The sequence below is a fragment of the Rhinichthys klamathensis genome, unplaced genomic scaffold, assembly GCF_029890125.1.
Source record: "Rhinichthys klamathensis goyatoka isolate OS25496 unplaced genomic scaffold, OSU_Roscu_1.1 h1tg000050l_1, whole genome shotgun sequence".
Taxonomy (NCBI): domain Eukaryota; kingdom Metazoa; phylum Chordata; class Actinopteri; order Cypriniformes; family Leuciscidae; genus Rhinichthys; species Rhinichthys klamathensis.
The window spans coordinates 2,231,543-2,302,500 of record NW_026606596.1 but is presented as its reverse complement, the minus strand read 5'-3'; the positions used below and the strand labels follow the sequence as shown (position 1 = coordinate 2,302,500).

Genomic DNA, 70,958 nt, shown 5'->3' with positions numbered 1-70,958 from the left:
GATAGATTCCTGTATAGAAAGACAGACATGCAGACAGATAGATAGACAGACAGACAGACAGACAGACAGACAGACAGACAGACAGACAGACAGACAGATAGATAGATAGATAGATAGATAGATAGATAGATAGATAGATAGATAGATAGATAGATAGATAGATAGATAGATAGATAGATAGATAGATAGATAGATAGATAGATAGATTTCCTCATGAGTAAACGCAGAATAACAGGTAATCTTGCTCACATGAGCAAACAGAGCTTGTCTGACAGCTGGTCACAAGTTTCTCCACGCCCTGGGCGGTGCCAGTTTAAGTTCAATGACAATTGACAGATGACTATGTAGTGTGATAAACTCTGGACACACACATGTCCTCAGCGATGCATAGCAATCAGAAAGAGCATTTGTACAAAATTCTTGTCATTGGTGATTTGGGAGTAGGGAAGACCAGCATCATCAAACGGTATGTGCATCAGACGTACTCCGCAAACTACAGAGCGACTATCGGGGTGGATTTTGCGCTCAAAGTTCTCAACTGGGACTCAGAGACGGTCCGGCTGCAGCTGTGGGACATCGCAGGTAAGAGAATGTATCTACAGTAGTGTGTCCGAGACACATCCGTGCCAACATGTATGCTGAAAAATAATGAGAATGAAGGAAGTGTACTATTTTTAAGTACCCTATTTACCTCACGTGATGAAATAAAAGTTTATTCCGTTAAATGTCCTTACATCTACTAACCATATTGATTCCGCCAAAATGTAGGCCTACTGTTATTAAACTTTGAGAGGTTAGCCTGTCTTTAACTCAGGTTAACTGTCAGTAAATAAATAAATACAGGCTACATACACATGCGTCGTAAAGGCCTACTTAAAAATGTACGCTCTAAAAATACTAGTAGATTTTAATGGAAAATAATTTAACAGTTTTTGTATAGTTTTTTTTTTTGCTGTTTTGTTGACAGCCTGAACAATTAGGAACTTTAAAATAAAACCACCAAATGTAAGCCAATAGTTTTAAATCGTAAATAAATTATTGGTTATTTTGGTTGTTTTGTGTGGTTAGCCGTGGAACACTGGTCCGTAAAACTTCAGTGCAGCTCAATTTCAATATCAGATTAGTCCATTAAGGCTTAACGACGTTAAATGTAATGTTAGTTGATCTTATTCTGCAGCAAAATACGTATCCAACCCAAACCAGAAGTCTCTTCTCTTCTATGTTTATCGTCCTCACGTGTCAGGCACGCGCAGCTTAAAGAACTCGTTTTCCGCGTGCCCGAATGGAAAGGTCTCATGTGAGAGAGATAAAGCACGCGGATGACATTGTGGGGAAAGCAAACGGGTTAGTCTACTCTAGCTACTTCCAGCCACTGTTGAGAAATTAGATGAGAAACTGTCATACATAGAGTCATAAACTCCGCATGGGCTTCATAAACTCCTCATTGCTGCCCTAGCTGGAAGTCATCTGACATACAATTTCATGAAGTGAAACATGCTGAGTGAGTTCATTTTCCTTGTTAGTGACAGTTTTCTCTGAACGCACGCACATGTTGTCAAGGTGACCATAACAATTTAATCAAATTTAAATCAACGATAGCAGTAACAGAAGCACTGACGTTTTCTAGTGCAAATGATTTCATAAACTCAACTTGATTGATGATTTACATTATAATCCATTATTCATAATTCATTGTTGTTGTTGTACAACACCTGTGTAATATCTCAAAAGCCAGATTATATCTGATATCTGAAATATCTGATTATCAAAACCAATACAGCATCTCGTGTTTCGTGGTCCATCTAGTGTGAAGCAGACTGCTGTCAGACTCATGGAGATCAACATGCAGTGCACCTCCTGATTCTAATTTGGAATAAATAACAGAACTAACTGAGGGAAACAGCTGTCCTAGGGAATGTTGTGTAATGTTGGCAGCCCAGAAGAGTGGCTGCATTCAGAGTCAGACAAGAGAAAGGCACACAGATGGAATGTGCCATTAGCTGGAAAAATCAGCAGTAGGCCTATAATGAGCATATTCGACTGAATAAGAAGAACAAGAAAGTTTGCTGTGGATACTGCTCAGAACGATGCACACATTGCTGGAAATTACACAATGAATTGTATAGACTCATGTGTTTTTGTCCAGTAGATTCATTATAATAAATGTAATCATGCCAAATTTATCTTGGCACAGGCCTTTTCTTAGAATTTGAGTGTCTGGCATGAGCTGCTAAAATATCTTACTGTGTCTGTCTATGCAATTTATTTATACAACACTAGTGTAGTGTTCAAAGGTTTGGGGTCAGTAAGATTTTTTCAGCAAGGATGCATTAAATCGATCAAAAGTGACAGTAAAGACATTTATAATATTACAAAACAGCACCTCAAAAACCAGTGTATCAAACTCGACACTTTCAAAGGGATACAAATAAAGAAAGAGATAAAAAAGAGAGATAAAACAAGAGGAGAAACAAATAATAAAAAATATAAATGCTGTTCTTTCTATTCATTAAAGAATCCTGAAAAAGCTGTATCAAGGTCTCCAAAAAAAATGTGTATTAACATTGATAATAATAAAAAAGACTGGAGTAATGATGCTGAAAATTCAGCTTTGCATCACAGGAATACATTACAAGTAGAAATATATTCAAATATAAAAAATATTATTTTGAATTGTAAATTCTTTCACAAAATGACTGTTTTTGCTGTATTTTTGATCAAATAAATGCAGCCTTGCTTGGTGAGACCTCTCATAAACAAAACAAAAAAATCTTACCAACCCAAAACATTTGAACAGAAATATATATCTGTGCTGCATTTGGCTTGTTGTGTTGTGCTTTTCCCAATTGGTTTGTACCTTTTTTCCTCCCTCTCCATCTGCACTGGAAGGTCAGGAGAGGTTCGGGAACATGACGCGGGTTTATTACCGGGAGGCCATGGGGGCATTCATTGTTTTTGATGTTACCAGACCCACCACGTTTGAGGCAGTCTCCAAATGGAAGGAGGATCTGGACTCAAAATTAATACTTTCAAATGGCCAGAGTGTCGCCACAGTGCTCCTGGCCAATAAGTGCGACCAAAATAGAGACTTTCTGACTAACAACGGCCTGAAGATGGACCAGTACTGCAAGGAGAATGGATTTGTGGGCTGGTTTGAGACGTCTGCTAAGGTAAGATATAACATTTGCTGTGATTTTAGATGGAGCAACAGTAATGACAGAGAATGTTTGTGTTCACACACTTACTAAGAATATACCGAATCATGGCATAGTGAGGGTTTTAGATTCTAATACCATACCATAATTTTATATACGCCAGATGCCACTGTACTATATTAACTAAGTGTATTCATGTATGGGATTGAAACGAACAAAAGAGACGTTTTTGGACATGGTATCAGGGTAATACGGTGTTTTGCATGGTATTCTTTGGAGTACCATGTAAATACTATGGTTTATGAATATAGTAATCATCTATACAATGTAAAATATAAAATACCATGGTGTTACCATCTGTTACCACCACTTTACCAGGGTACCGCCACAGTACTACTTTGGAAAGTCATTGGTTACATTTTTGTTTCACTGATTCAACATTAGTCTTAGAATTCATATTTGTCCTTTTGCTGTGAATAGTGCGTCACGCAAAAGGACCAACAATAAATTTAATCCAATTGTGAAAGTGTGTGGAGGATTACCTAGAGAGTAAGAGAGTTTGCCATGTGATGGCTGCCCGAATATTTAGTCCTAACCCTACCCATAAGTTAGGGGAATGATTGGTAAATAACACTGATGTAGAAGCACCTAAACCTAATTGTAATCCTAAACTTGACCAACTGTAAACTTGTCCCTCAAATCTGATTGGTTGATTGAACGTTGCACATGGCGAAATCACGTTCACGATTAGCGGGGACCCCCTTTATGTAGGCCACAATAAAATAGCTTTTCTCGCCTACTGACAGCATACTAACAAATATCTTTTGATAGAACTTGTATTGTCAGAACCTTTAGTGCTTAATTAAAGCGTCTGATTGAAGCTTATTAATATTTGCACGCTAATTACAGCTGCCACTCACATGCAGAGCAGTTGCCGAGGGAAACGGGAGAATGGACTTTTGGTACACTGAGGCCATCTCATTAAATCCCATTGAGATGTTTCAAAGGCATATATTTATTTATTTATTTCATTTATTTTAGAACCTCTATCCATTCATTCTTAATGAAGAGTCCAGTCAGTCTTAAATTAATCTACAGCTATGAGCATGTTCATGGGTTTAAATAAATCATTACTGTTCCCAGGTCAAGTTCAATGGGAGATGAGATCAAACACAGTCTCCTTGCCGAATGATCAAACTGAACATTTTGAAACCTGGTAGTCAAAAAAAAAAGTTTCATGTATGTTCTTTCTCTCTCTTCAAATTTAAGGAAAACCTCAACATTAACGATGCTGCCAACTTCCTTGTTAAACACATCATTGCCAGTGAGAACGATATCCTGAAATCAGTAGTTCCAGATACCATCTCTCCTCAGCTCAACTCTGGTAAAGAAATGACCTGTTCTGCATGTTTCAAACCTTGAGAGGAGGTTGCAGCAATGTATGGCAGCAGCATTGGTGGTCCTTGGACTGAAGAGGATGTAGATCTTCACATCAGAATCCCTCTGATTCCAGCACTATTGTCGACCATCAAAAAGTCGCAACCAGCAGAAAGATCTGTCCGTTAGCTACACCTGTCTACAGAATTAAATTACAGACACTTTGAGCTTGCACACAGAGTAAATGTATTCATGTTTGAAGCTGCACCTTATGTTTTTGTGAGTGAATTAAGTGAGTCTTTTTGTGTTGTTGTATATCAAAAACCTGGGGAGTTCTGGTCTAGCATGCCTGACTGCACAAGGTGAGAGATGAGAACTTCTCTCTGTCAGACACAGACATATAGCTGATTATGCTTTTAGAAGTCTTTTAATCAGTATGTAATATAGTTGTGTCTGGTTCTGGTGGACTAGGGTTGTCAAATGAAAATGTACAACATCAAGATATTTTCAGAACTGGTTTGAATCTGCATTTCAGCTATATTCCTGACTAAACTCACTGACATTTTTAAAGACCCCATAAAGTTGCACTAAGAGCAGTTTTATTCTCTCTTTAAGTTTAAGCAGGACATACTGTACCACAGGGCTTGTTCTTTTTCTTTCTTTCACTTATGCTTTATGCTTTAAGTTATGTCACAAGGCGGTACAGGTGGTATTTGTGGGAGCGACATTCTCACTCTAAAAAGCATTTGATTGGACCAATATCTGTGTAGTGCAGGATGAGTCATCAATATTTTGCTTTGGATTTCTCATCAGAGACAACTGCTCATTTCAAAAGCAAAAAGCTGATCTTTGTTAAAGTCGGGCTGAAATGAAAATTCAACCTTTTTAACCATCCATGATGCGTGTTTCATAAAAAAAATTGACCTTGAAAATTTGAATCAAAATGTCATATTGTGACCTTCCGTTGAAACGGCAGACTTCTTTTTGGTGATGAATGCCAGACTTTTTCAATCATTTAGCCTGTTTAAACTCCGCCCCTTTCTTACAATTGATTCCACACGCATTCAGATCTGCCTCCATCCAATCAACAACCAATGGACCAAGTCCCCGCCCAACTTTCTTTTTCTTTTTTGATATTCCGTTACACTTGGAAAATATACATCGCAATACAGAAAAAAAGATCTGTCGCTTCTTCTGTTTTATTTCAACTTTAATGTTTAGGAGTTCACATCAAAGCTGAAAAAAATGGACTTAAAGCTTATGGTTTTGATGTATGTGGGGTGTTTAGACCAGTTCACTATGAAATAAATTCTGTAGTATGCTTATTTTACCATCCTTTATATTTATTGACACTGTTAGTGGACTGGCATGCTAAGATAAATTTTATCATTTTAATTCATGGGATCTGAACTTGCATTCTGATGCTTGCATGTCTACAGTGTTTATAATCAGAATAAATGTCTATTAAATGTTTGCAGAGAGTAGATATTTCAAACTGTATCTCTAAAAAGAGAGCTGCCAACCTCTTCCCTCATCCACTCCATCTCCTAACACCCTAGCCCTTCTTATCTACTGCCATCCTTCCATTTCATCCCCCCCTTCACTCCTATTCCACTCACTGCATCTCTCAGTGATTCAGTGTATGACTCATTGACATTATATAAATCTCCCATGATTCCCTACTTCACCATGTGCTTTATTTAAATCCTTTAATGTGTATATTGATCCACAGCCTTATCCATCTGCACCTGCTGCAAACAGAGTTTTTATTCTCAGATCGTATTTGTCTATGTGGGAGGTGTTGTATATTAGGGATTGTATTGTATCATTAAATAAGTGTTCGTGAGCCATTTTGTCGAGACGTTGTCAGTTGTTTCAAAGTATGAAGAATTACTATGCTATGTCACATATTCGCTTGAAAAAATGCGTGGTATAATGTCTACATTTAAAGCTGTAGAGTGAAATAAATCTCTTGTTTTGTTGACTGGATTTTCATTCTTACTGGATTAGCATTATTAACATAAAAGTTATTTTCACCAATTATATTTAAGTGCATGTATAACAACATAAACGTGATCTCTCAGGTGGAATAACGGGCTGTGGGAAGGCTAGACAAATTACAGCCTTGTAGTTCTTTTCCCACCTATACTCAACTCTTGTGTTATCACCATGACAACTGCATGGCGCTTTTTTGCGTCCAAGCCTCTGCAGGCTATAGTTTTGTGCTTTGATTCTTCATAGAGCATGAGAAGGTGATTCATACCAGGTTCCTGGAAATCCTTACAAAACCCCAAAATTCTGAGAATTCACTCAGAACACAGATTCAATCGATAATGTGCCTAGCACTCAATTTTTCTATAGTTCAAAAAGTTGGTTAGAATGAGGATTCTAGCGAGTGTTGAGTTCATTTATTTGCCATGCAAGCAAGATGTTCATGGGTGAGGACACCAGTGCTCTGAGAACCTTTGTGTCCTCTTAATGGACCACATGACTGCACTGCTTTTCTCACAGGAATTAGATTTTGACAGTTTCTGGAAAACGCACAGGCTTTCTCATAGTCACATGAGTGCCATTACTCAGCACATAAGTGTGTAAGAAAGAAGAGGGATAGAGAGTGAGGTGAAAGTAAGGTACTATTATCCTCATGGAGTCTTCAAACTAGCCTGATATATTCTAAACGTAATTTTTGCAAATACTCTCCAAGCTGACGAGTTATTTAGTCTCTATTAGTATATCTGTTAGTCACAATGATGCAGTTATTCTAAAAAAGTATTGTCGAACTCCTTAAAAAATTAAATTCTGGAACGTCACCCTGACTGTCTGCTGTCATTAAAAAAAAAAAAAAATTAAGTGAGTTTTAGATTTAGTGACATGCAAAAGTGTAAAATTATTCTTAGATTACGTACTTACATTTTGTTTACTTACTATTCTGAAGTTCACAACTTTCAAGAACACAAAACCTTCTTATACTTTTAAGTCGAACCAACAAGCATAACAGGTGAGTTGGATGTTAGGGGATTTTGAGTCATTTGAATGACTCGACTGTTTTAATCCATTCACCAAAAAAATTCATTTGTTTACTGATTTGTTCCATTCACTGATCAATATGAGGCAATCGCCGTTTTTGGAGGCCACAGGGAGTTGGGGAACGATCGTGTGGAGGCCGAGGAGGAGACAAGGTTTCTCTGGCTGCCCTTGAGTCTGAGCAGAACTTTGACTGTCAGGAGGATGATTTTGTCTCGCTGGATGCAGATAAGAAATGCTCTGCCTATATTTTTCAAGCAGGGAAGATCATGTCACTTTGCATGTCACCTTAATCAAACACACTTGATTCAGGTCATCAGCTCATTAGTAGAGATGGGTGTGGCTGAGAAATGAGACATGCAAAATGTGCAGTGCTGGGGGGGCTCCAAGAACATGGTTGAGACCCTGGCTTAAAGTATGTCACCTGTTATACCCTCTGCATCCTCAGGATTGGCATATATCGGTGGATTTGCCCAATGCATACTGCCACAGTCCACCCGGGCACAGACAATTTCGTAGGTCTCCGTCAATGGGATTGTGGATTCCCTGTCTCATGTATAGCCCAGGACTGTATGCTGTCAAGCTGTATGCTTTCCCACCGGGGGAACTGATACAGCCTACCCTGGAAAGGGTGCAGTGGGGAGGGTCTGTCACTGATTTTGGTGGCTTCTTTCTGGCCAGCAAAGACATGGTGCGCAAGCATCATGACGTTGCGGTTAAGGACACCGTGGTGTCTTTCCCTATGCAGGGACCTGCTGTCCCAGGCAGGAGGCAAATTCTGCACCCTCTGCCTGAACAGTGGTCTCTAGGGGCCTACCTGTTGAGAAGGATAATCTGATTGTAGCTACAATATGGAGCACTTGTATTTTGAAGTGCGTTGCGTATAAGTAGCGCGTATTTGAAGCTTGGGCCAGGCGAAGATCTTTGTTGCCGAATCAGTGCCCAATTGAGGGGATACGAATTTCTTTTCCAAAGGAAGGTCACTCCCATTCCAATCTGGAAGTTTATTGGATGGCCGTTTCGGCTTGTCATGAGGGCATTAATGGTGCTGCGCTAATGAGCGTGAGCCTTTCAAAGTATACTCCTTTGGTTGTGCGAGTGGAAAGATGCATTCGGCGCATGTGGACTTTGTTTCCAAGTGCTCAAGTCACTCGGAAATGCTCTGTTGTACATGCACCGCGGACACAAAAATCGGGCTGAAGTATACTTTGGGCTTTAAGAGGCTAAGTGTTTTTAGGCTTTTTAGAGCTCTTTTTAGGCTCTTAAAGCCCAAAGCATGGTTTAAATCATACTTAACTGACCGTTATCAGTTTGTAGCAGTAAATGAAGAGATGTCTTATCGATCACAAGTTCAGTATGGCGTACCACAAGGCTCAGTACTAGGACCGCTGCTGTTCACTCTGTACATGCTACCATTAGGAGATATCATTAGGAAACATGGAGTTAGCTTTCACTGTTATGCCGATGATACTCAGCTGTATATTTCTTCAAAACCCAACGAAACTTACCAATTCACAAAATTAACGGAATGCATAGCTGATATAAAAAATTGGATGACTAGTAATTTCCTACTACTAAATTCTGAAAAGACAGAGATTCTAATTATTGGACAAAAAACTTCCACACGTAATAACCCAGAATACTGTCTAACACTTAATGGCTGCTCTGTCAAGTCTTCGTCGTCGGTTAGGAACCTGGGTGTGCTATTTGATACCAACCTTTCTTTTGAAAGCCACGTGTCTAGTATCTGTAAAACTGCATTTTTCCATCTTAAAAATATATCTAAATTACGCCATATGCTCTCATTGGGAAATGCGGAACAATTAGTCTATGCGTTCATGACCTCAAGGCTAGATTATTGTAATGCTCTACTGGGTGGTTGCCCTGCACGCTTAATAAACAAACTACAGCTAGTTCAAAACGCCGCAGCTCGAGTTCTTACCAGAACCAGGAAATATGACCATATTAGCCCGGTTCTGTCAACACTGCATTGGCTCCCTATTAAACATCGTATAAATTTTAAAATATTGTTGATTACCTACAAAGCACTAAATGGTTTAGCTCCGCAGTACTTGAGCGAGCTCTTAACACATTATAGTCCTTCACGTCTATTGCGATCTCAAAATTCCGGCCAGTTGATAATACCTAGAATATCTAAATCGACTGCTGGCGGTAGATCCTTTTCCTATTTAGCACCAAAACTTTGGAACAGTCTTCCTACCATTGTCCGGGAAGCAGACACACTCTGTCAGTTCAAAGCTAGACTAAAAACACATCTCTTTGACCTAGCATACACATAATACATTATAGACTTCTATAATTCAATGTTAGGCTGCATAGATTAGGTCAGCCGGAACTGGGAACACTTCCTTTAAATCTTGATGTACTCGCTACATCATAAGAAGAATGGCATCTACGCTAATATTAGTGTCTTTGTTTATCCCGAGGTTTTCCCGCAGCCTGCCGGATCCAGGCCGTGTCCAGATCTGACGAAGGAGATTCGCCTGGACCCGATGACAATGCAGTGCTGAAGTATCCACTATCCTCTCCCTATGGAGGATCCCTTTCCCACTCTACAGATAAAGCGCTGTGAATTCCGGCTCGCGTACCCCGAAGTGATAAAATAAAACAAAATTCTGTATCAAAATTTATAGGCAAGAAAAGTAGTTTGTTTAGGCTGGGTTGTATGAATTACAAACCTGCGCACATATTTTAAAAAGCACATAACTATAGAATTCTGAATGAGCATGTGAACGCCGTCAGCGTTAATCACAGGTTCGCGTTTAAAGTCTGATCATTTCGACGGAGGTGAATCAATCAAAGTTAACTTTAGCTGGAAGTAACATTATTCAAGAACCGCTATAACGCCAAAACAATCTGTTACCTTAAATTATATGTTTATCTCTGTAAAGCTGCTTTGAAACAATTCATTGTTTAAAGCGCTATATAAATGAAGATGACTTGACTTGACTTGTTATAAATGGTGCCGTCATGACCTGATCGTTAGGTCTGGAGGCTATGTGTGAACCTCTGTTCGAGCCTTTAGAATCCTTGAATCTAAGGATGCTGTCGTTGGTACTGGCATCAGCGAAGCGCGTTGGTGTTCTTCATGCACTGTTGGTGCATCCCTCTTGCATCCAATTTGCGTTTGGTGGGGTTACGTCCAAACTGGGCATATATACCTAAAGTCATGTCGGGAGTGTTCTCTCATTCAAACTGCTTGCCCTGTAAATTCTCTGACTCAAAGGAAGACAGGATACTTGCTTTGTGCCTTGTGCGAGCTGTACACAGGTACATTGAGCAGATCCAGGCTGTGCACTCATCTGACAAGCTTTTTGTCATCTTTTCCAAATCGGCCAGTGGAAAGCCGTCTTTCGCATTGGATTGTAGAGAGCTATGTCTATAGCACATAAGGCGTTGCCTGCGCACTCTACGAGGGGCATGGAAACGTTATGGGCATGGTTTAAGATTTCCGTGCGGCTGCCAGTTGGGCTTCCGTTTTACAAACTAGATGTCACTGTGGCAACGGTAGCTCAGTCCGAGCTCCCTTGAAAAGGGAAAAGGGGTATGTGGTTGTGCTGGTCCTTTATGTTTAGTTCATGTCATGTGTTGTACCAAGTGAACTGACTGAATGAGAACGTTGAGTTTTGCATATAACTACTGTTCCCAGAAGCAGGGAAACGAGGTACAACACCACTGAACCCTGCACAGTCGGAGGCTTGGTGAAGAGCTGACTGAACAAAGGGGATGTCGCATGCGTCTGCATTTATATGCTGTGGGCAGGTAACGTCGTCATTCGTCATTGGCCTTTCAGGCGTGAATGACGGTGTCTTCGGCAAATGGCTCAAGAACATGATATCCCATAGTCATGTGTTGTATAGCCTCTTTTCCCTCCTGGGAAAGTACAGATATTTATATGTATAAATCAACATTCGTTGTCGCCACGGCCGCATTAACAATAGGGCTAGGCGGGGCTAAAGCCCCGGGGCCCGAGCAAGGAGGGGGCCCGTGATTGGCTGTGGAGTAGATACTAGCCATCTGATTGTCAAAGCCTTACCACGCAACGCCCCCCACAAATTAGCCCTGTTATTTAGTGGCGCTTTGCCGTATATTCCATTCATTATCATGGAATCATTAATATTATAGTGACCGTTCGCAAAGACCCGCCTTTTTTAGTTACTGTGTGACAAGCCAGTTGGCTCTCACGAGTCACGCACATCATGTTCTCACTCACGCACTGGAAAATACATCGCGGGGCAAAGACCAGTGGCGGTTCTAGAGGTGGGGCCAGGGGGGCCCGTGCCCCTGTGACAAAAAGCTTGGCCCCCCTTGTGGCCCCCCTAAATGTGGAGTTTGAAATAATTTTTACAAAACTGTTTTTTGCTATCGTTGTATGCGTATTATTTTTTTATTTTTCTATCTTTGTGGATTTGCATTTTCACGTGACAATTCGCATCACATTCGCGGGAATCGCGGCAGAATAACGCCTGTCTCCTGCACGCGAGAGAGGAGAGAAGAAGAAAGTTGGTAAATGTCAGTTCAGTTGTAAGTTCATTCTTTATGTGCGTATGGGGTGTGCGATGTGTATTGTCTATTATGATATTGTAATCATTGTTTTAACTATGTACGAGGCACTTTGAGCTGACATAGCATTTGTCTATCGTCCTTTCACTGCTGTGTGCAGTTCATTTAGGCTATGTCCCCAAATTAGTTTTTGTCTTATATTTATATCATATTATGTTCTTATATTAGAATATCACATCAGCAAGAGTGCCGTTTTCCCGTGCACAATTGCAACTGTGATATTTATGTTATACAACAGTTAAATTAACAATAAGTTAACATTGGGAGTTACTTTTTAGACACAATATTGTCAATATTGTTTGTTTTCCCTTTATTTCGCCGACTAGAATTTCATAATGAAACCGTAGTGAGTCTCAATGCAACACAGCGATGATTTATTGACTGAAATCCGCGTTTTGAACGAATCACTTGCTTCTTTCCCGAATAAATCAGCCGTTTGAACAAATCGTTTGAATGAATGAATCCCTCTTACAGGGACTTGCCGCCGCCTACTGGCGGTTTTAGTTTCATATTTAAAGTATCCTTTAATTAAAACGTTAAAATTAGAAATAATTTCATTTTTAAATATTGATTTAAATTTAAAAAATGTATTTATGCAATTGTAAATGGAGTGTAAATATATTAATGCCACTTCTGTGTCACCTCTGCACTGCAAAGATGGATTTTGATTGAATTAATTAATTTGACTGGTAACAGTGGTATTGTATAATTATTGCATAATTAAGTATTATTGTATAAACAAGTATAATTACTGTATAATTTGAATGTTAGTATTTGACATAAAAGGTGATGCATAACTCTAAATAAGTTTAGAAAAAATGTCCATATATAGGTGAAAATGCCCCTGGAAATCAATTTAAGGTGGCAAATATTGCCCCTTAATTAAAATATTAATTTCTGTCACTGCTGTGAACTGACCACTGCATAGAATATGAAAAATATTAATATCTTTGTGAGTCAGCTGTCAACAACAGGCCTAAACCAGCCATGGCACCAGCACAAAAACACAATCAGTAAAATATTATCTAATTATTAACAAAATGTTGAAAATGTTGAAATATATTTTTGTCGATATTGCACACCCCTAATGTACGGTATTAATTTTGATTTCTTTAGGCCTTAAAAAGCCTTAAATTTTACTTTAAAAAGTGTGCAGGAACCCTGTAAACGGTTAGACATATCAAGTCAGTTATTTTCAGTAAATGAATTAATAAGCTTCTTGGTCCCCATTGCTTTTGCTCTATAGTTCTCAAAATGAAGAGAAAGAAGGACATCATGTCTATTACAGTTACTGTGACTAATACTGAATATGTAATGCAAATGTAAAAATATAATGGAAATGCATATACATTGTTGAATGATTATAAACACGGTATTTTGCCTGTTAATGCCTGCAGCAGTGCAGAAAATGATATGACAACAATAAGGTCTAAATGTAACTGGCCCCTCTAACAGTACAACTGGCCCCAGCTTGGCCCCCCCAGTTGAAATGGGCTAGAACCGCCACTGGCAAAGACTAACATTACACAATTGACTACGAGTGAGAGTTCAGAGCAGCTTACTGTTGATATGAAACAAAGTCTCAACTTTCAAATATTGTCATTTAAGTAATTTAAACAATACCGTTTTCAAGTTCAAGTCCACCGACGATCTACTGACAGCTTTGTTGTCGGACAAAATTGCGTATTCGGCGTTATGATTGGCCAGTTCACCTGTCAATCAAACCCCCGTGGGCAGCAAGGAATGGTGAATTGAAACGTCACGTTTTAATTTGATATAACAAATACATTTATTCTATAAAATTGAAGCGTCACGTTTTAATTTGATATAACAAATACATTTATTCTATAAAATTGAAGCGTCACGTTTTAATTTGATATAACAAATACATTTATTCTATATTTAACTTGTGAACATCTACCTGCTGCTGCACGTAGGCCTATAGATGGCTGCCTGCGCCTTATTAGAATATATGCATCAACCAATCAATCGCCTCCACTCTTCACTTCATTAGACTATTCTTAAAACACATGCGTCATCATCGACCCCACAAATTTTCGTAAGTTTGATTATTAACTTGATGGATGTATGATGCTTTTTGTGTTTGATCAAACTCTATTTAACTCTTGGTTTTGAGACCATGGTGAACTTGAGACGGTTTTGCACAGCGCACTTGAGTTCCGACCCTGAGGTCTTAAAGTGACAGTAGCTGCTAATAAAGCTGCTGTCGCCATTTGTGTCCATAATGTTAATCAAACATCAGAAATAAAGTAATTTACTGCCCTTGACTGAATCACTTTTGTAAAATTAATAAGAATGAATGTTGAATTTATAGTGAAAACTATGTATTATTTACAATATAATATTATTCAGTGCTTTAAGTTTTTCAAGTAGGTCGATTTCTTATGTGCCTTTGTTCTATTGTTATTTGTGACTCTTGTCATCAGTAAGCTTGAGATTCTTTTCTTAAGCTACTATTATTTTTTGTGATATTGAAATTGGTCACAAGAATTATGAAATTTTAGTGGCATAGAATTTTAATATGATAAAAAATCGTATTAAAAGTAATGTAACTTAACTGTGAAGTATATCATAGATGAATAAAATTACTCGTATAATGATAGAACATTTAGCTCATGTAGTTGGTGACCTAAAGTGGTGGTGGGGGGGGCCCTGCAGTAACTCATAGCCCCGGGGCCCAGTGAGCTCTTAATGCGGCCCTGGTTGTCGCGCAAGTATGTGGGCAATGAGAGTGTGTCTTTTATGTGTAATGAACACAGAATGAGTCATTGAATCGTTCGCTGAATGAATAACCATGCAGGCATTTTACACATTTACCATTTTTTTTATGAAAAATTTCACACATCACCTCTATTGGGAGTGTTGTCTCATGAGTGTTTATGTGATTATCAATTGTGTTTGAAAAAGAACACTTTGCTTTCCATAACATTTAGTAGTACATTTCTCCTAGAAAACATTAGATCAAATCAAATTAAATAATACAAAAGTGTAATAATTTGCTTATAGCTCTTCTTAAGAAGATACTATTAAAGAAATCCCCATCTTCTAAATAGGTAATTGTAATAATGATGAAACAATTTAAGTCATGGAAACATTTAAAAGGATAGTTCACCCAAAAATGAAGAAAATATCATCATTTACTCACCCTCAAGTTGTTCCAAACCTGTATGAATTTCTTTCTTCTGCTGAACAAAAAAAAAGGATATTTTGAAAAATGTCAGTGACCAAACAGTTGATGAACCCCATTGACTTGGTATTTTTGACTTGGTATTTTTTCCCTCCATACTATGGAAGTCAATGGGGCCTTGGGCCAGTTTGGTTGCCCATGTTCTTCAATATATCTTCGTTTGTGTTTAGCAGAGGAAAGAAATTTGGTTTGGAACAACATGAGGGTTGAATAAATGATGACAGAATGTTCATTTTTGGGTGAACTATCCCTTTATCTTTATGTCCATTCAAGGCATTTAGGCTAATTAAAATAATTAAGTAGCCATACAAAAAAACTAAAAACAAAGCCATGCAAACTGCATTTTCAACAGCAGAATATAAGCATGCTAAAATAATTTATGCGCAGGAACTAGCTTTGGAGGCAGACTGCTCGTAATAAGTCTCAAATTCCAGCGAGTGAGCGAGAGAGAACGAGTGAATATGACGGAGAGAGTGAGGGTGTTACTCCTCTCTAACTGTGACAGATACCAGCTGCATCAGGAGCAAATTCCTCCTCAGCCCTTCATCAAAAAAGTCTGATTAAACAGTCTTATTAATTTGCTGAAACATCCCCATGCCTTTGTCGTTTTCTGCAACTCTCGCAGATACGCAGAGATAAAGATGAAAGCAGAAAATTGAGTTGGAAGGGGAATTTTGCACATCCAGCGCAGGACGCCAGGAGGACGTTTTTAGATCCAACAAGATGCTTAATGACATAATTGCAGTTCAGGTGGTGCCATTGAAATAGAATAGAAGAGCCTTAAATGTGGCGTTTATGGGGGAGTGGACATTTGCATGGCTACCTATGTTTATTAAAAGCTCTATGCGCTTCTCTTGAGCTCTCCGAACACTTCACATTAGCTGTGCTGGAGAGAGCATCCCACACACAGACACCCACACAGCCTGACACACAGACACTAATTCTCTCTCTCATATAGAGACACACACACACACACAGTTAGATGGAGATGAGCACACATAAACATCCTCCCACTCACATACTTTGCATTGTCCAGACTTATAGAGATAGAAATCGCTCTTGCTTTCTTATTTTCCTCATACTGTGGCATGTACAGTACATGATGTACACTATGATGGTACTGCCATGATAAGTCCAAAAATATTGCACTGCTATGGTTTGTCCTAAAAACATGCATTGTGATGGCAAAGCAAAACAACAACAACAGAGACGATGGCACTAGTATTGTTAGTCTAATTTCTCTGCATTCAAATAGTATCACATAAGGAACAGTTTACTGTAGACCAAAGCAGATTACTGCATATTGGATCAAACCAAATATCAGGGAAGATTTTCCATGTGAAAATCATGAATTGCTTTAAAATGCAAGTTTTGTGTGTAATATATATATATATATATATATATATATATATATATATATATATATATATATATATATATATATATATTTAATAAATGAAATATCTAAAATGTCTCTCAATTCTTGAAAAAAATAGATAAAACAATTATACTTATAATCAAATAATAAAATGTGTAAAATATATACTGTAGAGATATCTAACATATAATAATAATGATTTATTATTATTAAAAATATGTGGGAAATATACTGAAAATATACACTCACCGGCCACTTTATTAGGTACACCTGTCCAACTGCTCGTTAACACTTAATTTCTAAGCAGCCAATCACATGGCGGCAACTCAGTGCATTTAGGCATGTAGACATGGTCAAGACAATCTCCTGCAGTTCAAACCGAGCATCAGTATGGGGAAGAAAGTTGATTTGAGTGACTTTGAACGTGGCATGATTGTTGGTGCCAGAAGGGCTGGTCTGAGTATTTCAGAAACTGCTAATCTACTGGGATTTTCACGCACAACCATCTCTAGGGTTTACAGAGAATGGTCCGAAAAAGAAAAAAACATCCAGTGAGCGGCAGTTCTGTGGGCGGAAATGCCTTGTTGATGCCAGAGGTCAGAGGAGAATGGCCAGACTGGTTCGAGCTGATAGAAGGGCAACAGTGACTGAAATAACCACTCGTTACAACCGAGGTATGCAGCAAAGCATTTGTGAAGCCACAACACGCACAACCTTGAGGCGGATGGGCTACAACAGCAGAAGACTCCACCGGGTACCACTCATCTCCACTACAAATAGGAAAAAGAGGCTACAATTTGCAAGAGCTCACCAAAATTGAACAGTTGAAGACTGGAAAAATGTTGCCTGGTCTGATGAGTCTCGATTTCTGTTGAGACATTCAGATGTTAGAGTCAGAATTTGGCGTAAACAGAATGAGAACATGGAACCATCATGCCTTGTTACCACTGTGCAGGCTGGTGGTGGTGGTGTAATGGTGTGGGGGATGTTTTCCTGGCACACTTTAGGCCCCTTAGTGCCAATTGGGCATCGTTTAAATGCCACGGCCTACCTGAGCATTGTTTCTGACCATGTCCATCCCTTTATGGCCACCATGTACCCATCCTCTGATGGCTACTTCCACCATGTCACAAAGCTCTAATCATTTCAAATTGGTTTCTTGAACATGACAATGAGTTCACTGTACTAAAATGGCCTCCACAGTCACCAGATCTCAACCCAATAGAGCATCTTTGGGATGTGGTGGAACGGGAGATTCGCATCATGGATGTGCAGCCGACAAATCTGCGGCAACTGTGTGATGCCATCATGTCAATATGGACCAAACTCCCTGAGGAATGCTTCCAGCACCTTGTTGAATCTATGCCATGAAGAATTGAGGCAGTTCTGAAGGCAAAAGGGGGTCCAACCCGTTACTAGCATGGGGTACCTAATAAAGTGGCCGGTGAGTGTATCTCAAATTTAAACATTACAGTATGTTCATGGACACTACAGTTCCTAAAATGTCTTTCTTCTTGAGGAAAAAAAATTACCAACAACAATAATAAACATTATTGTTTTAATTATTGTTAGTAGTATTACAATAAAATACAATACAATAAAACAATAAAATGTGTGTAAATATCCTAGAAATATCTTGCATATAATAATAATAATCATTATTATTATAATTATGTGTTCAAATATACTGTGTGAGATATGTATTGCATATGAAAATGGATATGTTCACAGACACTGCAGTTTCAAAAATGTCTTTCACGTCTTGAGGTACATTTATATCTGCAGTGCCGTCCATCTGGCGGCCAGTAGTGCAATTCAAACCCTGATGCACACAGTCAGAGGAAATATTGTGACTGATGGAGAGATAAAAGATTGAAACTAACACGTATCCAGCAGTCTATAGTTCATCTCGTGTCTTGATCTTGTCAGTCAGTCACACCAAATGTGAGAAAATGGCCAGTTTCACCCTAAGTTTCATGGATAGAGAAACTTTGTGTGAGAAACTATGTATAAAGATATCAGATGTGTTTAGAATAGCATTCCATCACACTATTCATACTATTTTTGCAGCATGTAGTATGTACTATAAAATAGGCAGTGTGTTCTCTTCCATTCTAAACACAACCAAGTTCTTAATAAGAAAATGACGATCACTGGATTTTGTTGGATCTACTGGGTTTAAATTATAACAGACACAAGAGCTCATTTACTTCTAATCATACGCGATTTGGATGTTTAAAAAGCCAGATATTGTCCATTATGATGTCCATTCCTTTCTTTTCTCAGACTGTTTCTCATGTCTGTAGCTATAAGAGTGAATCACTTGACTGGAATTAGCAAGACAAAACACTGACCTAGTTAATGTGTGGATGTGAGCAGGGCTGATGCCTTGAAAATGCTGTTTTTTAATTCAGCTTTTTAGACTTTTATGAAAAATTATATTATAAATGTTATATTTTAAAATGTATTGTGTACTAGTTGGTGGGTACAGTAAAGATGATCTTCAAAAACTGATGACACGTCCCTTCAAAATCTATAAAAAAAAAAAGAGTGGCGCCTTTAATGCGATTATTTTATTGCAAGATGCTTTTTTAAGCAATCAGACTAATGGTTTTTGAACTGGCAGATGATAAAATGAAAAAATAATATTGAGACCAGAACATCATCTTCTTGTAGTTCATCTTTTTGTCAATAAGCAACAACCCTAGCAACCATTCAACTGGATAGCAATCCTAGCAACCACTCTGAACACCTCAGCAACCGCATAGCAATCCTAGCAACTAGGCTTGGGCGGTAATACGGTAACATCGTATACCGCGGGATCTAAAAATAGCAACGGTATCAGTTTCAATATCGTCATACCGTCATAAAAAAAATCCAATGCACTTATATAGGAGACAAGGATTAAATATTAAATATAATTTATTTAATGGCCAAAACTGCTTATGTGTGGTTGTCATCACGTGACAGTGTGGAGGAGAAAGAGTGGGGGAGAGAGGGGGAAAGATGGCAAGTTGCGCACGGAGTGACCTGGTCTCGAAGAAGAACACGACTTCTGCAGTTTGGCAGGGATGGGCATTTCAAGCAAAAATAATATTTGAAGATCGCCTGATATTATTTGATTATTATTCGAAAATCGCACCCCTCCACCATATGCACGCACACATGCATGTAGGCTACACAGCGGAGCGGTGTGGTTATTTCTTTTCATATTTATGTTTAATAATATAATGTTGTTATTTTTTTTATTTCATCTATGTTGATTATATGAAAAGGAAACCGCATGAGATGAATAAGATTGGATCATAAGATGCCCAATATCGGAAAACATTTGGAATGGGTCAGACATGATTTTTGACCACTTATTACGTTTTGTTTTGTAGAAAGCCTTTCCTTAAAGTGAATTTCGTTTTGTATAAATTGTATCTTCATTTTAATCAATGTTTCATCAACGAATTGCCTGGATTAATAAATAAGAAGCATATATATTAGACAATATAAGCCGGCGCGTGAACTGGAGCGCGTCTCCAAAAAAAAAACGAAACTCAGCGTATAAGATAGATGCCTTAAATATCTGAGAAGTGTATATATATAGTAAGCTTGAAATGTCTACTTTTAAACAAAACAATTAAAAACTAAAAGAAACGGGCTGCTCTCTGTAGGCTAATTCATATGAAGTGTGCATTTCTCTCTATGCGTGTTCACTACTGCGAAGATGCGAGTCTGCATCGTAAACTTTATCTGTGCAGCCACTGACATAGAAAGTTTTTTATTAATAAACAATTCAAATGTTTCATGCATACTAATTACTTTTGCCGTTTCTTTGTGGCAAGCTTTATGCGTGCTTTGAGATGCAGAATAGGCAATATATTACGAAAACGCTCATTATGGTTTAGCATTCTCTCCTATATATATTTAAGTAATTTAATCAATATAAATATGTGATTAGACTAATGGCTTAAATCAACTACTACTAGTCAAAAAAAAAAAAAAAAAAAAAACCTTTAGTCGTGCACGGGCAGCCCTACTTCACATGTTTTCTAACCAGCATGTCACTGCGGGCGTTCTGAGCGCGCGACGCTGAGTGGACTGAGCACGCGGCGCGTGATCTTCAGAAATGCGCTCTCTGCTCTGGAGGAAATATTACCACTCCGCTCACATGCTCTGGTGTGAGACAATGTGCATCTTCTCCTGTTGTCTGAGAGTTGATTGACAGCTTTTAGATGCATTATTGGCATCGCCACCCTCTGGTTGAACGTGTCACCACCGCATCAGAACGGAAAACATGGGGATTTTTTATAGACTATAATCCCACAACCTATTCCATATTCTATAATAAAATCAAATAATTGAATATTCGAACATTGTGACTCATCCCTGCACAAACCAACAGTTTGGTGATGCCGTCTGAGCCTTATGTCATAATTTTTAATTAGTCACGCGGTAATACCGTATACCGCGGTAAAATAGGGAGGAGGTTTGACGGTATCAAAATTTGGATACCGCCCAAGCCTACTAGCAACCACTCTGAACACCCCAGCAACCACATAGCAGTCCTAGTATCCACTCAGAACATCCTAGTAACCATATAGAAACCATAGCAACCACAAAGAAATCACTCAAAACACCCTAGCAACCGCATAGCAAACCTAGCAACCATTCAAAACGCCCTAGCAACTGGATAGCAACCATTATGAACACCCTATCAACCACATAGCAAAGCTAGCACCACACACTAACCCTAGCAACCACTCAGAACACCCTAGCAACAATTTAAAAGTCAAGTCAAGTCACCTTCATTTATAAAGCGCTTTTAACAGTATGGATTGTTTCAAAGCAGCTTTACAGTTATAATAGAAAAAATACCGTAACAGATTGTTTACCCGCGAACCCGCGAAACGCAAACGCATAAATGCATAAAACACCCTAGCAAGTGCATAGCAACCCTGGCATACACCCGGAACATCCTACCAAGCACATAGCAACGACTCAGAAAACCCTAGCAACCGCACAGTAGCCCTAGCAGCCACTTACAACACCCTACCAACCACTCAGAACACCATAGCAACAGCATCTCAACAGTAGAAACCACTCAGGATATCCTAGCAACTGCATAGCAACCACCCAGAACACCCTAGCAACTGCATAGCAACCCAAGCATCCACCCAGAACATCCTAGCAACCATTCAAAACACCCTAGCAACTGCATTGCAACCACTCAGAACATCCAAGGAACCGCATAGCAACCCAAGCAACTACTCAGAATGCCCTAGCAACTGCAGAGCAACCCTAGCATCCACCCCGAACATCCTAACAACCGCTCAAAACACCCTAGCAACTGCATTGTGACCCTTGCAAACAGATAACCCTAGCAATCACTCAGAACACACTAGCAACTGCATAGCAACCATAGCAACTACTCATAACACCCTAACAACCGCATAGCAACCCTAGCAACCATTCAAAACACCCTAGCAACTGCATAGCAACCCTAGCAAACACTCATAACACCCTAGCAACAGCATAGTAACCCTAGTAGCAACCACATTACAAGGTGCCCAAAAACACTCAAAACCACCACAACCACATTGCAATTTCCTGGCAACCACCCACAACACCTTAGCATCTGGCAACAAGTTTTGCATGCATGGCGAGCACTCTTCATAATTTCTTCAGAAAATGTCAAAATCTAGTCTTAAATGTACAATCTGCAAATGTGTCAATCTTATAAGGTTGGTGAGTCATCAACTGTAGAAATGATGAGTAGAATGATGCTGAATATGCAAGTTGTGCCTGTTATTGGATCGACTCTCAGGACTATTTCAGGAATCAATTAACACATTTTGTCTCTTCTGTCCGAAGTGACAGATATTTGACAGCCTTCTAAATGTATGTCAGTCAAAAAAGGCTGCGCTGGTGACGACATCAGTCGAGCGCTCAGAACACAAGACTGAATCCTTTACTGCTCAGGTGTGTTACGTGCTTCTGTTTTCCCGAAACAGCCCTTCAAAATATACTTCAAAGATTATAAATCTTATGTTAGTCCAGTAATAACACAGATTTGGTTTTGAAATGTTGCATTTATATTGTCAGGCTTTATGTTTTGCATCTCATTGATCATTTTCAATTCACAAAGTTGCAGGGTTCATTGCATGCCATTTTGTTCAAATGCAGGTCTGTCATTATCTTGAGGCGAGACTCGCTCACCTCCTTCCGTCAATAAGTGGGACATTTGAAATAGACCCCAGAGTGGACTCTCAACGCACTAGAGTGAATCAAGAGCAGCCAGTGCTCAATATAGAATATAGACTCATGTTAAATGAGGTACAGACAGTACAGTATTTGCCTGCACATATCCCATCAGAGCTATAGAGAGCACATCTGTCCAATACAGCTGCCTGTCGAGAATTACAACAGCTCTGAGGTCAGTTTGCTCTGCATTTAGTACTAGAGTAAGGTTAGAATATCAAGGGGGGAAATTATATATCCTGTCTCACATTGTTTTATAAAATGCAACCTAAAAGAATATAATTATATAGACCTCATGGCAGTATTGTTTGATTACTAAAACTAAAAATCATAAAAAAAATCATTTTCATTAGTTTAAATTAAGCTGGAATACGATAACAATTTTAATATTATTAAAATCTTAATAAAAAATGTAAATGTTGCCATATGAAAACTGAATATTTTTTATATTCTATATATTTTGACAAAGTTGGCAGTTAAAAGAGATACTAAAACTAAAAGCTTTTTTTCACTGTTACCAGAAAAAAACGGCCAAACTTAAATGTAATATCATTCATTTAAATAACAAAACATAAAACCAAGTGGCTAATTGTCATTTTAACCAAACGTTACAAGTAACCAGACTTGAGAGTTGAAAATAGTGTAACAGATTTGTCTCTCTGTGTTTCTAAGTGAATCAAGAATCTATGTTGTTGTTGAACAAATCTTTTAATTGAATGAATAGCTTTTTTTTGCACTAAAGTCATGCATTTTTGAAAATATAAAAATAAAAGCCAATTCAAAATATTAATTAATACTACTATTGATTAATACTATTGTACTTAAATAATACTAAAATAACACTGCCTGGAGGATCATTGGTCTGTTCAGATAGCAGAAAAACAATTCTTAAAGGAATAAAATAAAATACAATTTTATATGGATTAGCTTATTTAAATAAATTGTATTATTATAGTTTATTTATTATTATTTGTTGTTCATTTTAGATTTAATAGTGCTGTCAAATCGATTAATCGCATCTAACATAAAAGTTTGTTAATATATACGTGTGTGTGTGTGTGTGTGTGTGTGTGTGTGTGTGTGTGTGTGTGTGTGTGTGTGTGTGTGTGTGTACACCGTGTACGTATACATAATGTATTTACAAACTTTTATGTAAAATGCGATAAATCAATTTGACAGCACTATTAAATATAAAATAAATAATATTTTGTTTTAATTTGATTCATTTTCAGATAGTGGTGTTATTCCAGTGTTATAATCGTGACTGATTGATTTGACAGCACTAATATTTAATAATTGCTATACTTTGACAAAAAATGAAGCCACGTCCACAAGGTTTTTGTAAAAAACTGTAAAGTTTGATATTTTTGGGATAACGTTTGTATGATAAACAATTGTTGAACAGTGTTGAGTTGCCACCATTTAGGCTAATGTCCAGCGTAAAATCAGCATCCAGCCTAGGTCCACAATTGTGAAACAGAGACAGCGAGACTACAATCAGACCCAAGTGACCAAGAAAATACCTATTTTTCCCCATAAAACACAAGGACAGTGTCATGGCCGGAGATAATGTCCTATATTGGCTGGTCTAGTGACTCACTGGCTCCAGTAAGCTCATTTATGTCTGCCTTGGCCTCTCCATCCACTCTATGGCACCAGACAAAGTCAAAGGGGGTGACATTTTGTCCCAGATTTTATGGTTATGTTGCAGGTTTATGAGGACCACACAGCAGTAATGTGTAATGTTTAACTCTGTTTAGGTCGCAGAGGGATCAGAATACAGCTAAAAATGTCCTGACTCAGTTAGTCTGCTCCGCATCCAAACCATTATGAGAACAAGAACTGTCCTCCGCAGTTGGTTTGCATTGCAGTGGGTTCTGCAAATAGGCCATAGAGCAGAGGTGTAGTAATCAGCTCTTTCCTGTAATTAGACAGAGCACAAGTGAATGAGAGACGACATAATGTGTCCCGTTCTGTTCTGTTTGGCACTCTTGGGCCTTGCCCTCCAGACATGTCTAATAGGAAGAGAGTTTAATTAAAAGAGAGAAAGAATGAATTTGGATGTCTCCATGATGAATGAGCTATGGAGGGCGGTTCGAATATTTAGTAGTGATGAGGTGGGCAGCGATTGAAAGTGTTCGGCTTTTGATTCATTCACAATATTTTTTTCATAGAAGGAACAAGTTGTCAATTTCTAATCTCATAAGAGAAAGTAAAACCCAAACCTAAAAGTGTTATTTAACTGCACTCTCTCTCTCTGGTGACTTCAAGCAGATTTGTTGACACGCACATGTGAATAACATATAAGGGTAGTTTCTGGCGTAAATGGGTTATTCCTACAGTTTGGTTGATTTTGAAATTAGCAGTTTTGTTGAAAACATTTTTTAGTCTCGTCAAAAGGAGATAATGTCTGTCTATCTTAAAAACACACTGGTTAAGCTCAGGCTATAGTATAACCTAATAATCCTGACCAAATATTTTACAGTTCACAATCACATTCTATGGAAATTGTCCACCCTGTTACATGACTTATTTACAATGCAGTGTAACAGGGTGGACGTTTTAAGCTAATAAAGGCCATTACTAGCTAGACATGCTAGCCGATTAGAAGATTATCATTTCAGAAGAATTTGAATAGATATATAAAATATATTTTCATGCCAAAAACATTTTCATGTTTAATTTGACACAACAGGGCAACGTCTCAGTTTTAAGCGTTGTCGTGTAAACGTACCCTTAGAGTTTCATCCCTCAATCTAATTTGAGCATAAGTGTTGGGACAATTGGGTTCATTAAGGGTACGTTTACACGACAACAATATGCTTAAAACAGAGAAGTTTTTCCATTGAGTTTTCCGCGTATAGACGACATCATTGGCGAAAAATTACATAAAAAGACTGTATTCTGCTGCCAGGCAATTAGATGGCAATGAAACACTATAGATTGAACACATAATACGCATGTGCGCGACGTCATCGTCTTCAGAGATTCGCGGTTTTGTTGTTTACATGGAGACCGTTTTCAAAAACTTGCACTTTGAAACCCGTTTTCAAAACTTTGCGTTTTCGGGCACCCGAAACGTCATTGCATGTAAATAAAACGGCCAAAATGCATAAAAAAGTTTTACGTTTTTAGTTGAAACCGGTGTCATGTTGCATTAATTGTTCACATTAAAAGCAGGGAATAAGTAGTATCAGTTATATCCATTGCTTCTGCATCCTGAGTCTTGCGTTTTTTGGGACAAAACACATAAGCCAGGATGAAGACGAGGGAGCTGATTTGGATGCTAAATGAAAAGAGGAACTCAATAAGAGATAGCCTATAGGACACACAATAGCCAAATCAACAGTTTGGAATATTCTGAAAAAGAAAGAAACCACTGGCAACTTCAGCAACCGACATCAACCATGGTGCGTTTCCCAAAAGCATTGTTAGCCAACTTTGGTTGCATGTTGAACTCTATTGATAACGACGGAACTTGCAACCATGGTCATATTGGCTTTGGAAAACGCACCACAGGTCGGCTGAGAAAAACAACAGCAGCTGATGACAGACAAATCATAAAAGCTGTGAAAAAGAACCCTAAGTGTCAGTAAAACTGAAATGGTCTCACAATCTACCGTTCACAGGAGACTTCGACAGAAGAATTACAGAGGCTACACAGCAAGATGCAAACCTCTGATCAGATCCAAACATGGAAAAGCCAGATTAGAGTTTGCAAGAAGGCACAGAGATGAGCCTGTAGAGTTCTGGAACAGTTTTATGGACAGATGAGACAAAGACGAACTTTTATCAAAGTGAGGGGAAAGCAAAAGTATGGAGGACAAAAAGGAAATGATCTAAAGCCTCATCGGAGGTAGTGTCATGGCGTGGGCATGCATGGCTACCCCTGGAACAGGTTCACTCATCTTTATTGATGACTTAAAGGCACACTGTGGAATTTTTGGCCACTAGGGTGCGCTCGACCTGTAATTTTCACGTCTAGTGCCCCTAGAGGCCACAAGCGTCTCAGCATTGTCGCAAAAGTCAACAAACAGTCAACCTCCCGTGTCTTTATGCGAGTGCAGACGGCATTTGATTTGTATGTTGGAGAAAGTTAATCGATTCACTACTGACCAAAATAATAATATAAATATAAGATTAATAATATAAATCCTATAAAGAAAACAAATTGAATAAAAGTAGCATACGCAGAAAACAATGTCTGATCAGGTAAGTCGCATTGACAAGGGTTGCCCAATCCTGCTCCTGCCGATCGTCTGTTCTGCACAGTTCATCTCCAACCCTAATCAAACACACCTGAAGCAAACAATTAACGTCTTCAGGATCTCTTTGCAATGGGTTGGAGATGAAATCAAGTAGTCGGGAAATCGTGTAACAAAACTGATATAACTCACTACATATTTCCGTTATTTGTAGTCTTCAGTTTGTTTTTCCTTTTACACAAATACAAACATATATGAGCTGAAAGGAAAAAAAACATTTACATTTGTATACGGCAGTATGTTGTGACTTATATCAGTTTTGTTACACGAATTCGCAGTAAATATTACATTAAATATACACTTTTATGCCGATGTTTATTTTAAACTCTCCCTTTTTCTTTTTTTGGTCTCCTCTGACAAAATCTTTGCTTTCTTCCGAGTAGCTGTTGATTCAGCCATGACGACAACATACAGACGCCGGCAATCCGCGAGTTGAGCTCTCACGTTAGAATTTGAGGAAGTTGGGGTGGTGGGGGAAGTGACGTATGCCGTAAAGCGGTCGAATTTTGTAGTTCTTTTTGTGCTCGGGTTCCTACCCGAAACCCGAAGTTACATAGTGCTAGTAAAAGCGATACAGACACCTTCAGGCTTCGGCAGACGTGTCATTCAACCTATTGTAAGTCGATGTACCATCTCAATGGGTTTTGGTAATATATTATAAAGGTTGAAAAGTTCCACAGTGTGCCTTTAATAAATGATGGCGGCAGCAGAATAAATTCAGGTGTACAAAACCATCTTGGCTACCAATGTTTAAGAAAATGCCACCAGACTCATTGGGAAGCTCTTTAATATTGCAACAGGACAATGACCCAAAACACACTGCCAACTCAATCAAGGAGTTTAACAGGGGAAAGAAAATGAAGGTCTTATATTGGCCAAGTCTATCTCCAGATTTAAATCCTACCAAACATGCATTTCACCAGCTGAAGAGGAGACTAAAGGCAGAAACTCCCCCAAAAACAAGCACATGGCTGCATTATAGGCTTGGAAAAGCATTTCAAAGGATGAAACCAAAAGTCTGGTGATGTCTACGGGTCAAAGACTCACTGCTGTGATTGTGTGCAAGGGATTTGCAACTGAATACTAGCTTCTAACTTGTACATTTGCAATACTAATATTGGGTTGCCATACCCAATACTAAAATTAAAATAATATAATATAAAAATGAAATAATAATATAAAAATGTAACTAAAATTAGCTAAAAACATGTATGTGTTGAAACAGCTAATAATGATGTGTGACATTCTGTTCTTTTGGCTCATATTCATGCTTTAATCATATTTAGAGATTTCTTGACTCCTGAGCAAACAGAGCAATTTTGTCTTTAAAGGGTTAGTTCAACCAAAAATGAAAATTCTGTCGTCATTTTCTCACCTTCATGTCGTTCCAAACCCATAAGCCTTTTGTTCATCTTCTGAACACAAAAGATCTTTTTGATGAAATCTGAGATTTTTCTGTCCCTCGATTGACACTTTGACGTTCAAAAAGTAAATAAAGAGATCATAAAACTAATCCATATGAATTGAGCGGTTTAGTCAAACTTTTCTGAAGAGACACGATAGCTTTATATGAACAGATTGAATTTAGGGTTTTATTTACAAATAAACATTCATCAACTCACACATCAGTTGTGGTAAACGGAAACTCAAGCAGGTTCGCTTGACGTGTAAGAACCAATGAGGTTCATTCTCATGTTACGCAGCACGTTTGAGCTTCCACAAGAACCAATACGGTTCATTCTTGTGTTACGCAGCACGTTTGAGCTTCAGCAAGAACCAATGAGGTTCATTCTTGTGTTACGCAGCACGTTTGAGCTTCTGCAAGAACCAATGAGGTTCATTCTTGTGTTACGCAGCACGTTTGAGCTTCCGCAAGAACCAATGAGGTTCATTCTTGTGTTAAGCAGCACGTTTGAGCTTCCACAAGAACCAGTGAGGTTCATTCTTGTGTTACGCAGCACGTTTGAGCTTCCACAAGAACCAGTGAGGTTCATTCTTGTGTTACGCAGCACGTTTGAGCTTCCACAAGAACCAATGAGGTTCATTCTTGTGTTACGCAGCACGTTTGAGCTTCCGCAAGAACCAATGAGGTTCATTCTTGTGTTACGCAGCACGTTTGAGCTTCCACAAGAACCAGTGAGGTTCATTCTTGTGTTACGCAGCACGTTTGAGCTTCCACAAGAACCAGTGAGGTTCATTCTTGTGTTACGCAGCACGTTTGAGCTTCCACAAGAACCAGTGAGGTTCATTCTTGTGTTACGCAGCACGTTTGAGCTTCCGCAAGAACCAATGAGGTTCATTCTTGTTACGCAGCACGTTTGAGCTTCCGCAAGAACCAATGAGGTTCATTCTTGTGTTACGCAGCACGTTTGAGCTTCCGCAAGAACCAATGAGGTTCATTCTTGTTACGCAGCACGTTTGAGCTTCCGCAAGAACCAATGAGGTTCATTCTTGTGTTACGCAGCACGTTTGAGCTTCCGCAAGAACCAATGAGGTTCATTCTTGTTACGCAGCACGTTTGAGCTTCCGCAAGAACCAATGAGGTTCATTCTTGTGTTACGCAGCACGTTTGAGCTTCCACAAGAACCAGTGAGGTTCATTCTTGTTACGCAGCACGTTTGAGCTTCCGCAAGAACCAATGAGGTTCATTCTTGTTACGCAGCACGTTTGAGCTTCCGCAAGAACCAATGATGTTTGTTATCGAGCGTCAAGCATGTTCTGTTGAGCTTCTGTTTATGTACACTGATCAATGTATATGTGAATAAAAGTCTAAATTCAATCTTTTCATCATAAAGCGATCGTGTCTCTTCAGAAATTTTGGACTAAACCGTTCATTTATATGGATGGATTCATATTGGAGGAAAAATTCTTTGTCTTCTATTCTTCTGTGTTCCGAAATAAAATCCTTATGGGTTTGGAACAACATGAGGGTGAGCAATAGCAGAATTCTCATTTTTGGGTGAACTAACCCTTTAATGTCTCAATACTTATAGAGGGCACTGTGTATAATAATCTCCAAATACTTCTATAATAACATTGGCTTTCCTCTGCGTGATTTTAAAATCAAATAAGCTGCCATGCAAAATGCCCCATTACTTTTTACAAAACAGACTTTCAATGAGGAGGGGATTATGAGTTAATGAATGTGGTGAGTAGTATTAATCTTCTCAGCAGCCTGCCTGGAGTATTCCTCACTCGATACTTGCCAGACTCATTAACATCCCGGGTCTCATTTAATAAATGTGTTAAAATAGGCTTAAGTAGATTAGATTTTATTATAGATTTTGTCTGCCGGTCCATATATTAAAGCCCCTGCAGGTCAGCCAGCCCACTCTATACGCTCTTCTGCGACGGTTATAGCAGGTAAAATATTCTCAAGCCAAATCAATCCAAAGTGTAGCGACAACACGAGACGACTTCTCTGACATCAATACAACAGCAAGCAGACATAACCGCATCACTTTGATCAGAGCATTTGTGTGGCCTCATTCTGCCATGGATCCTGACAACCTGGAGGCAGAGGCAAGAAAGGACATGCCATGATTAGGTGTGCATCTGAGGCTAACCACACACACACACACACACACCTCTCGCCGGTTTCTAACAAACATGACAGCTTGACATTGCACCTGGGTTCGATTCATCTGGATCAGGTCCCAGACAAGTGTGAAGAAGAGAGACAGCACTGGAACTGAGACAAAGAGAGTTTGCAGCCCTCCTAGTAACCTTGCAGAAACGTTGCAGCTTTTGTACATTTTGAGGAATGCTCAGCTGCTGCATGTACAGTATAGGGATGATTTTCAATAAATGCACACTCTGGCCGCACACATTCACACTCTCATCCTTCAGACTGTTTGATGAGATTCAGTTGCCATGGAGACAGCTGAAAGTGATTGATTGGCCAGCACCTGAAAAGTGCTCACCGAAACTTCTAGACCAACCAGTTATTTTTAAAGGGCCCTGTGGGAAATCTCAGCATGAAGGACGTGAATCAAGAGAAAGTTTGCTACATCTGTGCTGAAGGTCACTGCAAAAATACTGGCACAATTAAAGACGGCTCTCCCATTTGCGTCGCACATTAATGCGTCGATTCGCTCTAGAAGTTTGCATTTGCACGGCTTTGAGACCACAGCATGGATATCTGTCCTTCAGCTCTTTCTCTGGTTAAGAAATAACTGAAAATGAGAATCGTCACCAGAAATCGGAGATCAAATTAATATTTCTCCTTGGAGATGTGGCAAGGACAGTCTTAAAAGCATCTCACATTTAATTCCATCCCTTTTCCATCAACAGAACGGAGGTGAAAATGTTATTCATTTATCAAGAAAGAAGAATGCCATTTCATTTACATACAGTAGCTCAACTTATAAGCATGACGTCAGCAATGTCAAGGTCCCTGGTTTGATTCCAAAACGTACATTTTATAAGTGAGCTGCAGTATAGTCTGGCAAATATATAAATGTAGAGGTCAAATGTCTTTTTTGAGCGTTCTGAGTTTTCACTTATCCACCAGTTCAAATAAATCATTGTTCATGAACAGGCATGAACAGATCCTCTCTCAGGACTAGACATGACTCTCACGCTGGGCCGCTCAGAGGGCCGGAGACTGGACAGAAAGTCGAGAAACATGGACACAAATGCTCGTCTGTAAACCAAGACAATGTGAAAGTGAGAGGACAAAACAAAGCAATTTGTAACCATTTCGAAGACAATTTGTGCTGCGTCAGGAGGATCATGTCAACTGAATACAAAGTGCAACACTGGGAAGATTCAGAGCCTCTGCTCGATGGGCAATTACTACATTTTGTCCTCTAGGACCATAATTTAAGATACAATGAAAATATATATATTTTTTAAAACTCTATTTTGGATGCAAATAAACAAAGTTTCAGTATTAAGTTGGTCTACTACTAAAAATAAATATACGACTATTTTCATCTCTGTTTACAAATAAACACCTATATTAGTCTTGCAAATGTTTTTAAATTAATGAGTGCACTCATGGATTCAAATATTGGATGATCTGCGATTTAAACGGAGTATAACATCGCCCTCCAGTGGACGTTTGAACAAATCAGTTATATCGGTTTTTTTTTTAATGTATCACTCATCTAAATAGCATCTGTTAAACTATCAAACCAATCCAAATCAATTTTTAAGACAACATGATCATTCTTTGTAAAAAGAAAGTGATTATTAGTCATATTTATTGGTCAGTCATATTGTGAAATAATATTACAATTTAAAAGAACTCATGTATAGTTGAATACATTTAAAAATGTAGTAATTTATTCCTGTGATCAAAGCTAAATTCTCAGCATCATTACTCCAGTCTTCAGTGTCACATGATCCTTCAAAAATCAATCAAATATGCTGATTTGCTGCACAAGAAACATTTATTATTATTATCAATGTTGAAACCAGTTCTTGTTCCTTAACATTTTTGTGGAAACAATGATACCATTCAAACCTTTGTGGTAAGATTACAAAAAAAGAGCGGGATTAATACTTTTATTCATCAGGGATGCATTCAATTGATCAAAAGTGACAGTGAAGACATTTATAATGTTTCAAAAAACTGTTTTTAATAAATGTAAAATAAATATTATTCATTGAACTTTCTATTCATCAAAGAATCCTGAAAAAAGTATCACCATTTCCACAAAAATATTAAGCAGCACAACCGCAAAAATATATTATTTTGTAATATTTCACTGTGATTAAATAAATGCAGCCTTGTTGAGCAGAAGAGACTTCTCTCAAAACATAAAAAATTGTAATGTTGCCAAACTTTTGACAGGCACTGTGTGTGCATGTATGTATATATAGTTAAATAAAACATTAGACATTATTTCATCTGAACTTTTTTTTAATATAAAGCTTTTGCTTTTATACAAACATCAAAGACATAAGGCTTTCTTTTTTTCTTTTTACATAAATTACATTTCAAATACACAGCAATACTGCGATTATATTGTCAGATTTTACACTATATTGTTAATTAAAAAATAATAATAATAATATTTGCTACTGAAAATGAAGGTGAAACTCCATTAAGATGAGTTTTAATCTGCTTATCTCTCCTGAAAGAATATTTGCAAATATTAAATCTGCAATAAAAAGGCGGTAGTTCTGTACTAATAACATTCCATAAAAGCCTCTACTTACCAGAAGGTCTCAATGTATCTGTACAAGAATTCAGTGCACACTAAAGACAGAAGAGATCATACACAACCCTGATGTCAGCAAGATCTTGTTACATGGCTGAACCCGCATATCCTGACTATGGCAGACAGTTAATTACAGATTTGATCGTTTTTGGTAGGATTTGAAATGACAATGACCAAAAATAATCCAGCATCACCTTTTAAGATGGCCGACGTTGTGCTGTAAACGACGGTCTGAATTGTCCTAACTAAACAAAAAAATTAAAAACATTTTATATTCTCAAAGCCGATTAGTTAATGCTACAGACTAAAAAACAGAGAGGTTGCAGGTCAAATCCCAAACAGTTCAGGAATTGCTGAGTTAGTGTGAACACATTCCTTGTCAGTCATTCTGCCCTTGAGAATCCAATAAACAACCATTATCCTATAAACTTCAAATCATCATCAAATGCTTATAATGTGCATACAGAGAGGTCACATCTTGCCTGCGGTAATTACATTGCAAAATGTTTCAGATCCACATTAACGTAAACGTATAACTGCCTTCACACTTTCACTTCACATTTAATGAGCGCCAGGCCGAGAGAATGTAAGATAGAGAGATTGTGTGCAAGAGCTTTGCGTGCCTTTGTGTCATTGTTGGTCTATGTGAAGACATCTCACAGGTGTCCACGGGTCTGTCAGCCCAACTGCACGTCCATGTCGATGGGACACAGCACGAATCTGGGGTCAAGTTTAGGCGTGTAGTCACCAAAGTGTCTGGAAGCCTCGGTCCCGAAAACATCAAGCACTTTTCTGTTCATCAGAGCAAACCTGGACAAAGAAATCATAACTTTATGTGTTCAACAATTCATATGCATAATGGGACTTGATAATCAATCAGATTTTCCATTAATCCTCACCTGCCCTTTGTCAACCGCAGTAGAAATTTCCAGTATGATGGTCTCAGATTTTGCACTTCCATGACCGCCTGATCAGATCCATCCAGGGCATATCAAACAAAATTATTTCAAAATAAATCACATGAACTATGGGCATGTTTCCAGTAGGTTTTTGAAAATGTCTTGAATTTATTGATTTGCAATTTAAAACCTGGCAAACCTATTTTTGCCTTTCTTTAATTGAAACCGCACTTGGCGTGATTCTCATTCAGTTCATGACGGAGTCATCAATAAGTCACACGGGCACAAACAGCTTCTGCATTTTAATGTAGTTTGTATTTTCCCTTGGTGTAAAACTGTCCTTGGATATCCAGAAGGTCCTTTTAGGTAGATTTTAAACTCACCGCTTGAAAACAGATGGCGGTGGAGATGGCATAGATGATGGTGTCAGCTTCAGGGAAGTAAGGAAACCTGCCTGCCTCGATCCCTTTGAAATACAACGTCTAAAAAGACAGTATATATATGCGTATACATTGTTAATCATCAATTCACTAAGTTATATTTTAAATAAAAATAATAATTTGAATGATTAAATAAAAAAAAATATTATAAATTATTTTTAAATCCAAAAATATCTATTGCACCTTTATATAAACTGTATAAAATATGATTAGTGTTTTTTCATAGTTTTTTATTAATCATTTAATATACAAGGCTTTTATGGTAATTTGTCAACAGAAAAAAAAAGAAGCCAAAAAACGCTGATACTTGGTTATAAATACACTGTATATTAATAAAACACTTCTAAATGCATTTTATTTGATATGTGTCAATCATGACAACTCTCTGGATAGTTTTAGCCAGTTTTTGAATGTGGCAATGTTAATGTATTTGGCTGATGACGTTGATTAAACCTTCTGCTTCTGCAGAGCAAGTATGGACTTGCTACTTCTAATAGATACACAGACACACTGCTTTGAGCAAGCAAGACAAGCTGCTGCTGCATAAATAGACACAGATAAATCCCGTAGCAGATCTAGGCAGGTGGAGGGTTTCAGAAGAACTCTGACAAGCCAAAAGCAAACACTAAACCAGACACATCATTGAGAAGCCCTACTCGTTGGAAACCACTAAAAAACAAGATAATTCTTACCTCCACTAGTTTAGAGAAGAGGTACATGGAGATAGTGGTGCTCTTGTAGAAGAACATTGACGTGCCGGCAAGAAAACCTGAAAAGATGGAGAAAAGGGTGAGCTGAGAATCTCTAATGGCTGTGCAAAAGGAAAGGGGTTCAAAACACAATTTACCTGCTATGAGAGCGTGGAGCTCGTCGTCCAGGTTCCGCATCCATCTCAGTAAACAGCTTGTGCCCTTTCATAAAATGGAAGTGAGATGAAGAGAGAGAAATATCACATCTGAAAAATACGTTACTGAGAAAGGTGAAGGAAACAAAACCCCCTACAAGTTGCAGAGAATCTTGCGGTCTCATTGGAAAAACAAGCACTGGATCTCAGTGGAGATGAAGTACCTTGTATATACTGACAAAAGATCCCAGGAAAGCTCCTAGCTGGAAGTTCTCTTTGTTGTAGAGCAGCCAGAGCAGACGAGAGGGTTTGGTGAAGGCCTGTCTGAATGCTGATGGAACCTTCAAACAGCACTGGATGAGGTAACCCACGCTGAACATTCGGATGAAACCCTTTAAAAAACACAAAGCAAGCATCTCAGAAGCTGCTCTCCAGAAAACATCCAGCAACTTCACATCAGCTGTCAGTTAGTGAGCAAAGGGCACTGCTTTATCAACAGAGCCTTTCACCCAGATGAATGCTACACGTTTATGCATTCACATTCGGTCACTCTCCCATTCAAACACATATGCTCAGGACAAACAGATGAATGGTTTGAAAGACAGCAGGTTTGGTGGTCTCAGACTCTTACTTTAACACAGTAGGAGATGCAGTTGTCCTGATAGTGTTTGCAACATCTATGCCTGGGTCCATGTTTGCATCTAAAGGGGACAACACACACACAATGAATGCAAATGCACAATACGTTATAAAGCAGGGGAACATTCACACATGACAATGAAGCTGACAGTTCATTTTTATTCCTGGTTGTTCAACAAAGTGGCAAATCCAAGTAAAACCTCTTTTTTACCCACTATTAATGTATCAAACAGCACTGAATGAGGTAGTACATTTTGATTTGTGGTCAGTAATTTAAAAAAAGAATGTTATAATGTAAGAGATTTCTTACAAATAAATGCTGGTCTTTTGAACTTTCCAGTCAAATATCAAATAATGCCTCATGGTTTCCACAAACATTAAGCAGCACAACTGTTTTTAACTTTGATAATAATAAGAAATTATTCTTGAGCATCAAATAAGCATATTAGAATGATTTCTGAAGGATCATGTGACACTGAAGACTGGAATAATGATGCTGAAATATCAGCTTTGTCCATAAATAAATTACATTTTAAAATATAAAAACTTTTTTTTTTTAAATTTCTCTTTTAATTTTTCCATTAATTTTTTAATGTTACATTATTTTTTAATGTTTTAAAGTTTTAATGTTTAATTATATCATATTTTTGGTGGTATTGGATAGAATTAAATGAAGTTTTCTGTAAAAAATCTTGAATGTAAGTTTGAAATATATGTTTTCTAGGTATATATATCTCACACTCACATAGAGTCTAGGAGTTTGCGTGTAAATGCTCCGATGCAGCTCCCCCTGGAGGCAGGCGTGTGCTCTGGTCTCTCATCCGGTGGCTGCGCGTCTCTCTCTGAACCCTGTGTGTACGCGTGCTCAGCCAGGCAAGAGTGTGTCGGGATCTCCTCCTTCCCAACTATAAATCTGCCACAGCCAGACACATAATCTCCTTCAGCACCCTGACATGACTTTATACTCTGAACAGGGTGTTTCCAAGGGGGCCTTAGGATTAACTGAAAATCCATGGGAACTTAAGTAGTACAGAAGTCATAGAAATTATAAATAAACTTACTTTAAGGCAGAGAAAGCAAAGCCATTGAGTCCGTCTTTGCATCTGAAGATAAAACCAGAAATGGGAAGGGTCAACGTTTGTAATCGAACAACCAGGATTTAATATGTGTTCTGAAGAGTGTGTTTGTCCTTCTTAAAGGGATAGTTCACCCAAAAATCATTCACTCACCCTCGAGTTGTTCCAAACCTGTATAAGTTTCTTTCTTCTGCAGAACACAAAAGATGATATTTTGAAGAATGTTGGTTACCAGACAGTTGACGGGCCCCATTGAAATCCATAGAAGGTTTCTTCCATACTATGGAAGTCGACAGGGACCATCAACTCGTTGGTTACCCATATTCTTTAAAATATCTTCTTTTGTGTTCTGCAGAAGAAGGAATTTATACAGGTTTGGAACAACCTGAGGGTAAGTAAATGACATAATTTAATAAACTATCCCTTTAATGCTGGTCCTGGAGGACCTCAGCAAGTCTTGGAGCCTCTACTAACGAGAAGATGAAGTGTTAAATAAACGAGATAACCAGTGCTGGTGTCTTCCAGGACCAGGACTGAGAACCAATAAGCTGACCAACATACCTGAAGAAAAACATGTAGAGAGATGCAGTCAAGCAGAAGAGAAGAACCTGGGGGGAGACAATTGGAAAATATGAGATAGACACAAAACCTTATGATCAAGGTAAAAACATTTCTGTCGCTTTTAATCAATTGAATGCATCCATGCTGAATAAACGTAATAATTTCTTTAACTAAAAAAAAATCTTATTAACAGTAGTGTAAACTGTAACGTACCTCTCCATGTTTCATAGGCTTAACGAGACCCCTCGTGACAGCCATCCGAAAAATCGTCTCCGTTGCCTGGAAATGACATCATTTTTAATCACAGCTTTCCAGAAACAGTAACATAAGTGACAGATAACAGATGCAATGTTGACAACTGCCAGGAAATGGTCAAGCAAGTATGAAAAAACTGTCAAGAAGACTTAACACAGTGGAACTGAAAAGAAGCGATGCTGAATCGTCTTACCAGGTTTGCCATGTAAATTGTAAGAAGTCCTCTCCTGCAGAAGACAGACGAATTACATAGGATCCGATCTCTTTATATAGGAGTAATCAGGTTTTAGTGATTTTAAGGCCCAGTCACACCAAGGACGATAACAAGAAAGTTTTAATAATCAATAAAGAATGATAGTTTTAATGATTGTTCTAATTAGACAATGAGACAGAGACGTCCACACCACAACTAGAACAATAATGACACGGCAGAACAATATTGTTGGAATCACTTTCAGAAACAATTTCCAGCTGATAAATGATAAAAACACTGACATCCAATCAGAATCCACCTGACTTTAACTCTTTCCCCACCAGCGTTTTTGAAAAAAAGTTGCCAGCCACCACCAGCATTTTGAAGTTTTTTTTCCACAAAACGTTCGTGGCCCCCAGAATATTTTGTTGTATGAATATCTGAACATGTAATATATCAAAACAGACCCTTTGCTTTTAAACAAAATAAATCTTTTATTCTAGTTTCATGCATTTTATAAACAATTGAATGTGTTTAAGTTTCATAAAAAAAGCAACATTTTGAACAAAAGCTGAGAAAATCACCTTTTTTTTTTCAAACGCTTTTCTGCTCTTTTTTTTGCCTGTGTTTTGATCCAGATTCTCTACTCTTTCAGAAGTTGTGTCACAGCATTGTCTCATAAATGACGAAAAATTCTGTCAATGGCGAAGAAAGAATTAAAGAGCTCAATTGGTGTGGACACTAACATAGTTATTATATTTATCATCCATTGTGTGTGAACGAGCCTTTAATCTTTTCCATCAGAGAAAATGTACATATGCAGCCAGGTTGTGTAAATGTGGTTTAAACTTTGCATTAAATTTGCATAAAAGAAAGGCCAAAGGAAATCCGATCAGCATGAAAAGAAAAAGCCAGGGCTAACCTGCTTTTCCGCTCTATTAGTATGGCGATGTATGAGGCCGGCAGTGCCGCCCCAAAGCCGGCCGACCAGGAGTAGAAACGTCCCAAAAGCTTCCTGAATAACAGAAGAAAAAGAAAGGAAACAATGGAAAGGACAGTAGGTCATTTATATTCATAAACTACACAACAGAGCTAACTGACGTGCTTTCAACCGAGGATAATATCACTGCTGAATATTTGTCTCATTTAGAAGGGATTTAAATGTATTCACAAATTAAGTGCCCTTCATTCCATTGAACCGGTCATGCAGAATAATGGTCATAAATCCAAAAGTTTATCTCAGTAGGCTACATCATTTATTTGATGTGTCAAAGGTCTTAACAATCCTATTTGGACGAATATGTGCGTAGACTCTGAACAGCTGATAAGGACATGGATTCAAAGGTTGCTTTACAGCTCTTGTTGCAGCAACAGTACACGTGGGACGGCAAACATTTCCAAGTATTGCTTGTTAGCAGAATTCTGTTAAGATTACCGGAGAATGCAGAAGAACGCAATGTAGAGGCCTCCATTTGCGGTCAGGAAAGACGTGGATTGCAGGATCTCAGGAAGCAGCCTTTTCTTGTAATAATCTTTTTTCCTCCTCCTTAAAATGGCTGCAATCTGGAACACAGAAAAAAATCTATTGAATGTTGAGGATATTTCCTGTTATTCAAATAAATTTATTTCTGATTTTACTCTGAGCTTTTAAAGTCACCTTGAAATTAAAATTGACAATTCTTATTTTTTATGGAATATCGCAGTACTTATTATAAATGATTTATCCGTTCACATAATTTTATTAAATTCATGCGGCCTTGTAATCTTCAAAATAATTTCTCCCTCTTGCAGTGACATCTCTTCTCTGATGATGCGTTTACTGGTGCGAGGGCAGGACAACCTGCCACTCACATGATCAACCAATAGCAAACGATAATGATCCAACCATCCAATCAATTCCCCAATTTCTTGTTTGAGAAGCTGGCAACTTCGGTTTTATGCCAACTTTTATGCCACACTGTGGTTTGTCATCCAAATACCACTGACCTACTGTCTAATGATAGACTGACTGAGGCATAGTTTTTGTGAAACTGAATCAAATGCCAGCACTGCAACCCTACAGTTCAGGTGTTGCACCACTATGAACTGCAGTTTTGCAATGGAAGCAAATGACACATCCAAAGTTGACAACACAATGATGATCCCTCTGTTAGATCTATAAAGACTGACAGCCAGTTATGTTAAAGTCATCACAGGAACGTAAATACAAGATAACATTCCCTGATGAATAAATATACTAATGTAATGTGGCATTTAGCCAACAACCTGTGGTTAAAGTCACCATGAAATCAAAACTGACAATTCTTTTTTTTTTTATGGAATATTGCCGTATTTATTATAAATGATTTATCAGTGCATAGCTTTATTAGGGCCAGAGCACCGATGGTTGCTAATTATTAGTTTATTTAATGAGGGAAAATTCGTGAAAACAAATCGTTCAAGCACGTGTGACACCAAATATGTCTCCCCATGAGATTATGACTCCCCCTGCTTCTACCTATGACGGTTAGGATTAGATGTGAGCGTTAGAGATAGGGACCAATAGGTAGGAGCCTAACGTTACCCACTGAATGAATCAATCAGAAAAAAGGGTGTCAATTTCGCTAGAAAGATTCAACCGATTCATCGAAAAGATCCAAAACTCCAAAACCGATTCGTTCACGAATCTGATTGGTAAGTTTTAATGTGAGCCAGTGAACACCCTGGCCAAATAAAACATCTGAACCTAAACCTTACTTTGGTAAACAGTAATTGTTCATTTTAAATATGCAGTTTCAGTTTAATGAGAATGATTGTGGAAATCTAACAGACGAACCAGGCAGTTTACCATCAAATTAAGTATGTCAAGCATAATTTCAATTCACAACATAATTCAAAGAAGACTGAATTGCGGAAACGTGAACATTAAACAATAAGACACTGAACAATGGAAGCGCAAGTTTTGCACAAATAAGTTTCGCAAATTAGCATTTGACAGTTTGATCAGTATCATTCAGCAGCTCTCTCTCTCTCTCTCAGCTCATTTGAGCATGTCATCAGTCATACGACCTTTCCTGGACAATTTGAATGCTAGTAAATGTAAAACACGACGGGTTGAGACAGACTTTTGTGTTTTTATTTCTAAATAACTTAGCAACTGTTACGGGCCCTCGCATCGTCCTGCAGGACTCTGATGTAACTTAGCTACCAGGCTAACTGCGCCCTTGCCAGGGTGAATTAACGTTTAGATCCGCGCACATACACTCACCAGATACAGAGGAGCGTATATCTTGAATGAGACCTCCAGAGCACCGGCTGTCACCTGGAGGGTGGAATTCGTACATGAGGTACTCCATGTGTGTCCTATCTCATAGCAGCTATGCGGTATGGACTTACTGAGAGCAGCCATGATTAGTACCGCACGTCGGGACTCGGGAGCGCGCGTCCACTGGTTCTTGCAAGAGCGCTCCCGATGAACGCGCGCACCCTGGAAGGGCAGACCAGATACCATAACTGCCACGGTTATTGTTTCCACACACAAAAATCATTTTAATTGATTATGTAATAAATATTATTTGTTAGTTACAATATAAGTGAATAATTTTTAATGATATTAATAATTTACATTTAATAATTTAGCAGACAAAGCGCCTTAAATAACTAACAGAAGCAATCAAACCAACAATATGTAAATGCGGTGACTAGTCCCAGTTAGTTTAGCACACTACACGTAATTAATTACAGAAAGATTCGGAACATTTCTCATAACTAAAGCAAAACTAAACTAAAGAACTAAAGCAAAGCATTAACTGTGGTGACCATATAGCTGGAGGGTGTTATGTGATGTATAATCGATTTATAATGATCCTGGCTTTGAAATTACCTTTTTTATGCATTCATTGCTATAATGAGTCTGATTTTTAATCTTTCTAAATATTGGCACCCCAATAACAATTAGCAAACACATCTATAAATTACAAATTTATTATAAATATAAAATAATTAGTGTGCGCCCACTTAACAATGAGCAAATCTGTCTATATAAGTAGCAGACCTCCACAAACCACTCGCACGACTAGTGCTTCCTCAATAATTAGTAATATTACTAAAATCACTGTATAAAAAAAATAGGCAACACTTTATCCCCGTTTCATAGACTATACGCTTAAGCGAAGTCCCAGACTAAAATGCATGGTTAAGCTGATTTAACTAAAAGCAACTTATACTATGTCAGTGCTATTATTTTGTCTCAAGATGCACAGCAGCAGTAATGCTTTTTTTAAACAAACATTTATAAAAGCTACTTAAACAGGGTATCTGCACATTTTTTAACAGCAAATTTAATGACTTTTAAGACCTTTTTAAGTCCTCTAAAAGGCAAATTTAAGACTTTACCACGACAAAAAAAACCAGGAAAATGTTCAGCACGACACGACAGTGTTAATTTTGGCAGCCGTTTTTGTTTTAGTCTTAAGATGAAAATGCTTATTGGTCTTAGTCACATTTTTGTAATTTTCTCTTTCATAGTTTTAGTCTAGTTTTAGTTGACTTCAAGGTAACATTTGAATCAAGGTAACAGGCTGTATTGACAATTAACTCTTTAGCAGTAGCACTTGTGCAATTCTACATATCCCTGTTCCTTAGTTCAGTGGTACTCCAATTTTTTAGAGTGCCGTAACCCCTCTTGCACTTAGACTGCAGTCACACCTTTTCCATTAAAGGTGCTCTAAGCGATGTCATGTGTTTTTTAGGCCAAAACATTTTTTGTCACATACAGCAAACATCTCCTCACTATCCGCTGGCTGCCTGTCCCCTGAACACACTGTAAAGAAACGCGATCTCTGTAGACAGCCCATGCTTCACAAACAGCACCAAAAACAAACTGCAGCGACCCGCTCCCCAAAACATAACAAACTGTTCCAGCCAATGACCGACAAGAAGGGTTTGGGGGTGTGGTTTGGGGGGTTAGTGTGCGGATGAGGAGGAGGGAGGGTCTAGCTAGCCTCCGTTTTGTTTGACAATAGTTCGAACGTCAACAAGAAGTGACGTCACCCAGGATCGCTTAGAGAACCTTTAAGGGACAATATCTGCCCCTTTTAATCGATTTTTTCCAGTTAATTTTTTACCTTTATAAATACTTTTATAAAAGAAATAATGCTTTAAATAAAACAATGTTCAATAAATATGCAATGATGGTAAAAACGAGGTGATACTTTTTAACATTAAATTAAAATCGCCAGTAGGTGGCGGTAAGTCACTGTCTTTATGAGTGAGTCATCCGTCATCGAGTCATTCATTCATTCAGTATCAAACACAACAGTCTATGGTAACAAAGCAAGTGGCTGTATTTATGAACGGGTCATTGAATCTCACGATTCGTTCAAAGCCACAGATTCGTTCTCGAATCACCACTGTCTGCTGCCGTGGCTTTTGTTGCAAAATAGCAATAATATGCAATAATATGATCAACATTAAAAACACTGCTGGATATCAGCCTGTATTGATCGCAGATTTAGTCACACAAACAGCGCAAGCGGCTCGTGACAGAATAAAGACCAACTGAATGACACTTTAATTAATGTAAGTAGAAAATCTCAAATGAAGATCACTGAACTCCAGCTTACTTGTCAGTGTTTTCAGATCATCCGCGCTTCTTCAGCAGTGTAGAGAGCGCGCGCGAGCATGGTTGCCAGATACTATTGACAAGACCGGGTAGAAAGCGTGTTATTTTAACAGAAAAGCTCTGACTGGGGATTTAATTATTTAAATCTGGCAACCCGACCATAAGCATGAACGGTCGTAAACACCGTCTGTAATGTGTTGTTGTCTCCTACAAGAAATTTAAGGTCCGTACGTGAAATTTAAGACCTCCTTATTGGAAATTTCAGATTTTAAGACATTTTCAGACCTTAAAAAGCGAAAATGTTATTTAAGACCTTTTAAGACTTTTTAAGGACCCGCGGGGACCCTGTTAAATGTCCTAATTGAACTAAGGCTTAATCCTGGCTTAATCTAAACCCTGTCTGAGAAACAAGGCCTATATTTTTTGGGCAAAGGATTTAATCAACTCAGCACAATAATAATCCAATCTGCACAAAAATAGTGCGGCAAGGACTCCCATTACTATGTAGAGTCATAGTGTTGATTTAACTGGATGAATATAATAGCTGTAATTTTCAAGAATATCAAACTGTTGCAATTACGCTGCATTTTGTTATACACCAAGAATTATTTTAAAGAAATGACAAGGATGCTGACAGCTCAAGTGCCTTTATTGGGACAAGAAAAACAGCTCAGAGCCACTCATTGTTAATGTGGATGGCTTCTCCTAAAAAAAAAAATACAAAAAGAATGGGGCAAGATATTAAATACATAACACTTGAAAAGCTAAGACGATGACAGAGAGAGACACACAGGCTAGTGACATCAGTCATCCTCATCCCAGTCCTTCTTTCCTTGTGGAGCTTTGGGTCCACCAGCCGGCTTGGCCATTATAATCTGTGGAGGAGAAGCAGACATAATCAGACACTTAAAAGAAAAAAAAAAGTAAAGACAGTGCAAACGTTAGCAGGGGAACATCCTGAGGAAAAAGTGTTTTTAGTGCATGCGGCATGCAAGTAAACTGCACCAAAATCCCCAGATGACATTCAAAGTGTCACAGAGACTGAAGTTAGTGATGCTTGTGAAGTGCAATCCTAGATCTAAAACTGATAGTTATGAAACAACCATTATAACCAGTCCAATCATTATCTCTTGGTTTTCAGGATTAAATGATCCAATTAAAAAGTTCTAGGATAAAAACCATCTGAATTAATATTTTTCAATGTGTTAATACAAATTAAAACAGCATAACTGTTATCTGTGATGTAAAGACTGCAGTCAGGCTAAACTTATTTCAACAACAAATTCAAGGTGAATTTCCACACAGTGCTCATGCAACCCGGTTCACTCCAGTGGTTAAGCACTCCAAACAGTGGCTTTTGTTTGTGCACCTTTGCTATTATTTTGATTTCTTATCAATGATGTGTATCAAATTTTTCTGGTTCGTCTTCCCAATCGTCCTTGTCCCAGTGTCCTTGCTGTTTGGGGGCTCTGGGTCCCCCTGCTGGCTTTGCCATAATGATCTGGCATACACACATCAGATTATAATGCAGAAAAAACAGGCTAACAAAGCACCTGAATTGATAAATATGGATGGATTAAGAAATTGAATGATATGCAAATAATTGTAAAGTGAAGCACTAACCTGATCCACACGGAGGATGGTGATGGCTGCGTTTGTGGCCAACTTGATGCCCCAGTGCTTCACCAGGTATGGGTCGAGGATACCAGCCTCCAACATGTCCTTCACCGCAGGCCCCTCTCCCTAAATGGTTTAAAAAGTGGTTTTTATAAAATGATAAAACCTTACATTTCAGCCTTTAAACCATTTTTATGAAAAGGGATGAGTTCAAAATGATAAATGATTTTATTTTAGATACATTTTTAGAAATGCGACAAGTTTGCAGGTACGATATAAACAAATTACAAACACCTTAAGGAAAACATTGCCATAATTCATCAACAGTATATCATAAGCAATCGCCTTGCATAAATGTGTGGCATCCATTCAACTGCGAACCGCTGTGAAACTACAAGCCTGTAAAATGCATAACAGCGCCGCATTTTTACTTTGAAACGACTCAGCGCTCAATTAAATCGCCCTTTGAAGATTAATATTCGAATTAAACCATAAGGTGATTAGCATTTTTCTGTCCCCAAATTTAAGACCTCTTGAAATGATAATTAAGACAATTCTTACACCATTTAAGACTTTTTGTAGCCTTAAATTGTATAAAACCTGACTTTGAAATGTATTATTTAAAATGCATGATTTAGAGACCTTCTCTATTTATTTCAGGATTGCTGCCTCTAAATTATAAATAGCTTCTCTTCTCCCATTGCGGTTTATACTTGTAGCCCTTACAAAGCAAGCGTTTGCTGCGGGCCCCTCACCTCAATATCAAAGCCATAGTTCTTGTTGCCCTCATGGTGTGTGGCGTAGAGTTTGGAGATCAGCTCATTGCCCTTCACGCCAGAGTTTTCAGCCAGAGAACGGGGCACTGCTTCAAACGCCTCTGCGAACTTCTTGATGGCGTACTGCTCCAGGCCTGGGCAAGACTTTAGAGGACGTTTTCAAATTATTTTCACTGTTAATGGTGTGCCAACAGCAAAAGGAAATGAAAAAGAGTGATTTACTTACTTCTCCATAGGAGGTGAGGTGTTTCGCAAGCTCAATTTCAGTGGCACCGGCACCTGGACAAAGACGCGCATCCTGAGGGGACATAGTTCTGTTAGTCACATTTTTTTCATGATTTAGTTAGAAGTGGATTGGATTATGGTGGATTTTTAAACTAGCTCACCCTGACAAGGACTTTAAAGGTGTTAACACCATCATCGATGGCACGCTCAATGTCATCCATCAGGTTGTCTGTGGATCCACGAATTACTAAAGTAGAGATGGCACCATCATCTTTATCTAGAAATAGGAGTGAGATGGCATGAGCTGTCTGGATACATCACTCCCAGACCAAACAACAATATTTACAAACAGCAACATTTGCTAATCAAGCTACAGAATGTCAAGAAAACAAGTCACAAAGACTCAGTCAGGGTTCCTGCACACTTTTGAAAGTCAAATTTAAGGCTTTTTAAGACCTTTTTAAGACCTTAAGAAATCAAAATTAATACCGTACATTAGGGCTGTGCAGTATTGACAAATATATCTTGATATTTTCAACGTTTTGTTGATAATAATTAGATGATATTTTACTGATTGTGTTTTTGTGCTGGTGCCATGGCTGGTTTAGGTCTGTTGTTGACAGCTGACTCACGAAGATATTCATATTTTTCATATTCTATGCAGTGGTCGGTTCACAGCAGTGACAGAAATTAATATTTTGATTAAGGGGCAATATTTGCCAGCTTAAATTGATTTTTTCAGGGGCATTTTCACCTATTTATGGACATTTTTTCTAAACTTATTTAGAGTTATGCATCACCTTTAATGTCAAATACTATCATTCAAATTAAATTATACAGTAATTATACAATAATACTTAATTATATAATAATCATACAGTACCACTGTTACCAGTCAAATTAAATCATTCAATCAAAATCCATCTTTGCAGTGCAGAGGTGACAGAAGCGGCATCAGAAGTGGCATTAATATATTTACACTCCATTTACAACTGCATAAATAAAGCTATGAGATATATATTTTTAAATCAATATTCAATATTTAAATATGAAATGATTTCTAATTTTAACGTTTTATTTAAAGGGTACTTTAAATATGAAACCGCAGCGGCAAATCACTGTCTTAATACCGGTAAGTGAGTTGAGGGAGTCATTCATTCAACCGATTCGTTCAAAACGCGGATTTCAGTCAAGAAACCATCGCTGTCGGTTGCATTGAGACTATGCTACGGTTTCATTTAGAAATTATAGTCGGCGAAATAAAGGGAAAACAAACAATATTAACAATATTGTGTCTAAAAAGTAGTTTCAATGTTAACTTATTGTTAATTTAACAGTTGTATAACAAATATCACACTTGGAATTGTGCACGGGAAAACGGCACTCTTTCTGATGTGATATTCTAATATAAGAACATAATATGATATAAATATAAGACAAAAACTAATTTGGGGACATAACAGTTACACTGCACACATCACGCAGTGAAAGCACGAGAGAAATGCAATGTCAGCTCGCAGTGCCACGTACATTGTTAAAACAATGATTACAATATCATAATAGACAATACACATCGCACACCATACGCACATAAAGAATGAACTTACAACTGAACTGACATTTACGACCTTTCTTCTCTTTCTCTCCTCTCGCGTGCAGGAGACAGTTATGCTGCCGCGACTCGCGAGTGACGCGAAATGTCACGTGAACTAGTAAATCCACAAAGATAGAATAATAAATAAATAAAAATACGTACGCTAATTAGATAGTTTTAATTTGGAAAGCTTTTAGATATGTCTAAGTCAAAGTGTCATCTAAAATTTAAGACCTTTCATAAGTAAAAATAAGACTTTATAAGACTTTTTATGGTCTTAAATTTTAAAAATCTAATTTAAGACTTTAAGACTTTTTAAGGATCCGCGGGAACCCTGTCAGTGAGTGACTCATTTCACCCCAATGATCAACAAGGCTGCATTTTTTTGATCAGAAATACAGTAAAAAATAAATAACTGTTCTCCATTTTAATATATGTTAAAATGAAATTTATTCCTGAGATGGTAAAGCAGAATTTTCAGCATCATTACTCCAGTCTTTTCTTACCATGTTTGAAAACCACAACCTGCGTATCTCCAACCTCGGACAGGTAAACACTGTCACAGCGTCCCATCTCTTCTGGAGTCGGCGGAGTCTGTTTGTCCAGAAAAAAAATTAACAACAGAGACACTGACACAGAGCAAACATAATGATGCGAACTGGCTTATCACCAACTCGCTGCTTTACACACAGTGGCACTAGTGAAGTAGAGCTCTAATCCAGCCTGGAAAATCAAGATTAACTCACCAATCTGGGTAACGCAGTGGCTCCGACAGTTTTGCATAGTCTTCTGAGGTCCCATTTTGAATTCAGTCTTGGTGAAGAACGAACAGCATTCATAAATATCAGACATATAGCTAAATTCTCATTTAAAAAGCCCAAAAATGTTGAATCAAGCTGCACAAAAAAGGTAGGGATCTTCCTCTCTCTCACCTGACCACCATGAGCTTGTACTTGTTGGCATAATGAAGGGCCATATCAGCAATTTTGCCCCCTGTCACAATCACATTGGCCCCTGAATCAGCAATAGTCTTCACCTGGAGCTCCATCAGGTCCTCCTCTCCTTTACTGAAATTCATGAGCTCCTCTGCATTCTTTATAAGTACAGTGCCCTATGAAACATCAGAAAGAAATATTGAAGGAAGAAATCCAGAACAGCAATAAATAAAAAAGGAGAATGTGATTTATTGCTCTTTTTTGAACATCACACAAAGAAAATACTGTCCAGCCATAGAGACACAAGATAGACAGTATAAAGACATTTAATCTAATTCAATTAGCTTTTTTCTACCTTGGTTTCAGTAGTCATGCAGTCAAATGGACAGGAGAACACTGCTATCTTTGCGTCTTTCACTGATGTGAGGTCTCCTTCGGTCTCTTTCTTAAATACCATCCCATGAAGCATAGTAGATGAGTTCAGTCCACAGCCCTACAAAAACAAAACAAAAACAATGACCCACAGGTACTCTAGGAATCATTTAGTTTAAAGCAATGGCTTAAATTTTATTTATTAAACTTTATACTTACCAAAATCTTGCACACTCTTACATTATCAACATTGAAATTGCCAGACTCAGGGAATATAGAGACTGTAAAATAAATAATAATAAAATTAAAACGACCCCTAAAATTATATCACACAATTCACTTTTGCAATTAACTTACCCAGACTACCCCAAATAATTCATGCCTTACCACAGGCCTGTGCAATGAGGTTGGCCAGGAAGTCCTCGTTGCCGTACTGTTTGCTCATGACAGCAGAGCGGATCATGGCCGTGGCTTCTTCCAGATCGTGCAGGTTCTTAGCAGACGAGCAGACGCAATCGGGCAGAATTTCCAGAGCTTTCTTACATGCCATCTCATAGCCCTCTATCACCTGGGATAAATCAACATAATCATCAGCTCAGGCAAATAAACTATCTATAATGCAAATAAATTATATAGTTAACAACTTGGCATTAACTTGCAAGGTCAACACATTATGAAATAATCATTCAACCATTCATTTCTATTACATAAGTTGTGAGAACCAAACTTTGGTAATTTGCCAAGACTATCAAAATACACAATTTCATTTTTAAAGGATTTCTTAAACTAGCTTAAAAGATAATGAAAACCTCCATCCTGACAGTAGATAGCTACGTTTACATGCACCCAAATAATCATTTTATAATTGGATTGATGGCTCAATTGGACTGAAAAGCTTTCATGTAAACACCTAAATTGATCTGATTGAGCTGGATCCAAAAAAAATGTTTAATTGGATTGAGGGGGGTGGTGTAGACCTGGATTGATCCAATCAACAGGACAAAATTAATTATTACTATTTTCTCTATCAGATTCAAAAATACCTTGAGCACATGTGCGGCACCATGATGGGTATGATTACGCATGTTTTAGGTCCTATGAACATGTGCATGTTTATTAGGTCACATGTCTAATTCAGTCTCATCCAATGGCCAATTCATATTTGCTTTAAAAAAAAAAACACTCTTTTGATATAAATGTCAGCTTTCTTTTTAGACATACCATCATGTCAAAAACAACATTTATATACTCTCAGCATCTCTGGAGGCATTAAACCCACTGAGTTAATGTAATGCAGATCGGATTGCAATCTTTAGGCTTCTTATAAACAGAACTTTCTGAATCTCAAATCAGATTGGATTTATTCTGATTAATGAAAATTAGTGCATAGTGACATGCTGCATTAGATTTGTGGTTTACTGACCTCTGAAACGGACAGGCCCATCCTCAGCAGCTCCTCTGCAAGCTCCAGCAGAGCACCAGCAAACACCAACACAAAGTTTGTGCCATCACCTACTTCCTGTTCTTGCATGTGGGATGCCATCACGATCATTTTGGCTGCTGGGTGCTGAACCTGGGAGGAGGGGAAAATAGACACAATAAATGGAGATATTCTTCCAAATTATAAGCATTAAAGATGCAGTAAGTGATTTCTGTGAAACACTACTGACATTTGAAATCAACCCAAACAAACCCTCTCTTCATTGCTCCGCCCCCAAAATGCATGAACATGCGAACAAGCAAATATGACTAAACGAACAACAAGAAAGAACTAAAAATATACTTTACACAGAGTATATTCAAGCAAGAGTTTGTTGTTAGTCGCAAGCAGCACTGCAGCTCTGGACAACTGTCCTGTTACTAAAGCTAACATTACAACAGCATATCTCGGTTCTGTGAAATATACAAACTGATGTTACTCACGTATGGTGCAAAAACAATGCAACCTCTGTGTCTGTTTTCATGCCTTCTGGCTTGGGCCTATTATTACTTTTAGAAGTACATTAAGTATACCGTAATGATATATTTCTATCATAATTTCTTGAAGCTAAACCAAACTTTTATTTTGAAGGTTTGTCATGAAGATCTTTCATGAAGATCTTTCAGTTTTAGTTTCAGTGTGAATTTGATGCAAGTTTTTCTCAAATGAAAGGGTGAAAAGCTCGTGAAGTGACTCAAAGCGTCTCTGGAAATGAAGTTCATGTGTTCATGTCCTCATATATTGAGACAGCAGATGCAGAAAACACTGAGTGTATCACTTGAATGTGAGATTGTGTATCAAACAAAACCACGCCATTCATTCACACAGACACATAGAAATCAGGGTTTCCGTTGTCCGGTAATTACAGGATATTGGCCGGGAAAAAAATGAAATGTCCGACAAAATTAAATCTCTCCGGTCAAATTGTCCGATTAAAATGGCCTAATAATCCCGCCCCCCTAACACAATCTGAATCTGAGAATAAGCCTAAAATGTATAAAGCAAAAATACACCGACCGATCAGAAGGATTATTTGCCATTTTACAAGCATTGAGTCTTCGGACACCGCTCCTCTTATCGATGCCGTAAGCCTGCGACGTGATGCCCTCGCCGTCATTATTTCAACAAAATGTATCCAGTAGGGATGCTCATTTCCGTTAATTTTCCCGACCGACAACCGCCGCTCGTTAATCGATTATTAACCGTTAACTGATAAGATAATATTGAATTGGCATTTAATAAAAATAAAATTGACGCGTATCTGTGACCCATTAAAAATACAAACTTTTTTTTTTTTTTATCAAAGGGTTCATTTTAACGTGCAAAGTGCAAACAGCAGCATACAGAATCCGGATTCAAATCAAATTTTCACACACATGCAACATTTCTGACAGTGACAACAGAGAAAAACAAAATAATACAAATAAAAAACATAAAATTGGCCAACACTAAATATAAATTTTTATTTAAATAATGAACAAATTAAGATGACAAAAAGAAAACACTGAATCCGTTTGAACGAAGCTTTCAAAAAACTGGCAATTTTTTCCCCGTTAGACTAAGATTTTTCGTTAAATAAAAATAGCAGCCCTACCTCAATCCACAGAGATGTTTTTCATCTCGATGCGGCGCGGACGCGCTTGGAAAAAACGAGGGTGTTGCTTCCATTATGAGCGCGCATACATTTGAAATAACGAACTTGAGCGCGCAAAAGACGCGATATGTGAACAGGCCCTTACGCGGCTTATGCGCATTGCAAGTTGTGGAGACACTGGGAAGTTTCGATTTTAAGTCGGCAGCTGCACAATTCAGCACCGCAAAACAGCGTAAAAAGTAGCCTAAAATGACGCGAGACAATGTTATGACCCTAGTCATTTGTTTGTTCCAGTTCATTTGACAAGGAGTCATTTCACGGTGGCCAATTTAAATGTTACCAGCTAAATGAGACATAGCCTACTGAGAGAGTATAATTAAGTTCGCTTGAGTAAAAACAATAGGCTACTATTCAGATATTTTATGTGGGGCGGGGGAATGGTTTGTTAAACTATGAATGTGAAACCAATTGATTGACGCCAATCGGACGTTCATGTTTTTTTTCCGTCTATTTGAAAGTTAGGCTAATAAACATGTTGCATTCAATACGGCCTGATTATGTCATTTTTTAAGTTACATAGCCTGCCTCCAGTTTTCCTCAACTTGACTAATTAAGAGGCGATATTTGACCGGCATATCATCAAAATGTCCGTGAAATGAAAACTCTGACCGGCACCATTTTTTTCTAGCGGAAACTCTGATAGAAATCCCTTATTAGTGACATGCACTGACTGGCTGTTGTCACATTTATTTCTGCTGTGTGATGGGCTGTTAGATTAATTCATATCAAGAAAAAATATACAGAGCTTATCTTTATCAACATAAATTTTACTGCGATCTTTATATGATATTGTTTATCGCCCAGTCCTTGCTCTCGGTCCGATCCACTTTCAACAGTGTTTCTCAGATATCACTTACTGCACCTTCAATTAATGAGTTTATCACAATTACTAATATTTACCTCCAGCTCTCTCAGAATAGTGGCAGCGTCATTTGTGACAAAGAGTTTCTCCAAGTGGTTGATGACCATTTTGTTCATACCTGTACAGAATTAAATAAACATGCACTGTTCAGTCAGAACCCAGTAGTTTCACATAAAAAAGGTCCAAGACATCACATTAAACAAATTAATTAGCCTCACCATTGGGTCCATATGCAGTTCTTGTGGTCTGTGCCAGTTCCTTGCATGCCTGGATGTTCCTGTAAACAGCCTCTTCAAGACCCGAATAGTGCTGATTGTGAAGAACAAACAAGACAAAAGTAATTTCATATTTTGAAAACATAAAACATGTGGGGTTTGTTAGTGGTTTTAAAATACAAAATTGAAGTGACACGCATCCTGATTTCCTTTTTTAAAAGTATTTAAACGTAAATACTAGGCAGTGAGAGATCAGCCATATAAGTTGATATTTTCATAATGTATAGCATAATAAAAAATGGGGGCCAATTTTGCTCTCATTGTGCAATAATTTTATAATGAAGTTTATGATTTCTAAAAAAATAATTTGCACACCCTTACTATATCATTTAAAGACAACAAAACGGATGGATCAGAAAGAATAGCATTTTTGACATCTGTTTTGTATATATTGATGCTCATCAAAACTACATTTGTCAGAACAAATAAAAGGTGTGAAAATCTAAAATAAAACAAATTGAAATCTCAAACGCTAAATATTTACAATCTAAATCTTTACAAAAGTTAATTGCAAACGCTGAATCTTTTAAAAAAAGTTATTGTGCTAAATATAATAACTAAGTTAAATGATCTGATCAGCATATAAACAAACGAATACGCAGAGAAATGAGGAACCGCATAAAACGTCATTTTTATAGAAACGAAATAAAATTGTAGATTTAAAATAAATAGTGTTGTAATTCTGAAGTTTAACAAAAGCATTTTCCTTTTTTATTACTGTATGATTACAAGACATTTGGATGAGTGATGAAAGTGTGAGGAGTGTCTGTCAGTGGCACATGTTTTCAGCTAACATGCTAACTTCATACATCACTTACTTTCTAACGGAACCCATTCACTATCTAACCTTCGTTAATTCATGAAGACCGAATGTTATTGACGACCTTGTACAAAACGTTAATATTCAGTTGAAGTCTCAAGTGTCTGGTAGGTTTACCGGTAAGTTAGTTGGACGGCATGAGGCCCATGTTCTAGAAACATCTATGGGAAGTCACTGCGTGTGCTCTTAAAAACAACACAATACGAGCAAAACACGGTTTCAGCAGCCCTACCTTTGCACCATCCTTTAACATCTGGGCAAAGCCCGGGGCTTTGGGGACGTGAAGAGCCATTTTGACCAGATAAGGTGGATATTAGACTGATGCAGGGTGAGGCTGCAACGCACTGGATGGAAGCATGCAGCTAAGAAAGAACAGGCGCAGCAGTAGAGAGCAGAAACACGGATTACCGATCCAGAGAGGCGAGATAGTGGAGCGCCGATTAAGTGCCCACCCAGAAGAAAATCTGAAAAAAGCAAGCTATTTAATATTCATTAATCATAAATAATTTTGCGATCAAATTGACTGATAATTTCCCAAAATTTGTGAAGATTTTAATTTATTTATTAAAATACCACATTTACCATATTATGATGTTTATTTGTGGGTGAACTATTCCTTTACACAGTCAAGTATACAGTCAGCAATAAAATAAGTAAATAGGCTAGTAAACACTCAGTAATAAAATAAGAACAGAAACAAATGACTATGACAAATGAATACAACATAAATATATTTTCCATGTTATTGTCATTTGTTTAACATTATAGAGTCTTATATAGTCTAATATTCTGAAATAGGCCTAAATGTACTATTTGATGCTTTTAACATAAACAAATTTAAACGTTATTTTTTTAAAAAATATTTAAATGATTAAAAGTGATATTGATATTGATATATATATATATATATATATATAATACAAAGCATAAGACATTTCTAAATAGTTTTCTGAGCCTTATATTTACGTATTTGTTTATTTTAAATGTTTTATTTTTGATTAAATGAATTCTTTTTTTTATTTATTTTTTTACTTATTTAGATAAATATCTTTATATTTTTTATATTTTCTCTCTGTGTGACTGTTGTTTTAAACAATTTGTAGCTACCTTCAAAGGCAACACATATATTTCAGTTCAATGGTTCACAGTTCAAATATAAATATATAAGAGGTTAAAAAGCATATGATTGAAATAAATAATGTCTTATGGCCAATAAATAATAATTTCATGTTTATTTCTTTTTGTTAAAAACTTTGTGAAAAAAGGAGGGAACTTATTTTTTGTTCCGTGTGGAAAGTATAGTTTGTTGCTATGAGGACGCTGTATGGGTGCACGCGCTAAGATCAGAGAGATGTGCTGCGGCTTACGAGCCTGATGTCTGAAAGCCTCAGAAGATTGTAAAGTTATCCATAAGTTTTGTCGGTGAAGCGTGAAGATGAATACACCTAAGTTTACCCTCTCGGGTTCATGCGGCCAATGAGGTAACGTTATATTTTTATTTACTTGTCATTTATTTGTGTTGTTATGCGACTGTGTTTGTAACAAGCCAAGTAAGATATTTTACATGGCATATACTGTAAATGCTTTATTTCTTAGTTTCCTATGTGATTTCGTTTAATATTGTCTGCAAATATGTCAAGAATTTAAGGTTAGTTTACGTTTTCTGTGTTTATTTATACCAGTTCTGAAAATGTAGCAGTAAAGGAACATGTAAAGACATGTTGGAAGATTCTGTCACCAAATAAATAGCAGCTAACCCAGGAACGACTTAGCCTTTATTAAAACTCGAGGGGAGTAACACAATTGGATGTACACAACTGAATGATTGCACAGATGATTATTGTCAGATGACTATTGTATTATTTAAAAAAAAAAAGCAAAAAGCAACAAAAAAAAAACCTATCGTTCAAAAACACACACAAAAAAAACTACAAATCACAGACCCTAACCATCTTCAAAGGACACAATTACACTGAAAATCAAACCTTTGCATTGTTCTTGTCAATGTGTGGGTCACTCAAAGCTGATTGGAGAAGTGGACATTGTTCTAGTGTAAAGTCATGCCATCTGAGCCATTTAATTGGTGTCCGTCTAACACACACACATACACACACACACACACACACACACACACACACACACACACACATAATCACAGTGCCACTCTGACAGCCTCCTGCTGAAGATCTGTCTTGTCTTTGGCTGTGTTTTGTGAACCTGCTTCTTGCTTCTCAGTTTACACTACGAGGATTATTACTGATTTAATGTGACTTTTTACAGTATAAAAAGGTCAAGAAGATCTACAGGCTTCTCAATGGAGTGTCTTCAGCTTTGTGTCTTTTGCTGAGCAACTTTTTTTTATTAGACAGTTTTCTGTAAATACGTTTCCGTTGTCAGGTAAGGAGTTTTATTGTCTCATATTATCATATGAAACAAATTCAACTTCTTGAGAATCTTCTTTTAGATTTAACAAAGTAAAGTTACAGTAGCCAACAAGTTATGCTTTATAGCCTCTTTATTTCATGACATTAACATTGGACTTGTGTCTTCCTTAATGTTCAGCCATAAAATATAGCATTAGCACATTAAATATAGTATTACTATAAACATACACAAATATGATTTCATAAGAAACACTGTGCAACCAATTCAGAAGTATGATCTCATTTGCTGGCTGCAAGGGGATTTATCTTCAATTGTTTAAGCCCTGATGCAACTTTGGGCACATGATGAAACCGTTTCATGACCCCCTGAAAGGCTGCTGATCTCATACTTCTGAGATTAATCATAAGGTTTAGATCCACCCTTGTTTAATCCAAATCTGCTCTTTTTCTAGGAATAAATGATCACCTCAACTCGACGAGTCTCTGCAGATAAACCTGAAGTACGAATCGCTTTCAGCCTCAACGAATCCTCAGGCAAGGCATCTAATAAGAATATGAAAATGATTGTTTTAGATCATGTGTTTGACACTGTGAATGAGAGACTAAAATAGGGTTGCGTCCCCTCGCTCTGCTCGGTCCGTGCGATGCGTGACTTCTACCAAAATGGCAACAAGTAAAACCTACCTAAAGCCTCTTATGTGGGATCAATTCAACTTTTGCCATCCTTTACAAAGAAACAGGTGGCCCTCTATTTTAGTTGATCTCTGGCATCTTAAAAACAAAATATCTACCTAGCCACAAAGTCAACAGTGCTGTCAAAGTGTTTTACAGCTATTCAGGCAAATGCTTTGTTGGCAGCTGCTGCCTGGGCATTGCAGCATCAGGTTTCTGTTTTAATACCTCACTGCTACATGATTCACTCATTTGCTTTTAGAACACCGGCCTAAATTTAAAAGCATTTAATGCTTCACGCTTCGCCGCTACTTTGCCCTGCGTCCTTTTCCTTCTTTCCCAAAAGTGGAACACAAATAGAACCCAACACATAAACACACTATATTTATCTGTCTTTCCCATAATTCCATACAAACTTGTTTTGAAGCATGTAGACCGTCTCGGGTTACGTATGTAACCCTTGTTCCCTGAGAAAGGGAACGAGACACTGCGTCGGTGACGACACTAGGGGAACGCCCTTCAGCGTAGCGCGTCTGAATTCATGAATGAAATGGAATCCAATCCTATTGGCGTTGCATGATGACGTAGCGAGTGACGGCATACACGGATGTGTACAAAGGCACGCCGGCACAAGCAAAGTCAGCTCTTTGCTATGAAGCAAGTGCTCCAAGCAGGGTGAGGTGTGGCGAACCGACGCAGTGTCTCGTTCCCTTTCTCAGGGAACAAGGGTTACATACGTAACCCGAGACGTTCCCTTTCGAGGGAACTCGAACTGCGTCGGTGACGACACTAGGGGAACGAGATACCCACTATGCCACAACGAACCCCGCTCATCCTAGTGTGAAGCTGTCTTCAGCCACAACTTAGGACGAAAGCACTCGTGCACCGGGTGTAGAGGGAAGATCCAGACTGTAAAACCTCATGAATGTGTGCGGAGTGGCCCAGCCAGCCGCCTCACATATGTCATGGATAGAAACCCCTGAAAGGAGGGCTCTAGAGGACGCCATTCCTCTGGTGGAGTGAGCCCTCACGGCCATAGGTGAAGGCAAATTGCGCACCTGATAGGCCAGGGAAATAGTCTGAACGATCCAGTTGCTGATGGTCTGTTTAGAGGCGGGAAGCCCCTTCTTGGGCGACCCAAAACACACCAGCAATTGATCCGACTTCCGCCATGAGGAAGACCTCTGGATATAACACTGCAGTGCTCTGACAGGGCAGAGCAGATGAAGTCTCCCCTCATCCGCCGTCACATGAGGTGGAGGATGAAATGCCTGCAGAACCATAGGCCGTGCCACATTAGATGGCACCTTGGGCAAATAGCCGGGCCTGGGGTGTAAGATGGCCTTAATGTTGCCTGGAGCAAACTCCAAGCACCCACCGGAAATAGAGAGCGCCTGGAGATCTCCTACCCTCCTCAGAGAAGTAATGGCCAACAAAAAGACCACCTTAAACGAAAGGTTCTTGGCCTCAGCCGACTCCAATGGTTCGAAGGCGGCCTCGGCCAGCCCTTAGAGAACCACTGCCAGGTCCCAAGAGGGAACCCTGGTGCGAGTCGCAGGTCTCATCCTCCAGGCTCCACGGAGGAAACGTACGACCAGGTGATGCCTCCCCAGAGGACCATCACTCAGAGGAGCGTGGAAAGCCGCAATGGCAGCCACATAAACCTTGAGTGTGGACGGGGTAAGCCCGGCAGAAAAGCGGTCTTGGAGAAACTCCAGCACTGAAGCCACTGGGCAGTGAACTGGGTCCAAATTACGCTCTTTGCACCAAATGGAAAATACATTCCACTTAAGGCCGTATAACTTCCTCGTGGAGGGAGCTCTGGAAGTGAGTATAGTTTCAACCACTTCTGCTGACAGGCCGGCTTCTAGGTACTGTGCCCCCTCAGGGGCCAGACCCACAGTTTCCACAGCTCGGGCCGAGGGTGGAGAACTGAGCCCCCCGCCTGAGACAACAGGTCCCTCCTCAGAGGGATCTGCCATGGCGGGCCTGCCAGAAGCAGGATGATGTCTGAGAACCATACTCGGGCCGGCCAAAACGGGGCTACTAATAGTAGGCTGACTCCGTCCTGACGGACCCTCTCCAGAACTGCTGGGAGCAGAGCGACTGGGGGAAAGGCGTACAGACGCAGCCTCGGCCACGTCTGCACAATGGCATCCAACCCCAGCGGGGCTGGATGTGTGAGGGAGAACCACAGTGGACAGTGTGTCGTCTCTCGAGACGCAAATAGGTCCACTTCCACTGGGCCAAACCTCTCGCATATTAACTCCACCACCTCGGGGTGGAGTCTCCAATCCCCGGGCCTCAGCCCCTGCCTCGACAGCATGTCTGCTCCCTGGTTCTGGTCCCCCGGGACATACATCGCCCTGAGAGACGACAGTCTCCGCTGGGACCACAGGAGGATCTGATGCGCCAGTCTGCACAGAGGGCGCGACCTCAGACCCCCCTGATGATTTAAGTAAGATACCACCGACATGTTGTCGGATCTTACTAGGACATGGCGACCATGGAGGTCTGGCAGAAAGCTCCTCAGAGCCCGGAACACCGCCAACATTTCTAGGCAATTTATGTGCCAAGAGGAATGTTGGTCCTGCCAGAGACCTCTCGTAAAACGGCCGTCCATGACCGCGCCCCAGCCCGTGAGGGAGGCGTCTGTCGAAATAGATATCCGGTGACACGACGCTCCCAGCCTGGGACCCTGGGACAAGAACCAAGCCTTCTTCCAAATTGATAGGGAACGAAGGCATCTGCGCGTAACCCTTATCAAGCGGAATGGATTTCCCCTCGGGGAAAACCCCTTGGCTCTTAACCACCACTGCATGGCTCTCATGTGCAGCAGGCCAGAAGGTATTACGCTGGACGCTGCTGCCATTAGACCCAACACTCTCTGAAAGTGTTTGACAGTGACGGCCTGGCCTAGCTTTATCCTGGACACTGAGGTCAGGATAGACTCGATCCGAGCAGGAGACAATTGTGCCTGCATCGTGACTGAGTCCCACACCACTCCCAGGAACGTGGTTCTCTGGGCTGGTGTCAACACGCTCTTCTTCGTGTTGAGTCTCAACCCCAGGCTCTGGATGTGGGCGAGGACGACATCTCGATGCTGAATCGCCAGCTCTCTCGACTGTGCCAGTATTAACCAGTCGTCGATGTAATTGAGCACCCTGATGCCCTCGAGCCTCAGGGGTGCTAGAGCTGCATCCATACACTTGGTAAAGGTGCGAGGGGAGAGTGCTAGGCCGAACGGAAGAACCCGATATTGGTAAGCTTCGCCCCCGAAAGCAAACCTTAGGAACTTCCTGTGAGATGGAAGGATGGAGATGTGGAAGTAGGCGTCTTTTAGATCTATCGTGACAAACCAATCCTCGGATTGGATTTGACTCACGATAATGGGAATAGTGAGCATTTTGAACCTGAATCTCCTCAGAGACCGGTTCAGATGCCTCAGATCTAAAATTGGACCCAACCCTCCATCCTTCTTTGGAACTATGAAGTACCGGCTGTAGAACCCGGACTCTCTGACTAGTGGGGGAACACGCTCTATGGCCCCTTTTTCTAGCAGCGAGTTGACTTCCTGTCCCAACACCAGACCCTGCTCTGGGCGCACTAACGTCCAGACCACCCCGTTGAATTTTGGTGGGCGGACCTGGAACTGCAGTCTGTACCCAATTTCCACAGTGCGCAGGACCCATGGAGAAATATTCGTGAGGTTTTGCCATGCCTCTGCGAAATTCACCAAGGGAACCAGCCCCTCGGGGCTGGTGTCCAGTGTTTTGTGTAAGCCCTTGGCGGCACCCTGAAGCGGAAGACCGGCAGGGGAAAACCGACAACGACCCACAGTGTGCGAGCGCGAACGCTGTCTGACTGCAAGCCTTTGGGGCAGAAAAGACAGCGTGTGCTCGCTGGAAGCTGGCGCGTCCCGATGCGTCAGAGACGGCGGGATACTGACGCCAGCTTCCTGAGGGCCCGACGAGAGAGGGGACCTCGGTCGCTCTCTGGACCTTCCTGGACTGGATGACGGTCCTCAGATCCGTCCTTCCAGAAGGCTGTGGGTGAGAGCGCTGCCCAGAGTCCCAAGCTGCTTGAGGGGGACCTCTAGAAGCAACACTCCCTCTTTGGCCTTGGCGATAGGAGCTAGATGACGGCTGTGGCTGTTTTGACCCTCTAGCAGCCGACTTCCTAGACCTCGACCGGCGAGGGAGATATTGCCTAAATGCTTCACTCTGCTTTTTAGTGTCCTGAAATCTGTCGACGACAGCATTAACCGCCTCGCCGAACAGACCAGAGGTACAAATGGGTGCATCAAGAAGAAAGGCCCTGTCCTTCTCCTTGATGCCAGAGAGATTAAGCCACAGATGCCTCTCCGTGGTTACCAGGGCTGACATGGAGCGGCCGATGGCGCGGGCCGTCTCCTTGGTAACCCGGAGAGACAGGTCTGTGGCTTTACGAAGCTCAGCAATATCTTCCATAGTAGGACCCTCGCCTTGGTCCATGTCCTTTAAGAGGTCGGCCTGGTACGCCTGTAGAATGGCCATCGTGTGCAGGCTCGCACCAGCCCGACCCGCCGCCATATAGGCCCTGCCCACCAACGCAGATGTAGTACGACATGGCTTGGAGGGCAGTGCCGGTGTCTTAAGGGACGATGCAACATCGGGTGAAAGGTAACTGGCTAGAGCTTCCTCAACCCGAGGCATCGTCCCATAACCATTCTCTCTAACCCCCATAATGTCACTATAGTTCAACATCGGGGGGTTAGACAGGCGCGCTGAAAGTGGCCTGTTCCAGGATTTACACAACTCGTTGTGTAAATCCGGGAAGAACGGTAGAGACCGGCGTGGAGGATGTGCGCGATGCTGCAGGAAGCGGTCGTCGAGTTTGCTCCTGACTCGCTCTTCCTGCCTCTCCTGTGGCCAACTAATATGCAGCTTGGCCACAGCCCGCGTCACAACCTCCAAAAGCTCATTATAGCTGGGCGCAGTTTGAGTGTGTGTGTGCTTCATGCAGATCCCCCTCCACAATGCTGAGCACATCTAATTCCTCAGAATCAGACAGCTGCAGCACTGGGTCTGCATCCCGAACGGGAGAAGCCGCGGAGCGGGCTCCCGAACGGGGGATAGGGGAATCTGAGCTTTCAGATGAGGATTGGGAAAGTGCCTCGGCAGTCCCGATCCCCTCTGAAAGCTCCCTTTGCGAGCCCCACGATCTAAGCCGCCGCATTGCCTCGGCAGATGCGGGACCCGAACCGCGGGGAGCGCGCATCTGGCCATCCTCAGAAAATAAAGCCAGACGGGAACGCAGCACTCTCATAGAGAGAGAATCACAGTGGCCACAAGCAGCCCCCTCGAGAGCTGCTTGGGCGTGCTGCACTCCTAAACAAGCCACACACATCTCGTGTGTGTCCCCAGCCGTGATAAAGCGAGGGCATGGGAACACACACTTTTTAAACTGCTCACTCATTTTACAATAAATCAGAACTGAGACAAACAACACCAAATAGGACAAACTGATTTTCACAACACAGAGCGCTTGCTGAATAGCAAAAAGCTGACTTTGCTTGTGCCGGCGTGCCTTTGTACACATCCGTGTATGCCGTCACTCGCTACGTCATCACGCAACGCCAATAGGATTGGATTCGATTTCATTCATGAATTCAGACGCGCTACGCTGAAGGGCGTTCCCCTAGTGTCGTCACCGACGCAGTTCGAGGGAACAACCTTTTGTGTAATTCACAACAGTCGTTAATGAAACCATAAAACGAAAACGATTTTTTTTAGTTTCACTGAAATAAATAAATAAAAATGAACATAACTGTGAAAAACAGAAGCTAAACTAAAATGAATTTTCCTGACTCCAAAACTTAATTAAAAAGGAAACTTACATTTTCAAAATAATAAATAGCTAAATAAATAATAATTATATATATAAAATAATGATAACTGGGAAAAACTGAAGCTAAAATATATTAGAATTAATTTTAATAACCATTTAAATTTAAATCAAAATAAAATATTTTCATGACAAAAAATAACCTAAACTAATAATAATATATAATACACACACACACACACACACACACACACACACACACACACACACACACACACACACATATAATTATGTACAGTACATATCGGGCTTAAACTATAATTAAACTGGCTTTGTGATTAATTTTAGCAGCTATTTTTGTATTTATAGAAGAGAGGGAGAGAGAGTGTGTGTGTGTGTGTGTGTGTGTGTCCCCTAGCCCTATATACTAAATAACTATATAATTAAATTGAACACTAAGTTGCTGCCTTATTTTTTTTTAAGTACAATCAACTTGGATGTTTGTCATTTTAACTTAAATTACTTTTTAACCGACTTAAAAAAATTAGTTGAATTTTGTATAGAAAAGTTGAAAATTGCTTAACTTATTTTGATGATTTAAACTAAAGCAATGTAAAAACATATGTTGTCATAACTTATTGATTATAAATATATATATATATATATATATATATATATAAATAATTATTATTTTATTTTTTTACAGTGAAATTAAAGACTAAATCAAAACAATATGCATTCAAAACAATATGCATTCAATCAGCCAAAATTACATGAAACTGTCATGTTATCCCCACCTGGCCACATTCTGCAGGAATAATGTGCATATCATGTTTCAGATAATACCCTTGCAAATTTCAATGTGTATATATATCTTTTAATTGGCCGTTTGGCTGATGCATGACTGTAAACAGGCCTGTTTTTAGCTGGCTGCATCAGAGGATTCTCGCTTGGACATACTGTAGCTCATAGCTGGCATGGCGGGAATCAGTACAGACAAGCTGTCTGTCAGAGTGCTCGTTACAGACAAGTCAATGCGAACAACATGGGAGATAGTTACTTTCAATCTGTCCGTTTAGGATTTAGACCCCATGGTCGAACAGGTGGTGTTCGAATTTGGCTTTTCGCACTGATCCGGAACCAGTTTCCAGGCGAATAACCATGTGAATGTTTACTCTAAGGAAACTGGACCTAGATCAGTGTAAACAACTAACTGGACATTCTGTGGTGTCATGTGAAGTGTGGTATGATTCGGCTGATTAGATGGATATAGATGTCACCACTAAGGCCTTGGAGTAAAGATCTCAAACATTAGCATTCTCATACTAGACATGTTCATCTGGCTTTCTTTTCCTCTCAGAGTTGAAAGATGCAGAGGATCCCCTTCCATCATTCCCTGACCTTGAGCAGCGCCTGCAGGTAAAGTTATTAATAATCTATTTTGCTGTATGCTTGGAATACAATTACAGAGTCTGCTGCATAGAGAATACAGCTATATCTCACAACTAAAGGTGCACAACTACTGTATTTGATAATAATGGTTTGGGGTCATGGTGTGACTTTTGGCGTAGAAAAAACTGCAGAAACGGCTTAATCCACTGTACTGATATTAATGATAATGTGTGTGTGAGTAAGTAAGTGGTGGGTTTGTGAGGCAGGGTGCAGTGAAATGTTCCTGCATGTAAGATTCATGAGGAAAGAAGCTAAATCAGATAGGAATAGTATCACATCCACCCACAACATTATAAACAACATGGAAATAATATACTGCTGTCTTAAAGGGATAGTTCACCCAAAAATGGAAATTCTGTCATCATTTACTTGCCCTCATGTTGTTTCAAACCGGTATGAATTTCTTTCCTCTGATGAACACTTAAGAAGATATTTTGAAGAATGTCGGTAACCAAACAGTTGTAGGAAACTACTGACTTCCATAGTATATTTTTGCCTACTATGGAAGTCAATTGGGACCATAAACTGTTTAGTTACCCATATTCTTCAAAATATTTTGTGTTCAACAGAGGCAAAAAATTCATACAGGTTTGGAACATGACAGATGACAGAATTGATATTTTTGTGTGAACTATCCTTTTAATAGCGTTCATTGATGTCTATTCCTTGGATGAGGACATTTGTTCCTTCTTATTTTCACATAATGTTACACAATTTATTCGGTTAATTAATTCATGGATCAAACTTTCTCAAAGAGGGAATATTTTAGCAATGCTTTTGTTAGACCACAAGATGGCATCGGTTACTTTTAAAGTTCTCACTACAGTAAACAGGAAATCAATTGAACTTATTTACATTCTTAAAGGTAAGCATGTCATTTTTAATAGTAAAAATAATAATAATTATTTTAATTATTAATTATTAATAAATAAAATAATTGTGCCACTAAAGGGCCTTGTGACACATCGGTTTTAATTTGGGCTGTCAAATGATTAATCGTGATCAATCACATCCAAAATAAAAGTTTTTGTTTACATAATATATGTGGGTGCACTGTGTATAATTATTATATATATATAAATACACACACATGCTTGTATATATTTAAGAAATATTTTCATGTATATACTGTAAATAGATTTATATATAATTTATATTATATATTAATATAAATATTTTATATATAAATAATATTTTTTTCTTAAATATACATGCATGTGTGTGTATTTATATATATACAAAATAATTATACACAGTGCACCCACATATATTATGTAAACACAAACTTTTATTTTGGATGTGATTAATCGTGATTAATCATTTGACAGCCCTAGTTTTAATATACCATTTTTGGTCTTATTTTGGACAATCTATGTATGAAAAATAAATGCTTGTTTCCATAATGTGATAACTTGCTTTTCTTTTTCGGGTGATGTCCTCCAACTTTTCACAGTCCAATCAATTCCCGATGGACAAAATGTCCTGCTGGCCTACAATTTTTTTCCACTGTATATATATATTGTTTTACTCAAATATATGCTACATTACGGAAGTATGGGTTGACAATGCTGTTTCATGCTGACATGAAGGGTTGGGTTTGACATTTCCTCATAACTAGTACATTATTCATACAAACATGCTACAGCTTACATTATGAGGCATGAACTGCACTGAGTAGTGTGTAGATCATAAATCTGTAAGCGCTATCTATCAATCTATTGTTTATCAATCTATAAATATTTTCTTTTTTCATGAAATGATTGTGTTTTCATTCAAATTTGGTTTGTCATTGTTATGATGATATAGGCTATGATGGATTATCAATGCCACGTGGTGTTTAGAATATCAGTGCCGGTCAATGTGACAAGGACTGTTTAAGGAAGATTCCCCATCTGAAACCTGAAATTGTCCTACCTGAAAAAAACAACACACACTGGGTTGCAAACACACAGATACACCCACACACACTTAAGGGGAAAAACTGGGAGAAGTTGAAGCGCTTTGTCGTGTGGATGATATTCTGTAGGACTGTGCCGTGAGTCATTGCGAAAGAAGAAGTTCCTGACACAAAAGGAATTAAAAAAAGTCAAGTGTCTCACTAATGTTTCCACATATTGTGTTCCATCTGTTGATTGAAACCTTCTTGTCAGGCTGTATGACGATTTTGTGTATATTCCAGGATGTAGCAGACAATCCAAATATAACATCACAAAGAAAAGAAAAAATCAAAGTTCCTCAATTTATCCCCAGTCACTCTTGTAGCAAAAGTATACTTTATTTGTCAATTCACTCTTTAAAAAAGAGCAATTGTGGTTTGTACTGAAGTATTAGGAAAAATAAAACGCTTACAGTTTTATGTAAATGTAATAATGTCATTACGTTTCTACCTTTAACAGCCGGTGCTGCCGTGTCGGTCTCTAAAGGAGTCCATAGAAGTGTACAAAGACCACTGCAAGATGGCCAATGAGTTCAACCAGGTGAAACATGAAATCGCCTGGCTGGAAGACAGAAAGTAAGCTTTAAAAATAACTTAAAACACAAGCTCAATACATGAATTCATGATGTTACTGAGATTCAGAGCTGTTAACCAGCCTATTAATGTGCTATTTTTTTCTACAATCAATAAATATATTCTGATACAGTATGTAGCCTATACATATAAACACACATCTTTGTAACTATGAACAGGCAGATCATTGATCAAAGTTGCATTTGTCTGGAGTTTCCTGTGTAATCATGACAAGAGTTGACATACTGTATTGTGGTATACAGGGCTTTTTGTTTTTTAACATTCACATAGCAAGACCACACTTTGATGAAAATGAAAGTGCACTGTAAAGCCTAACAAGTTGAATATACTCCACATTTTAAGATTGCAAACAACACCTTTTTTCTTTTCTTTTTTTCAAACCACCTAGTATAGTAGTATATGTTTTGTAAACATAACTATGAATATGTAATCAGCCTATCATATGGCAGCAATTTGGGGCGATTTTAGGATTTCAGAATTGGGGGGATCAGCCCCCAATGAGGGCATATACATATATATATATATATATATATATATATATATATATATATATATACACTACCGTTCAAAAGTTTGGGGTCGGTACGATTTTAAATACTTTTAAAAGAATTCTCTTCTGCTAACCATGGCTGCGCTTATTTGATTAAAAATACAACAAAAATCAGTTATAGTATTAAATATTATTCCAGTGTAAATCAGCTGTTTTCTGTGTGAATATATAGTAAAGTGTAATTTATTCCTGTGATCAAAGCTGAATTTTCAGCATCACCAGTGTCAGTGTCTTCAGTGTCAAATGATCCTTCACAAATCAGTATAATATGAGGATTTGATGCTCAAGAAACATTTATTATTATTATCAATGTTGAAACAGTTGTTGGTCTGTCAATTGTACAGTTTTTTTTTTGATTCTTTGATGAATAGGAAGTTCAAAAGACTTTTGTAACATTATAAATGTCTTTACTGTCACTTTCGATCAAATTAATTATTCCTTGATAAATAAAAGTATTGATTTCTTTCCTCCAAAAAATAAAAATAAAATTCTCACTGACCCCAAACTTTTGAACGGTAGTGTATATATATATATATATATATATATTGTGCGTGTGTGTGTGTGAATTTATTAAAAAAATATAATAGCACATGAATCAATTTTCCACTTTTATAATTCAAAGTGACATCGAAAACCACAAATGGATTTACTCTAAGGCTAATAAATGCCACAATCACCTTCTGGGTCAATATTTAGTTGAATGAAATAACTCACACGATGTTTCTCTGTCTTTGTCATTTACTCTTATAAGCAGTTTAAATGCAGAGATGCAAACTCATCAGGGGTGAAAAAGGTAAAAGAAAAATATTTTTTAAACATGTAATATTATAAACATTTTTTTTTACCTCTACAGTTGTGCAGTAAAATTCACTTAAAAGAAGATCTACATTTCTCATTTTCATTCATGAAGATAACATGGAAAATAAGGCAGACTAAAAGAGGAGGAGGGACCGAAGCCTGCCACCTTTTTCATGGGAGTTTTAAAGGGGACTGAGGCGATCACAAATTCGTACAGATTACAGTTAATCGCAAATTTTTCAGGGGGGCTGAGTGGACAATTAGGGGGGCTGAGGGCAGCAACTCATCGCATTTAGACATGTAGACATGGTCAAGACGATCTGCTGAAGTTAAAACTGAGCATTAGAATAGGGAAGAAAGGTGATTTAAGTGACTTTGAACCTGACATGGCCTTTGGTGCCAGATGGGCTGGTCTGAGTATTTCAGAAACTGCTGATCTACTGGGATTTTCACGCACAACCATCTCTAGGGTTTACAGAGAATAGTTTGAAAAAGAGAACAGTGAGCGGCAGTTCTGTGGGAAAATACCTTGTTGATGCCAGAGAAGAATGGCCAGACTTGTTCAAACTGATAGAAAGGCAACAGTAACTCAAATAACCACTGGTTACAACCGAGGTCTGCAGAATCTACAAATCATCTCATACTGGTTTCTTGAACATGACAATGAGTTCACTATACTCGAATGACCTCCACAGTCACCAGATCTCAGTCCTATAGAGCACCTTTAGGATGTGTTGGAACAGGAGATTAATCAAGTGGTAATTATATATATATATATTTCTCTTCAGGAGAAAAACACATTAACTTTTTCAGATACACTGAGTTCGGATAAAGTGCCAAACTCAGCTGTTCAGGAATATACTGTAAATCAATCCTGTACATTTTCTGCAGATTTATTACTCATAACCATTCGCTGATGTTCCCTAATGGTATATATACAGTTTGTGTCTGATTCATCCTTGTGTGATTATAGTCACTTTTAACCCTTTTTTCGACATTTTAAACGTGCCTGTCATCACACTACAACCCTGCTCGAACGATTAACTTGGTCGAAAGGGCAAAGCAGAGTGGATCACCTGCTGACTCAGTGTCATTGTGAGCTAGAGAAACATTACAAAGCACAGACAAGTCATCTAGACGTCTGCAGTTCTGTCTATAATAAAAATGTTTTGTTTTTCCCCGGTTTAGATTGTTTCAACCCAGCTACCAAAAGCTATGGTGCCAACAGGTTCACTTCCTATAAAATAGTTTTGGGCATGGAACACTGTAGTCATGTGTGTGACACCCAAGCCACATAATTTGTTATTTTAGCACACACCTTTCATATCATCATTACAGTCATTAAAAAAAGTTATGTAATGAATGGTCATGTATAACGTTTTATTATATATGTGTCATTCTCAGGAAAGAGCTCATGGCTGAGCTGCTAGAGGACGAAAAGGCTTCGATGGAGTTTGTGCAACTGGAGGAGGAATACAGGATTCTTACGGAAGAGAACCAGAACCTGATAACAGCCCACAGCGAGCGAGCGCAGCAGCTCGAGACGCTCCGAGTGGTCAGTCAAAAGAGGCAGGGCTCCTCGTGACCTTTGACACCAATGTGAAAGATCTTTCTCTTCTGGGTCTTTACTACAGCTTATAAACATCTCAGCGTTCCTTCAGTGGTTATGCTCTGAAGCGTAAAACTGATCTTGAATCAGTGTGCTTAGACTGAGACACTTAATCAATGTATATATAATATTTTAAGCTTATATGGGTCCTTTCAAGAGCAGATGGTCTTGTGGCCCAAAGATGAGTTGAGGGATCACCGCACTCATATATTTCTGAATATATACTACTACTTTGTGTGATTTAAGGGTGTGTATGTGGATGCACTCCCCTATATTATACAGTTGAAATTGTATCAGTGTTTTACAATGTAAACTGCTCTGCTGAAAAAGAGTAAATGTTACTCTTCAGTAAAAGTTTTTACTGTTTACTGTCTGTCAGTTGCAAAAAAAGTAATTGAGGATACATTTCTGTTTAGCTATTTGAGTTCAATCAAGGTGATAATAGACGTAGTCACTCAGCAATAGGGAACTTGAGTTTCGAAATGTGATCTGCTCATTTTAGTATTGTGAAACCCTTCAAAAATATCAATGGCTGACACGTCCTACCCCATACAGCTGAAATACCAGCGGTGTATGTATGTCCACAAACCAGTTTAGCAGCATGAAAC

General features: G+C 38.7%; 4 protein-coding genes across 6 annotated transcripts; 2 read left to right on the top strand and 2 right to left on the bottom strand.

The window, feature by feature from the left end:
- The first annotated feature begins 216 nt into the window (after nt 1-216).
- rab38b (RAB38b, member of RAS oncogene family) lies at nt 217-4,968 on the top strand. 2 transcript variants are annotated; one of them, XM_056247747.1, is made up of 3 exons: nt 217-582; nt 2,895-3,170; nt 4,425-4,968. In XM_056247747.1, exons 1-3 carry the CDS (start codon nt 469-471, stop codon nt 4,575-4,577), a joined length of 543 nt encoding a protein of 180 aa, XP_056103722.1. In that variant the 5' UTR covers nt 217-468; the 3' UTR covers nt 4,578-4,968. The 2 variants fall into 2 exon arrangements, with proteins under 2 accessions (XP_056103722.1, XP_056103721.1); XM_056247746.1 differs by having other exon boundaries at nt 2,890-3,170.
- Nucleotides 4,969-33,955: 28,987 nt separating this feature from the next.
- On the bottom strand, nt 33,956-41,742 carry tmem135 (transmembrane protein 135). Its single transcript, XM_056247732.1, has 15 exons — nt 41,565-41,742; nt 39,753-39,880; nt 39,240-39,332; nt 38,318-38,351; nt 38,083-38,148; nt 37,870-37,916; nt 37,294-37,335; nt 36,978-37,145; nt 36,225-36,294; nt 35,818-35,985; nt 35,597-35,660; nt 35,442-35,518; nt 34,693-34,791; nt 34,310-34,377; nt 33,956-34,220 (listed from the first exon to the last, which is right to left on the bottom strand). Exons 1-15 carry the CDS (start codon nt 41,703-41,705, stop codon nt 34,088-34,090), a joined length of 1,398 nt encoding a protein of 465 aa, XP_056103707.1. The 5' UTR covers nt 41,706-41,742; the 3' UTR covers nt 33,956-34,087.
- Nucleotides 41,743-44,550: 2,808 nt separating this feature from the next.
- On the bottom strand, nt 44,551-54,922 carry cct8 (chaperonin containing TCP1, subunit 8 (theta)). 2 transcript variants are annotated; one of them, XM_056247726.1, is made up of 16 exons: nt 54,762-54,922; nt 53,653-53,743; nt 53,473-53,552; nt 50,862-51,011; nt 49,826-50,006; nt 49,658-49,719; nt 49,422-49,559; nt 49,064-49,242; nt 48,878-48,944; nt 48,638-48,725; nt 46,699-46,814; nt 46,539-46,610; nt 46,292-46,456; nt 45,543-45,662; nt 45,289-45,420; nt 44,551-44,794 (listed from the first exon to the last, which is right to left on the bottom strand). In XM_056247726.1, the coding sequence occupies exons 1-15, from the start codon at nt 54,819-54,821 to the stop codon at nt 45,313-45,315; spliced, it is 1,677 nt and encodes a 558-aa protein (XP_056103701.1). In that variant the 5' UTR covers nt 54,822-54,922; the 3' UTR covers nt 44,551-44,794; nt 45,289-45,312. The 2 variants fall into 2 exon arrangements, with proteins under 2 accessions (XP_056103701.1, XP_056103702.1); XM_056247727.1 differs by lacking the exon at nt 45,289-45,420.
- Nucleotides 54,923-56,786: 1,864 nt separating this feature from the next.
- map3k7cl (map3k7 C-terminal like) lies at nt 56,787-70,718 on the top strand. Its single transcript, XM_056247753.1, has 5 exons — nt 56,787-56,926; nt 57,366-57,447; nt 64,772-64,830; nt 67,260-67,375; nt 70,146-70,718. The coding sequence occupies exons 2-5, from the start codon at nt 57,372-57,374 to the stop codon at nt 70,324-70,326; spliced, it is 432 nt and encodes a 143-aa protein (XP_056103728.1). The 5' UTR covers nt 56,787-56,926; nt 57,366-57,371; the 3' UTR covers nt 70,327-70,718.
- Nucleotides 70,719-70,958: the final 240 nt, after the last annotated feature.

Excerpts from the sequence above, each read along its gene's own strand:
- map3k7cl (XM_056247753.1), top strand. The coding sequence starts at position 57,372 with ATGATCACCTCAACTCGACGAGTCTCTGCAGATAAACCTGAAGTACGA. Across the intron at positions 64,831-67,259 it reads ACCTTGAGCAGCGCCTGCAG|CCGGTGCTGCCGTGTCGGTC; the intron begins GTAAAGTTATTA and ends TACCTTTAACAG. Across the intron at positions 67,376-70,145 it reads GCCTGGCTGGAAGACAGAAA|GAAAGAGCTCATGGCTGAGC; the intron begins GTAAGCTTTAAA and ends TGTCATTCTCAG.
- cct8 (XM_056247726.1), bottom strand. The coding sequence starts at position 54,821 with ATGGCTCTTCACGTCCCCAAAGCCCCGGGCTTTGCCCAGATGTTAAAG. Across the intron at positions 46,457-46,538 it reads ACCTCACCTCCTATGGAGAA|TCTTGCCCAGGCCTGGAGCA; the intron begins GTAAGTAAATCA and ends CGTCCTCTAAAG. Across the intron at positions 45,421-45,542 it reads CCATCCTCCGTGTGGATCAG|ATCATTATGGCAAAGCCAGC; the intron begins GTTAGTGCTTCA and ends TGTGTATGCCAG.
- tmem135 (XM_056247732.1), bottom strand. The coding sequence starts at position 41,705 with ATGGCTGCTCTCAGTAAGTCCATACCGCATAGCTGCTATGAGATAGGA. Across the intron at positions 39,333-39,752 it reads GCGTTCTTCTGCATTCTCCG|GAAGCTTTTGGGACGTTTCT; the intron begins GTAATCTTAACA and ends TCTGTTATTCAG. Across the intron at positions 34,221-34,309 it reads CTGCGGTTGACAAAGGGCAG|GTTTGCTCTGATGAACAGAA; the intron begins GTGAGGATTAAT and ends TTCTTTGTCCAG.
- rab38b (XM_056247746.1), top strand. The coding sequence starts at position 372 with ATGTCCTCAGCGATGCATAGCAATCAGAAAGAGCATTTGTACAAAATT. Across the intron at positions 583-2,889 it reads GCAGCTGTGGGACATCGCAG|GTCAGGAGAGGTTCGGGAAC; the intron begins GTAAGAGAATGT and ends CTGCACTGGAAG. Across the intron at positions 3,171-4,424 it reads GGTTTGAGACGTCTGCTAAG|GAAAACCTCAACATTAACGA; the intron begins GTAAGATATAAC and ends TTCAAATTTAAG.